At 39.4% G+C, this 72,089-nt stretch overlaps 1 protein-coding gene across 1 annotated transcript; it reads right to left on the bottom strand.

Annotated features, from left to right (window-relative positions):
- Positions 1-16,165: 16,165 nt before the first annotated feature.
- On the bottom strand, positions 16,166-69,521 carry SHROOM3 (shroom family member 3). Its single transcript, XM_044681605.1, has 9 exons — positions 69,485-69,521; positions 66,452-66,638; positions 47,170-50,332; positions 45,191-45,267; positions 37,106-37,915; positions 35,211-35,684; positions 26,672-26,822; positions 21,782-22,054; positions 16,166-17,238 (listed from the first exon to the last, which is right to left on the bottom strand). Exons 1-9 carry the CDS (start codon positions 69,519-69,521, stop codon positions 16,870-16,872), a joined length of 5,541 nt encoding a protein of 1,846 aa, XP_044537540.1. The 3' UTR covers positions 16,166-16,869.
- Positions 69,522-72,089: the final 2,568 nt, after the last annotated feature.

Below are 72,089 nucleotides of genomic sequence, written 5' to 3'. Positions count from 1 at the left end.
ATTTAAGGGTCACAATTACATTCACACAATATTCTGATCAAGATAATGATCCAACATGATTCCAAAGGACCCATGATAAAAAAAAAAAAAAGCCTATTCACCTTCAGAGAGAGAACTGATGGACTCTGAATACAGACTGAAACACTTTTTTCACTTTATTTATTTATTTATTTTTGGTGTGGAGAAGGGTATGACTTTTTTTGTGACATGGCTAATGTGTTTTGTATGGCTTGACATATATGATTGAAAGAATTTGTAACTCAAATTTTTTTTTAATGTTAAAAAATTTTAAATGCTATTAGAAAAATATATTTTCTCATTTCTGACAGCCTGTAGCATTCCATTCCATTTGTAAACCACAACTTCGGCAGCCATTTCTTAGCTGATTGACAACTTGTTCATTTCCAATTATTTTGCCAACAAACAAGGAACTGCTATAAATATTTTTCTACCTATAAGACATTCATCTTTGCTTTCTTACAGGGTTAGGGTTAGCAAGGGATTTTGCTGGATGCAAAGGTGTATATCATTTAATAACTGTGTAAAATTCCAAATTGCTTTCCAGAATGTTTGTATCCATTCATATATCCACCTCTTGGTATCAATGGAGGCAGTTAGGTGACTCAGTGGCTGGAAAGCCAGTCCTGGAGACAGGAAGTCCTGGATTCAAATATGATCTTCAACACTTCTTGGCTTTGAGACCCTGGACAATTCACAACCCCAAATGCTTAGCCCTTACTACTCTTCTGCCTTGGAACTGATACTTAGTATTGATTCTAAGATAGAAGTGTAAGATTTAAATTAATATCCAATAACTCCAAGTATTATATTTTATAAAGTTTACTATTTTATTATTATTATTATCTACTTAAAGTAGAAAGAAAATAAATTGAAAGAAATAGAAATTCAAACCCAATTATCTAACAAAAAGTAAACCCATGTGTGTAAATTCTCCTGGCTGGCCTAAAGCCTGTTTTCCCAGCTGTGATCAGGGGAAAAGAGAGCAAGGGGCGGAGCTTTGCAAAACTTATATCCTCCCTACGTTAGCAGGTAACATGTGAGGAAACAGGGGAAGCTGGGATTTAGAGTTCTGGGGAGCAAATCCTAATTACACAGAAGGTAAGGTTTTTGTTTGTTTTTTTAAGAGGGTATCAATGTGCTTGTTTCCTTATAGCCTCCCTAATATTGTTTATTTTTATTTTTTTTGGTCATCTTTGTCATTCTGATGGCTATAAGGTAGAATCTCAGAATTGCTTTAATTTGCATTTCTCTAATTAGTAATGATTTGGAGCATCCTTCCTTCCTTTCCTTCCTTGCTCTCTATCTTAATAAGAAGGGCAAAGATTAGGTAAACAGGATTAAGTGACTTGCTCAGAGTCACAGTCAGGAAGTGTCTGAGATCAAATTTGAACCCAAGTCCTCCCAACTCTGGGCTTGGTGCTCTATATGTGCCACCTGGCTACCCCTTCGGCTTTTTTTTTTTTTTTTCTTCACATGGCTAGAGATAGCCTGGGTTTCTTCCCTTGGAACTGCCTATTCATTCCTTAAACTATTTATCCACCCCATTATCATCCTTATCTCTTCTTCCTAGATTAAATATCTTCTTCCCTCTTTCCATACCCACTCTTTATTTTCTGAAGTAATTTTTTTCAGCTGAGGACTGATCTAGTCTTTGAGAATACTCGCTTTATAAATTCTGATGTAAACAACCGAATAGCTCAGTTGGCATGCCAGATGTATCAGCAAAGAGGGTATTAGCTGAAAGAAAATGTATTTGACCATATCTGTTGGACAAATACCTTGGTATTTTCTTAGATAACAGGTTACAATTTTATGAAGGACTATGGGAGTTTATATTGAATTATAATGGAATGTTATTTGGATTTCTGTTTTTTGTTCGTCATAGCTTTCATCAACTTTTCTTGGCTAACTTGTATGTTTATGCTGTCATCCGTGGGATGACTAGGGATAGGAGAGAAGGGGGAAGGAGGGGAAATGGAATCTTAAGAGAAGGAAAACAGCTGGAAAGTGTGTCTTGAGGCAAGGTGACCCAGAAGGGGCCCCAGGCCATGGGAAATTGCACTGCCTGTTCTTGCTCTAAGACCCTCTTAAGTTTCCTCTTTAGCTTCTGAGATCCACAGGGGCTCTGGCTGCTCAGCCCCATGGATCTGGCAGATGTCCCAGCAGTTAATGGAAGCTCCAGTCAGAGGATAGGTCACAGGGAAGATACAAATGTGTGACTGGACCAGGAGAAGTCAATTGCTGTAAGCTACATACTGAGATTCTAACATATTTCTGTACTTTGGAGTGAAAGCAGACTTTATTCTGCCATAAATCCTGTCAGTTTTAGAGAGAGGCATAGCAGGGCCACTGATAAAGACATAAATATTTCCCTAACACTACTAGAAACTCAGTTTCCTTATTCCTCCCAAACCTTTGCCTTCTGAGGCAAGATTTTAGTTTGCTCTAATGAAAGGAGTGGGAGAGAAAAAAAAATAAGAAAGTGACTCAACAGATAACAAATTGTGGTGTTTAATTGTGATGTGCCATAAGAAATGTGGGGCAAAGTAATTTTAAAAATACTCAGAAGGAATTACATGAGACAATGGAGAGTGAAAAGAGTAGAACCAGGAGGATATTATATACAGCTACAGATTAATTTTGGAAGAATAACTTGTGAATGTTCAACTCCAGAGAATGAACTGAGAAATGGAAACACAAAAGGAATAATCTATATGATGTCCTCTATGGGACATATGTCAGGTGGGGAGAATTGAGAGAGGGACTGAATAAAAATTTTTAAATATAAAAAAAGAAGATAGTAGAAAAGAGGTGAACAATCTCTTAAAATTTGGGGTTATGTCAAAAAAGTCACAAGTGTCTCAGTTATTAGCAGATAAGGCTAAGTCAAGGAGAAAGTGAAAGAGTAAGAAGGTATAAAGGAATAGGGGAGAAAAAAAAGAAATATAGATTTTAAGGGAAAACAAGTGATTTGGTTTAGTGGAAGTACCAAAAAGAGGCAGTGGCATAGTAGCCAGATAACATAATCATTACTAAATATTGGTTCCAAGCAAAAGAGCTTCAAGGGCTAGACAAATGGGATTAAATAACTTCACCAGGGTCATATAGCTGCTATAAAGTATCTGAGGCTAGATTTGAATCTAGGACTTCTCATCTTCAGCTCTAGCTCTCAATCCACTGAGCTCTCTTGCTGCCCTCCATAGTATGTTTTTATTTTTATTTATTTTAAAAAATGTAAACCCTTACCTTCCATCTTAGAATCAATACTGTGTATTGTCTCCAAGGCAGAAGATTGATAAGGGCTAGGCAATGGGGGTTAAGTGACTTGCCCAGGGCCACATAGCTAGGAAGTGTCTGAGGTCAGATTTGAACCTAGGACCATAGTATGTTTTTTTTTTTTTTAAACCCTTACCTTCTGTCTTGGGGTCAATACTGTATATTGGCTCCAAGGCAGAAGAGTGGTAACGGTAGGTGGTGAAGGTCAAGTGACTTGCCCAGGGTCACACAGCTGGGAAGTGGCTAAGGCCAGATTTGAACCTAGGACCTCCTGTCTCTAGGCCTGGTTCTCAATCCACTGAGCTACCCATTTGCCCCCCATAGTATGTTTTTAATAAATGTCTGTGGGTCATATTTCTTTTAAAAAGTGACTCACTAAGCACTCATTTTTAAGCCCTTACCTTCTGTCTTAGTATATATTCTAAGACAGAAGAACATCAAGGGCTAGGCAATTGGGGTTAAGTGACTTACCCAGAGTCACATAGCTAAGGAAGAGTCTGTGGCTACTACTTTTGAATCCATATTCTTTTGGTGCTCTATCTAGTGTGCTACCTAGCTGCTCCTTCAATAAGCATTTATTGAGTATGCCAATAATTGTGCTAGGTACTGTGGGTACAAATGCAAAAGTGAGGCAGTTCCTATTCTCAAAGAGTTTGCATCCTTATGTGGGAGTAGGGAGGGAGACACATTCACATGCACACATATTTGTGTATACATGTGTGTATATATGCTATATACTTATGACTATATATATTACCTAAATAGGGAATATTGAGTAACTTAAGTATGTCATACATATCCACATGGGTATGTGTAGATGTAACTCATAGGGAGGCATAAATATATTTCTTTAGAGTTCCTTCTGCCCACCCTTCTCCAATCTTCTGTGATTCTTGCAAGAAGTTGAGGTTGACTACACTGCTCTTCTCAGAGAAAGGGTACAGGCTAGAATTATATAATATTAATAGAGTTAGGGAAAAAATTTAGGTTCAAGCTGTATTCTTGATCACTAACCTTCAATCCAAGGATCTGATTCCTTTCTTACCAAATGCCAGTTACACAAAGACCACATATAGCAAATAGCAAAAACCTCACTTATAGAAATAGAATATTCCTATATTCCATCTAAATATATATACATCTATATACATATATATAGATAAATGTAAAATATCTATATTCTATCTAAATAGAAATCAAAGAAGGTATGTGATGAGAATATATACCAGATGGTATGCAGAGTGAATGAACTCTCCCTTTGGGAGCATGAAATAACTGTTCAACCAAGAAAAAGATGGTCCCCAGATATCACCCAAGGGGAAATTCCTCAGAGTTCTCTTTGTCCTGGGGATAAAGACATGATAGTGGTGTTGGCTTCACTACATGTCAGTTTCTTCCCAGAGGCTGGACACCTCTCATTGAAGAGAATCTAGAACATCATATTAAAGCTGGAAGCCAGAAATCTCCTCTTAAACTCCAGTAAATGGAGTACCTCGTATAGGAACATAGCATTGGTAATTAATCCCCACCAATGAGTCTCATGCCAATGGGATTTGAGTTGATGGTTACATACCAAAAAAAAAAAAAAAAAAAAGGTCTAAGAAAAGAAGTAGCACTAAAGGTGAGTCTTAAAGGGATGTAAAGTTTCCAGGAGGTAGAAGGGAGCATTCCAGGTTTGGGGCAAGGGGAAGTCAGCCTATACAAGGCATGGGGAGGAATGTAGTGTGTGGAGACAATCATGTCAAAATAGCATTGCCAATATGATCAACCCAGGATACAAGAACACCAATGAGCAGACATGTCTTCTGGTGCTAAATAAATTGAAGCTTGCATGTGTCCCTTGGGCTTAGATACTAACCACAGGATTATAGGAACTCCCTAGAGGGTGTGTTCTGTCTCTTAAAAGGAAAAAAAAATCGTTAGCATCAATAGTTTCCAAAGCATGTTTTTTTCTGTCCTTGTGCAGAGAAGCCACAGTCCAGGGCAACTGATACCCAGGATAAGTAAGGAATTCCCTTCCTAGTGCTTGCCATGAGGCAATTTAGCAAAGAAAGGGCTCAGAGGATTGTTGACAGGCTGTGTGATACCAGGGGATCAGGAATTCACCTTCTCTCTCTCTCTGTAAACATTCTCTCTTCTACCCCAAGGCTAGGCATGGTGACCAACAAGCACTTTTATCAGGGAAGAGTGGGTTTCCTGGAAAAAGTACATTGTTAATAAAAATTTAAGTTCAGTGAGATTTTAGAAATAACTCCTAACCCTTTAGACTTTTCGAATTAGAAAGAGAGGAAGCAGAGACCTCTAATGCTTGATACTGGGGCAGAACTGCAGGGTGGGTGGGGTGGGGTGGTGGTGGAGAAGGGAACATGTACACAGAAAATATCCAACAGGTTCTCAGACTAGCCCATGGAGAGATTCCAGCAGGCAGCCTTTCGATGAGCTCATCTGTCTAGGCAGGTGTAAGTCTTGGCACATAAGAAACATTTCACACAGCATACTGGGAGAGAGCTTGACAATACAGTATGGCAGCAACTAATGTGGGATGGTTTCCATTACTGTGTGATTCATCAGGGAGGAGGAGAAGACCGCAAGAAGCCCAAGAGAGAGAATGCCTCTTTCTTTTTCACTGGCAAAGATACAAAAATAGAGGGCAGCACAATCTATAACATCTTATTCCAGAATTCTTAAAGCAAAGTGACTAACAGATCCCTGAAAATAATAACCATCTTACTCTCCCTCTCTTAGCTTTTTTTGTCTTGGAATGAGGAAGACCTGAGTTTAAATACAGCCTCAGATACTTACTAGCAGTTTCCTCATCTGTAAAATGGGTTAACAATAGTACCTACTTTCCAGAGCTGTCATGAAGATAAAATGAGATAATAAAATGCTTTGCAAACCTTGAAAGCACTATATTATGCATTATTAAAATTTCTCTATCACTTCCTTAAGTTTATTTATTTATCTATTTTAAACCCTTACCCTCTATATTGGAGTCAATACTATGTATTGGCTCCAAGGCAGAAGAGTGGTAAGGGTTAGGCAATGGGGGTTAAGTGACTTCTCCAGAATCACACAGCTAGGAAGTGTCTGAGGCCAGATTTGAACCTAGGGCCTCCCGTCTGTAGGCCTGGCTCTCAATCCACTGAGGCACCCAGTGCTCCACTTCCTGAAGTTTAGATAGTCCACAAAACAATAAATCAAGCCAACCCAATTTAATAAACATTTATTAAGCAACTACTATGTACCAGGCACTGTGCAAAGTGCTGGCGATACAATTTTTAAAATTAAAATAATTTATTTCCATATTTATCATGTTGTGAAAGATATATATTGCACATACAAGTATAGGCTGCTGAAAGAAATTAAGCAAAAAATGGTATGCTTTGATCTTTATTCAGACTCCATCAATTCCTTCTATGGCAGTGGATATCAGTTTTCATCATGAGTTCCTTGAAGTGATCTTGGATCTTTGCATTGCTGATAATAGTTAAGTCATTCATATTTGATCATCATACAATATTGTTGTCACTGTGTCCAATGTTCTCCTGGTTCTGTTCACTTCACTTCATATCAGTCATATAAGCCTTTCCAAGTTTTTCTGAAAATTTCCCGTTTGCCATTTCTTATGGAACAATAGTATTCTATTATAGTCATATACCACAACTTGTTAAGCCATTCACTGGGGATACAATTAATAAAAAGATAGTCTCTATCCTAAAAGAGCTAAAGGGGGAGACAACACACAAAAGGGAGCAGGAAAAAGGTAGGGGGAGGGGACAGAAAACCATAGGGTACCTGGCTCAATGGCATCTTGTTCTGTGGAGTTGACACAAGGCAGAACAGCAGATGCAAAAAAAAGAGTAGAATGGACTCTCAGGTCTAGTTATAAAGGAAGGCACTGAAAGGAGTTGGATGCTCTACTCTCCAGCCCTCCCATCAGAGGGGAAGAGAGGCTGAGGGAGGTGGTATCAATCAAGGTTGATGTATGTTGTGTTTACTGATTTCTGAAGTAATCACCTGGAAAATTTAATAATCGATTCTTAGTGTTCTGAGCTGACTCCAGTAAAACCTGGTGATGTACAACCTCTCCATCTTAATAAATACTTGTTCCCTTATTCCCTAAGCTAGTAACTCTTCCAGAAAAACAAATACTTTCCATGCTGACATTCTTGTTTTACACAAAACAAGTTCTGAGCTTAATGCACTGATACTCCCAGATTCCTCAGGAATTCTCAGGAAAACTCATTTTTGTTTAACTTACACATTAATCTGGTACCAAAATTTTCTTTCTTATGATCTGTTTGATCTATTTGAGTTTGTTTGCTGCTGCTATTTTCATTTTTCTGCCTTTCAATAAATTATGCAGCATTCTGATATGCCTTGCCAAGGAAATCTGTGAAGTTTTCACCTTTTTTTGTCAGCTTACAGTCAGCACCCTTATTTGGAACAGTGCCTGATCACCAAACAGATTATGGTTCCATAAAATAACCTTTCAGTTGACCTTTGTTCTTACTTGTGTCTGCCAGAGATCAATACTTCAAGTTTATTATCTACCAGTATTATGTGGGATTCTTTACTTGATGACATTTAAAGAAGATTTATAGACAATAAAGACAAGAATGTGTCTATGGAATGAATAGCAGCTTGTCTGTTGGATAAAAATGTCGCTTTCATATTTACTTTCCTCTCAAGCATTCCCCTAAATTACCCCTAAATTCTTCCATCTTAAAACCAAGAATGTTGCCAAAATGGAAAGTTAGAAATAACTTAGACATTCTTTGTGGATATAGGACTCTTTTTACAGAAAAGATACTGTTTTCTCAAAAGGACCTCAGAAATCATCTAGTCCAACTCTTTCATTTTATAGATGAGTAAACTGAGGCTCAGAGATGAGAGACAGTGAGTGTTTTTAAAAAAAATAATGGTCACCTTCTCTGAAAGCTGTCTTTTTCTCAAATAGCAAAATTGATTTGTGCTGGTGGCACAATGGATAGAGTACCAGGCCTGGAGTCAGCAAGACCTGAGTTCAAATCCAACCCGAGATACTAGATATCTGACCCTGGACAAGTCACTTACTCCTATTTGTCTCAATTTCCTCATCTGTAAAATGAGCTGGAAAAGAAAATGGAGAAAAGAAAATGTGATAGTGATGGAATACCATTGTACTATAAGGAATGATAAACTACTTGATTTCTATACGAACTCATGTGTAGATAGAATCTGCTCCGCTCCCCAGCTCATCCTCTATGGAAATAAGTACCTGGAGTTTTTAATTTAAATCTAACACTGGAAAGACTCTCCACAAACTGATGTGGAATGAAATGAGCAGAACCAGGAAACGTTGTGGCAGGATCAAATGTAATCGACTTTGCTACTAATAGCAACACAATGACCCAGGACAATCCCAAGGGAGTTATGGGAAAGAATGTCATCTACTTCAAGAAAGAACTGTGGGAGTAGAAACTCAGAAGGAAAGGATATGATTTATCAGTTGTCTATATGGGTATAGGATTTGGGGTTTGAGTTTTTAAAAAATTACTTTATCGCAAAAATGAACAATATGGAAATGGGTATTGAGTGATAATACACGTATAACTCAGTGGAATTGCTCGTTGGCTCCAGGAGGTTGGGGGGCGGGGGGGTGGTGGTGGAAGGAGGGAAAGAACAGGTATCATGTAACCATGGAAAAATACTTAAAAATAAATAAACAATAATTTAAAAAGAAATTAAAAAAAGAAAAAACCTAAATAGGGTCAAAAAGAGTCTGAAATGATTTGACAACAAGATTGATTTGTAGTTTTAAGAAGTACTTACTCAGTCATATGAATTAAACTTGACTGACTCCATGCAGTTTTAACAATACTGACATTTTACAGCAGTACTTGTTTCCTAAGGCCTTCTTATTCTGTTTAGATTATAGAGAAATTGTAGCATTCAATTAAATTCAGTGCTTTTTCTCTAAACTAATTCTGCTTTGAAATTGGATTTTAGCTCTTTTTACTCTCTGAGTCTCCACTTTCTAAAAAGAAATCAAGAAGCTGACCTCCTCAACTCTACCCACTTTTTATTTGGTTAAACAGATGTCAAGTCCAAGCCAAGGGAAATCTTAGCCTGAACACATAGCACATGACTACCAGAGACACTTCAAAGACTTGGGCTGGGATATGTACCGTGAAAAGGGTTAGTTGTGGCTAAACTGAAATCAATTCAGTATTCTGAGTCACTGATACTAGGATAACAAGATTTCTTTTCTAGCTGTATCAACTAAGGGCAAAAGGCTTTCATTTTGTTTGACTTTTAAATAGCCTATGTGGTATAAACATAATTTTACACATTATGGGTAAAATGGGAATAATGGTAGTAAAAAGGTTAGTTTGGAAGACTAAGCCTTTAGGGTTTGGGGGCTACAGTGGTGATGAGCATCCTTTCCAAATAAGTTTTTGTTGTCCAGTCATTTCAGCCCGGTCCAACTCTGTGACTCCATTTGAGGTTTTCTTGGCAAAAAAAAAAAAAAAAAAAAATACTGGAATATTTTGCTATTTCCTTCTTCAACTTTCCTTTCTTATTTTCCAGATGAGGAAACTGAGGCAAATGGGGTTAAGTGACTTGTCTAGGGTCACACAGCTGGTGTCTGAGGTTGGATTTGAACTCAGGTTTTCTTGACTCCAGGCCTGGTACTCTATCTACTAAGCTCCCATTTCCAGATAAGAAGCTGGTTTTACTTTTGCTCTCTGTTTTGCTTAGACTTCTTAAAGTAGGGCAGTGGGGCTGGTTACTTATATGCCTCTTACCTGCAGATAGGATAACAAATTTGCTATGGTTTGATATTCAAAAAAAGGCTATCTGGAACAATGGAGTGGGCTGATCTTGATATCTCAAAGACCAGGGCTCTAGTCAAGCCTTTGATCACTATTGTTTGAATGACATTGAGCAAACTGAGAGTTCAAATCAGTGCTCCCAAGGCAGGAAATTACCATGGAGGATGGTAAATTTCACCCTTTTAAAAAAATTTTTTTTTAAATAAAGTTTTATTGTATTTTAAAAAATAAAAAAATCCCTCTTAGCTTTATTGTTGTTCAGTCATTTTTCAGTCATGTCCAACTCTTCATGATCCCATTTGAAGTTTTCTTGGCAAAGATCCTGGAGTGGTTTGCCATTTTCTTCTTTAGTTCATTCCTCATACAGATGAGGAAACTGTAGCAAACAGGGTTAAGTAACTTGTACTGGGTCACACAACGTGCCTGAGGCCAGATTTGAACTTAGGAGGATGAGTTTTCCTGGCTCCAGTTCTGGTATTCTATTCACTATGCCACCTAGCTGCCATCTTAGCTAGCTGGGTAGTTAAAAAAAAAGCTGGTGAGGTTTTCGAGTTGTAGTTTGATACGCAGGATCTATAGAGAAATTGCTGATCTGTACTATCTGCGGTTGCTATTAAAACACTTTTCTCCAATGACAAAAATACAGTATAGATCAGTCATCAATTACTCTCCTCATAACTATTTATGAGAACAGTTATTGTGGTCAAGAGCAACAAGGGTTTTGGAGTGAGATAATGATAGGGGGAAAAGTTTGAGATTTCTCTTTCTGCAGCTTTGTAGTGACTTAGAACCATGACTTTTGCATGAGCTACAGACTAGCTAATTATATGTCATCAGCAGGAATAGGGTTTTCCAAATCCCTGGGGATCATTATCATCATCAATAATATTAGTAATATTAATAATTAAAAGTAATGAATAGCATTTATGAAATGCATTAAGGTTTATAAAGTCCTTGATAAATCCACTAAATCCACTCTGGTCTTTATAGTGCTATTATGCTTTTAATTGTAAATTATTGGCAAAAGAGGGGAAAGTTCCAGCATCTTTTTCTGAGGGTAGTTAGGTAATGGTTGGGTTATTTCATGGTCCATCTAGGGTAAAAACAAACATAAATATCTTTTTCCCAGTGGAGTAGCTAAGTGGCACGGTAGATAGAGTGCTGGCAGAAAGACTCATCTACCCGAGTTCAAATCTGGCAACAAACACTTGACCCTGTTTGCCTCAGTTTGTTTGTCTGTAAAATGAGCTGGAGAAGGAAATGGCAAACCACTCCAGTATCTTTGCCAAGAAAATCCCAAATAAGGTTATGAAGATTCAGACACAACTGAACAACAACTTTCCCGATGAGTCATAACCTGGAGAAGAATCCTTGTGGTGTCATTTTGCTTCATTCAGCGAGATGTATGAAAAAGTGAAATTATTATTCTTAGAAGCTCCTTTTTCCCCCTTTGTAACGTCATAGGGCCATTTGGGGATGCTCAGTGCTGCGGCTAAAAGATCTTGCTGTTTATCTTTATGAATCTCACCCCTAACTATATCTGGGACTGGGGGAGTGAATATCAGGTTCTAACATGAGACTCTTGCTCAGAAGGCAACCTCAGTCTCAATTATACTCAAAATTAAGAAATGAACCCAGGAGAAATGCATTTGAGAAAAAACAAAAATCAAATTTAACCATTTCCAGATGCCAGAAAAAGTGGTAAATTTACCTCCTGTGAACATTACCCAGGACTTTCCATGGAATCTTAGGAGGTGTGAGAAGGGAATTTTTATTTTTATTTGATCAAAGATTTAGACTTCCCTTCTATTTGTTCTGAATTTGGGCCGATCAGCAACCAAGCAATTGATCCCACAGGCACTGCCCCCCAGGGTGGTTAAAGGCTAATTGAGTAATTGTGATTGGTTCCTGGGGAGTGATGTAAGAGAACTAGTGGGTGTAGTAAGGATTTATAAGATGAGACCCAGCAGGAAGCTGAAGGGTTTGTTGTTTTCCGAGGCTGAGATTCGGAGACAGACATTGAGTTGTTAGGCTCTGGATTATTAGGCTAGGAAATTCTTCACCTCCTTTCTATATTTCTCTCTTTTCTTTTTCTTACTAATAAATCTAGCTATTAACAGTCTTGTGACTTAAGGGTTAATTACAATTTTGGCGACCACCCATTCTAATCATTACAGAGGTAAAGCTGCTTGTCATGGAGATGGGCATTCCAATAAACATTAGGATTGCCTAGGGTTTCACAGGTCTACTGAAACATTTGGACTACTTTTATATTATTACTATATGTGATAAATTCCATCATGGCTTAGCTGTCTTCTCATCATGGGTCTGTCCTCAGCACCTGGGACCTTTTACCCTGTGACATCTCCCCTGCCAATGCTGACCCTCTTCTCCCACTGGTAAATACCTTCCAGGGCTTTTGTTTTGGGAATGGGCCCCGGCTGGCCTGTCATTGCTTTCCTAGAAATGCTTTTGACTATCTGGAATTTGTCACTATGCATCCAGTGTCATCTTCCTTTATTAGGAATACAAGCTCATTGAGGGCAAGAACTGTCTTTTTGCCTAGAGCTTAGTGCAATGCTAGCTAGGCACATAGGTACAAAGTAAGTGCTTGCTAATTGCCTCCTTGACATCTGCACAGACCAAAAGGAAGCATAACCCTTGATGATGAAAATTGGAAGATAACTTCACAGTGAAAAAAAAAATCTTCAGTGAAATCACTGATAAATCACATTTTAGTAGTAATTATATGAGCAAAAGGAGGCTTGCCTTCTACTCTGTCAATTTTTGGTAATGGAGTAGGAGTGGAAAGGAGAGAAAGGGTGAATAAGTAAAGGAATGAATGAATAAAGGAGATGTCCTTTTCTAACTATTTGTACCTAATAGTAATTTTACCAAAATTGGTCACTATCATAAATTGGTTTAAAAAAATTTCCTGGCACAGAGATAAAATAAGACTATAAGTACATAACAATGAGATTTTAAAGACCTAGTTGGTCACTTACTTCAAAAAAATATTTAATATAACAAAATTCTATTACAACCAAAGAATTAGGAAAGACTGTTGGAAGATCACAAGACGGGTCTTCCTAAGCAAACTCAAAATTCACTCCTTATAGGACATCTGGCACTTAGAAATTTAAAGTGACAATAGGATTACTTAGTTGATTATTTAATAACAATGATGATAAAGACTGGATTATTGAGAAGATGTTATTTAATTAATAGGAACCCAGGAAAAATCAAGTTCTGAATTGGTGTTTCCATTTCAGCCCAAACAACACTGCCAAACTTCATAAAGATAAGAGCCAGAAACCTACACCAACCCTGCAAAAAGCAGTTGATTTTCATTTGGAGCCTTATTTCCATCTTCTTACTTGGGCAATGTTCTAGACCAGTGATTCCCAAAGTGGGTGCCACTGCCCCCTGGTGGGTGCTGCAGCGATCCAGGAAGGCGGTGATGGCCACAGGTGCATTTATCTTTCCTATTAATTGCTATTAAAATTTAAAAAAAAATTAATTTCCATGGGGCTAAGTAATATTTTTTTTAGAAAGGGGGCGGTAGGCCAAAAAAGTTTGAGAACTACTGTTCTAGACTTTCACTTGGATGTTCAATTTATCTTTCCTTCGCCTATACTATGCAGTTTGGCTATTAAATGCTCTTGATTCATCAGCTGAATATCTGACAGGGGTTATTTGCATATAAATCCACAGAATCACAGTTAGAATCAGAATAATAATGAATATTTGTATAGCACCTATTATTCGTCTGGTACTGTGCTGAGTGCTTTACAAATATCTCATTTGATCCTCAAAAAAACCTTGGGACTTAGATGCTATTATCATGTTTACTTTACAGATGAGGAAACCAAGGCAAACAGTAGAGAAATTACTTGCCCAAGCTTATATAGCTAGAAAGTATCTGATGCTGGATTGAACTCAGGCCTTCCTAACTCCAGATCTAGCCATCCGCACTTTTTAGCTATACTTTCAACATTAAGGATCCATCCAGATCTAAGTCTATGACTATGAAAAGAATGGCTATCTTGGAAAGAACATCTTACTGTTATTTTTAATATCAAAACTTGCCCAGAGTAGAAGCTTTCAAGTACAAGTCAATATACTTGGGTAACCTTTTGAGTCTTTGCCTTATGAAAAAAATTTAGGGTAGATGTGTATATCTGGGAATTAAAAAAAAAAAGTGATCATCTTGTTTTAGAGTCCAAAAATCATGATGTTTTTAAAGACCAGACTACTACCAAGAATTTAAAAAATATTGTTATGTAATATAAAATAAATTAGTTCTTATGTTCTCACCTCCAACCCATGCTATCTAGCCACCTTGTTTCTTCTGGGCAACCTGGGCAATATGGTCAGGCACAGGCAAGGCCAAATCATTAGTATCTGGTGGGCTACCAAATATGAAGGGTTTCAGAGGCTGGAGTAGCTGACTCAAGGAAAGTAAGTTTAAAATACCAAATGTGCATTATTTATTTTTTTATCTTTGCATACCATTTTGTAGTAACAATAACTATAGCTAGCTAGCATTTGTATATTTTAAGTTTTGAAAACATTCTCTTATTTTGCCCTCAGAACCACCCTGGGGAGGTAAGTGCTGTTACTATCCCTATTTTACAAATAAAGAAACTGAGACAGGATCACATAGCTAGTAAGTGTCTAAGGCCACATTTGAACTCAGGTCTTTCTGACTCCAGGCCCAGAGTTCTATTCACAGCAGCACCTAGTTGGATTACTCTATTGGAGTAATTTTGCCTACCTAGCAAGTACTCATTAAATAGGTACTTGATAACTGATAAATTGACAAACAATGCAGAGTGATTTTCTCTCTTGATCCTTTGACTTCATTTCGATCTTTTTAGATCAGGTTAATGGCATGATATTTTGTAAGTATGAAATATCCTATTTAAGAAAGACAATGAAAATAAAATTCTCTGACTGATAGAAAAATGTTGCTGACAAGTTCTGCCATCTTAGAAAAAAGCAAGCAAACAAAAAAGCATCCTTAAAACATCGTGCAAATTTCATTAGGAAATTAAAACAAACAAACAAACAAACACCCAAACACCAAATGTCAGGCTGTATTAATTCCAGGAGTGTGCTGGTAAATGTTTAACAACTAGCTCTCCCTCCCCCAAAAGTACTCATGATGCACTTAAGTTTAATCTGCATTATTAACATTTTCTCCATCATTTTCACGAGTTCAAATAATCAACAGGACAATAAATCAAACCTTTCTTTGTAGAAGTTTGCTGATTTCTGAAATGTAAATGCTTAGGCTAAACATTCTCTCCTGCCAGTGTAAGCTGGTTTCAACATTCCCCTGAATTAAGTCCAAGTCCTGAACTGGGGATGAAGAAGGAGTTCAGCTTGTAATTGGCTAGGGAAATATATCATTTCCATTTTGAACTGGCCCCCTCTTTGAAGAAATTGACTGGTTAGGGGCCTCCTTTTACCAGGACAGGCCAATGCCTTTTTGGCAAAGATGTCAAATTCAAGTAGAAACTCATTCTTGGGGCCAGCATATTGACTTTAAAAACCACATATTAACATCATGTATTATTTTTTAATTTTTTTTGTTAGATACTTCCCAATTACATTTTAATTTGGTTTTGGTGGCACAAATCACTTGTGGCTGATTGTGACATCACTGGCCTCCAGCAGTCAGAGGAGAAGAGAATTTCCAGAGAAAAACAGTCACAGTATGTGTCAGAAGTAGGACTCTGATCCGAGACACAGTGATGAGATGGTAGATAGCCTGGGAACATTTTCTACTCCGGGTAGCCTAAGTGAGAACAGAATTTTCTCCTTGACTTTCTGTCTCTTGAATCACTTTGACAAAGAAACATACAGGGACAGAGAGACAGACAGAGGCAGAGAGACAGAAACAGAGGGAGAAAGGAGAGAGAGAAGAGAGGCAGAGACAGGGGAGGAGGAGAAAGGCAGAGGAGGCAGCGACAGACAGAAGACAGAAAGACAGGAGAGAAAAGAGAGTAGGAGACAGAAGATGGGGGCAGAGACAGAGAGATGAAGAAAGAGGCAGAGAGATAGGGGTAGGGGAAGAGACAGACAGACAGACAATATAAAGAGATGGGGAAGGGGAGCACAAATCCTCATGGTGTAATTATTTTTGGGCTTCTTTGTCTAATTAAAGATTTTCACCAAAGACATCATTACAATAGGTTTCCAGTGTCCACCGTAGAGTTAAGTAACTGATTAGCATATAAACAAACATTTACACATCCTTATTCATTTAAAAAATATAAATAGTGACAATGTTTAGGGTTCCCCCCTCCTTTCTCTTCATATTTTTTTTAAAGACTTTATTTTACAGACCCTTCTTTAGTGCACATCTCTACTCTATCATATATAGGGCACTTTACCCAGGAGACAGAGGACCAGTACATATTCTTGAAGGTAAAACATACTTGTTTTATGTTGACTCAGTCTGGTTAAAAACTAAAGAATCAACCACCCTTTAACCAAACCCCAGTTTCAATAGTCCTTCTTCCTACCATGGAAAAATAGAAAGGATTACATTTTGGGAAACTGGGAGAAGGGAAAAAAACCCCCAAACTCCAGAACTGTATTTTTCCCCTCATTGTTAACTGCCTCCTCCCATTAAAAATGCCAAAACCCCATCATTTTTTAATTGAACTGGAATTTGAAAACTGATCATATTAAATAATCTTGAGAGTAAAGCTGAGTTCTTTGTTAGGTCTTTTAGAGTTTTAGGCTAAAGGGAAGAGATCAATGCTGGAAACCCACTTCTGAATGTATAGTCCCCATCAGGGGTCATCTCAGCTTCGGGAGTCAAAGGGGCAGCTGGGGCCCTGGCCTTGGTGAGGAAGTCCCGGGGAAGACTTTCCAGCAGGCAGTTAAGTTGCTCCTGCCCAAGTTTGATCTTGTCATCCAGTTTTCGCTGCTCAATGAGGAGTGTTGATTTCATCTTCACAAAATGTTGGTAATCCTGGAGTTGCTCAGCGGTGAGGTAATTGGCCAAGATGTCCAAAACCACACGCTCTCTCCGGTCTAGGTTCTCCTTGAGCTCTCGAGCATCTTCATGCTGTCCAGCCAACACCTTTTTCTTCTCATTTAGAGAGCTCTGGCACATCAAAAGAAGTTTATTAATTAAAAAGACAAGGATGAACTAATTCAACAATAAGTGATTAATTAGTTATTACTATTAACACTCAGTTAACTAATTAATAAGGCAAGAAATGTAAAGGCACAACTTTAAATCCCCTATGGCTAAGTCTGGAATTGGAAGGATTTGGGTTTAAATCTGGCCTTAGATATCTCATAGTCAAGTCACTTAGCCTCCATTGCCTAGCCTTTACTACTTTTCTGCTTTGGAACTAGTAACAGTACCAATTCTTTTTCTTTTTTTTAACTCTTGCTTTCCATCTTGGAATCAATACTGTTTATTGGTTCTAAGGAAGAAAAGTGGTAAAGACTAGACAAACAGGGTTAAGCAAATTAGGAAGTATCTGAGGTCAGGGTCTTCCCATCTCCTCACTTGTATCAATTTTTGTATCAATTCTAAGAGAGAAGGTAATGGTTTTTAAAAAAAAAAAAAAAAAGAGGCCTCTTTACTGGCTTCAGTCTGAGGGGATTATTTGAAATCAATTGAAGCTATGACATCATAACAGTATCTTTTCTTGGAGAGAGAAAAGGACAGTCAGAGAAAATCTAAAAGCTTTGTTACTATGATAATATGACTGACTGAATTATCTTGAATTTTTTTCTCTCTCATCTTTGAACATGAGGGAGAATGTACTCAATAATGGTGATACACATTCTCTAAATATTCCCTCTGGTTTTCTGGACTGCTGTTTTGTTGTTTTTGTAGGCAAACTGGAAAAGAAATTAGAACCCCAAGTCAGAGAGTCATTGCTGCTGGATTGGACTGTGACTTCACTGATCAAGAAAGCCAGCCAGGAACTTCTCTCCAAAAGCTGCCTTGCTTGGGGCACTGAGTTGTTATTGTCTGTTCTATAGCTTTCTTAGCAAATTCTTTGATTTGATGACCAAATTTTGAATGTTTTTTTTTTTCCTAACAGATTATTTCCTACACTATTGAGACCTACAATTAAAAACTTCATCTTGTCGACCCCTTTTCTCAACTTTGTTTTGCATAGCACAGAGTAGTTCTTGATCTTTTTGGTCTCAAAACTCCTTTGTGCGCTGAAAGAATTATTGAGGCCTCTAAATAACTTGTTTATGTGGACTACATGCATAACACCATAAAAATAGTGTTGACCTTGTGTGACAATTACTGAAACATATTCAGGGACCCCCAGACTAAACCTTGAGAACTGGAATAGAGGATAAAATAATACTAACTCTGGGATGATTTAGATGAGATACATGAATGTAATAGATTATTATTGTCCATAACAAAGGATGAATGTGAAGGATTCAAAGAACTCTGGGAAAACTTATAGGGAAGTGATGCAGAAAGAACAGAACCGGGAAACCAAACACAGAGAGAGTACAATGGAAAGGTAAGGAAAGGAGACAGGAGTAAGCATTTATAGAGTGCCTACTATGGGCAAGATACTGTGTCCCTCTTTGCAAATATTATCTCATTTGATCCTCAAAAAAACTCTGGGAGGTTGGTGCTATTTTTATCCTTGTTTTACAGTTGAGGAAACTGAGACAAACAGAGAGGACTTTTTCAGAGGCACAAATCTAGTGTCTGAGGTCACGTTTGAGCTCAATTCCTCCTGACTCCAGGCCCAGTGCTCCATCCATTACTCCAATCAGTGCCCTAAGCTTGGGGCTAAAGAAGAAATGAGAAAATGGACCTTCTTCCCTTTGTTTGCAAAGGTACTGAGCATATATCAAATATTTAATAAATGGTCATTGGCTGGAAGACTGGTGGGGGACTATGGGTGAAGAGCTTTGTCTACAGTGTCAGCCTCAGCTGAGGTCTTAGTTCTGCTGACCTACATTATTTCATTTTTCTTTTATGTTACCACGGATGGCTTGCAAGGGAGTTGAGTGGGGGAAGGGGCACAATTACAAAGCAAGGGGATGTTATAATAATAATAACTGACATTTTTGTACTGCTTTCTATTTTTTCAAGGCAATAAACATACATTTGATTTGATCCCTGGAAGGTGGGTATTATTATTATCCTCATTTTATAGATGAAGAAACTGAGGGGCTGAGAGGTTAAGTGACATGTCCACATAGCTAATAAGTGTTTGAGGCAAGATTCAAACTCAGGTTTTCCTGTCTCCATGGCTAATAAAAACTCTATGAACTGTGCAATCTAGCTGCCTAAAAAGATTTTGATAATTTTTTTAAATCACAGTATCAGACAATCCTATTACAAAACTAATACAGGACACCACTGAGTAGCTCAGTGGATAGAGAACTAGCCCTGGAGACAGGAAGTTCTGGGTTCAAATCTGGTTGCAGACACTTCCTAGCTGAGTGACACCGGGCAAGTCACTTAACCCCCACTGCCTAGCTCTTCTACCTTGGAACTGATACTCAGGATTTATTCTGAGATGGAAGGTAAGAGTTTAAAAGCAAACCAACCAACAAACAACAAAACCCCAAACTAATGCAGGCTAGTTTTCCTGCATTTAGTATTTATTTTAGAGATATTAGGGAGGTTGCAGGAAAGCCCAGTGGGAATCTTGCCATTTGGTTAAGTAGGGCAAGGAAGGGGTCTAACATTGATGGATTCCCAAGGTTCTATTCCAGGAAGTCCTGTACATTTGACCTTTCTCTTTTTGTCCTATGCTTAGGAACACTGAAAGCTAAGTGTGTAAAGGGTGACAAAATCTAATTTTGAAAAATAATTAGAGCAAGAGTTAAATAATAGCACTGATATGGTGCTTTAAAGATTTGCAAAGCACCAAATATATTTTACACACACACACACACACACACACACACACGACTCTCACAACACTTCTGTGAGTTAGGTGCTTATGGATGGGGACATTGAAGAACTTTCTGGTTCTCTTTATTATTTCTTCTTAAAAATGCCTGATATTATGAGGGAAAAAAAAGACTAATCACAAAAGGACATTATATGAAACTAATGAAAAAAAAAAAACCAAATAAACCCAATATACTATATTTATGTCTCAGTAGTTTTATAAAAACTTTTAATGGGATTTGGCCCGATGTCTGATTTTAACTTATAATTCAAAATCTAATTAGAAGGAGAAAAAATATTCTTGACATTTAGAAGAAAAAATATTTGCAAAGGTTAAAATAGAAACCAATTCATTCAAAGGTTACACAGATTTACTTTAGCACACACATTCACAAGGGGGTTCCCTAAAGATTAATTAATGCATGTCTGTCCCAGATTCCCCAGATCTTTTCCCTAAAGATCCAATCTAAAATTTTGAGAAAAATAAAAAATAAGTATTTTAGAACGAATCAAGAAAACAATTTTAAAACAGTTTAAGATTTAGAATATTAACTTGAAAGAAAAGACCCACCAAAACACCTTTGATATTTAAATTTAATTCACTAGCTATTTCATTCTCCTCTTTAAAACTAAAAAAAACCCCAAAAAACTTTGAAATGCCATAACTGAGATCAAGATCGTTTCTTCCACATTTAGCTATCTCTACAGCTGCTGAACAAGTGAGGATTGGATTGGAATGGAAGGAGGAGAAAGGAAGGAAGGAAAGAGATAAAGCATTCTTGTCAGGAATATCCCTTAGGAACGGTGAACATTCAGAACATCCTTGTCTCTCTTGTGTGCATGGAATAGTGAAATAGAACTAGTAGCTTGCATTTAAGCCTCTGGGTTTCTTTTCAAATTAAATTCTTCCTTTGGGAAGAAATGAGAAAGGATTTTGAAAAGACTCCATGGAAATAATTCTACCTTCCCACTCATCTGCCACACTCACTTTCTTTATGTTTAGCTGAATGAAAGATGTTGGAAATATTTGGGGGATGAAGGATACAGAGAGGCCCTGAAAATACTTTATGGATTCATTTTATTGCTGCAATCCTAGGTGTTTAACACATGATAATTGTCATAATAAATGGCATATATATGTTAAAGTTTGCATTCTTGTGGTCCCTGCTACCAGGGAGGTGGAGGCTGGTGGATTGCTTGAGCTCAGGAGTTTTGAGCTGACGTAGGGATAAAGACAAATGGATGTCCCTACTATGTCCACCAATATGATGAAGAGTGGGCAAATCAATGCTTCAGAACTAATTTTTAGTGTGCTAGATTTAGTGCTTATTGCTAGAATGGGTGAGATAGGAGACCTACTCTCAAAATAAAAATGATCAGGTTGTTGGCTTGGACAGCTCCTGGTATCTCCCTATTCTGGTCAAATTTGGCCCTAAGCTACTTAGTAAAAAAATTTCAAATCTTTACCTTCTGTCTTAGAATCAACACTGTGTATTACTTCCAAAGCAGAAGAGAGGTAAAGGCTAGGCAACTGTCACACAGTCAGGAAGTGACTTGAGTCCAGATTTGAACCCAGGACCCTCCCATCTCTAGGCCTGGCTCTCCATCCACTGCTCCCCTTTTGTCTTTCTTTATATCCCCACTGTGGTCTAGTGCCTGGCTTAATAAATGGGTGTTGACTTGACTTTTGTATAGGGGATAGGTACACAGCAGGCAATCCATGCATCCTTGATTGAGTACCACCTACCCGCTCTTCACTATCAGCATCTTCCCCCAGGCCGCTGAGGACGTTTTCTACCCGGGCCAGACGTCCAGAGAGGGAAAGCAAGAGGTTCACAACCTTGTCAAGGTCGCCTACGAACATCTTGTACTTGTCTAGTTCATTAGGCTTGCAGAGTTTGCAGACCAGAGCTTCTACCTCTTCTCCCAGGGCATTGTTGAGCTTTATATCCATCAGCAAACTTTCTTTTGCTTCCTTCAGGGACTCCAGTTTATGCCTCAGGCTTCTGATGAGTTTGGCCTGTAATGATAAACAGAGTAAACTCACTGGGCTACTAAAACTTAAAAGGTTCAAAAGAGCAAAACATAGGTTGGTGCCAGTCTTGGATGTCCTCTATGTGCCAATCCAAACTCCATGCTGCCGAGGCTCGGTTCAAGAGAGAGAGAGAGGGCTGTGCTTAGTGAAGGGACAGCCAGATGGATTGTCATTGGATAAACAGGAAAACTCAAATTCAAACCCAGCCTCACACACTTACTAGCAGTGTGCCCCTGAGAAAATAATTTATCCCTTGTCTACCTCAGTTTTCCTCATCTATAAAATGGGACTCATGATAGCACCTACCTCATCAGGTTACTCTGTGGATCAAATGAGATGGTATTTGCAAGGAAAATGCCATCAGTTATATACCATCAGCAGTTGGGAAAGTGGCTGGCAAGACGATAGGTGCTTAGTAAAGGCTTGTTCCTTTCCTTTCTGTGCTTCAGAAATTCCAGAAAATTACCTCTCTGAACTTTGCTCACACTCTTCCCTCATTCCTGGAATGAACCATTCCTCTCTCCATCCTTCTCTTCTTTCAAGGACCAACTCAATTGTTACTAACACAACTATCTGCGCTACCCCCAGAGCTTCTAAGAGTTTCTAAGAACCTTTCTCCCTTGTACTGACCACTTTTTGCCTTATGTCTATTATTATTACTAGACTCTCACCTTCCATCTTAGAATCAATTCTGTGTATTGGCTCCAAGGCAGAAGAGCGGTAAAAGCTAGACAATGGGAGTTAAGTGACTTGCCCAGGGTCACACAGCTAGGAGGTATCTGAGGCCAGATTTGAAACCAGAACCTCTTGTCTCTAGACCTGGCTTTCAATCCACTGAGCCACCCAGCTGCTCCCTATCATAGTTGGTTGCATACATCTTTCCCCTTGTAAGTGCTTTGAGGACAGTTTGTGGCTTATTTCATTTTTGGTATCCAGGGACACTGCCTTGCTGAGAGAAACTTAATACATGTCTGTTGAAACTTAATTAAAAAGCACATTTTCCAAGTAAACATCAAACTAGGGGAGGGGGCAGAAGGCAACAGGTTAATTGCTCTCCTGGCATTTTAAGGAAGGCAACCCAACTTGTCAAGATATATCGATGGTTTGGTTTACAAAGGGGCCAGCTGGGTGGCTCAGTGGATTGAGAGCCAGGCCCAGAGTTGGGAGGTCTTGGGTTCAAATCTGGTCTCAGATACATCTTAGCTGTGTGACTGTGGGCAAGTCACCTAACCCCCATTGCCTAGCCCTTACCATTATTCTGCCTTAGAACCAATACACAATATTGATTCTGAGATGGAAGGAAAGGGTTTAAAAAGAAAAGAATATGGTGGTAAATATTCAACAAGAGATAGCTGAGGGGAATCTGGTAACCTGGCTCTACTGGCCCCACACAGAACTATTTTTAAAAAGAAGACCAGATGAATCTAACACATGCTTGGAAATACCATGTTTCCAATAAATGAAAAGAGGAGCCACATCCTGACAGAACATCCCAATTTAAAGGAAGCTGCTAGGCAAGTAGTCTTGCTATAGGAATATGCCACACAGTGGGTGTGCTATAACGTAAGTGTTAGAAAAAGGGTAAAATTAACACTGCTGGAGATTGTGTCACCCTAATCACGGCACCAGCTGAGGACCTGCCAGCACCCATGCTGGAGGGGGAAAAAAGGCAGACTGTGTTGTCAGCAGGAGGGCCTGCTCTAGAGACACTTCTGCCCGTAATGATGACTCTGTCTTTCAAAGAGAGGAGTTATTACTTAGGCAGATAAACGCGAGAGCTCCAGAAGGATGGGGGTTGTGGGAAAGGTGCTATAGGAAACAGAATCCTATTAGGGGAAACTTGATCCCAGAGGAGTGCCGCTGGAAGAACTGACAATATCCTCTACCCAAGAGGAGCCCCAAACTTTACAACAAATTCACTTTCTGTGTTGGATCTGAGCCACAAAAAGATTAAAGACAGCCTCCTGGAGGCAAGGGCTGCAAGAAAGCAATTCACTGTGAATTCTCCCCCTAGAAGGTCCCAGCATAGCGATGGGAGTGTGAGTGAGCACCTTGATCTTAAGAATCATGACTCGGGGCAGCTGGGTGGCTCAGTGGATTGAGAGCCAGGCCTAGAAATAGGAGGTCCTGAATTCAAATGTGGCCCCAGACACTTCCTAGCTGTGTGACCCTGGGCAAGTCACTTAACCCCACTGCCTGACCCTTTCTGCTCTTCTGTCAATAACAGTATTGATTCTAAGATGGAAGGTAAGGGCTTAAAAAAATCATGATACAAATGTTTCATATTGGGCCTTTATGAAAAGACATTTCCATATGAAGACAAATCCTATGACCAAAATTTTCCATTTTTATTGCTTTGAACTTTTCTGAAGGAATAGATGGGGAGATCATAAAGGGCTAGGTAGTTGTGTATTCCTATAAAGAAGTACCTTCTGATAATTAGCAACTTACAGAACCAGGTTCTAATTGGTGGGGGGATGGAGAAGGTTCCTAAATATCCAAAATTAATTAAGATTTCTTTGTCTTGCATATGACAGTTCTCTAAACTTTGTAAAGTGCTGTACACATCTTATTCGTAGGGAAATTTCCCATAATCTATAAATGACGTCAACATAGAAATATAAATGTAAAATAAAAAATATGAATATTTAATAAGGAACCTGAGGGTCTGAGTTTAAGTGACTTGCCCAGGGTCACACCACTAGGAAGGGTCTGAGGTCACAGTTGAACTTAGGACCTCCTATTTCTAGACCTGGCTCTCAATCCACTGAACCACCTACCTGCTCCCTTGATTTTGTTCATGCTGGTTGGTGTCCCCCTGCCTTGAGTCTCCTCACTCCAGTTTATCCTTAATTCAATGGTCATAGTGACACACAGGCCCGATCAAGACAGATCTGATCATGTCCCATTTCCCTCCTGTCTCCCACCTCATTCCACAGACTCCAGCAGCCCCTATTGCATCTGGGATGAAATAGAAATCTCTTTTTTGAGTCTTCAAGCCCTCTGTAACCTGATGTATTCCCACCTTTCTAGACTTCTTATTTATATCTTACTCCTCAACACACATTTTGCAATCCAGGGACCTTCTATGTTTCTCAAAGTTTCATCTCCTGACTCCTAGCATTTTCACTTGGCTGTGCCTCATGCCTAAAAATGCTTTCCTTCCTCATCTCTGCCTCTTGGCTCCCTTCAAGTGGCACCTATGCAAAACAATAACAACAAAAAACTTCCCTAGTTCTTTTTAATTTTCTGTGAGAAATAACTTGATCCCTACTCTATTTGAGTAGACCCCTGCCCATCCTAGACCAATGGTTTTATCAGTATTACCCAGTTTAATATGCTTTCACAGGGGTAGTGATTAATTCTTAAATATTTCTTTTCTTTAAACACTTCCCTTCCCTCTTAGAATTAAAATGAAATATTGGTTCCAAGGCAGAAGAGCGGTAAAGGCTAAGCAATGGGGGTTAAGCGACTTGCCCAGGGTCACACAGCTAGGAAGTATCTGAGGCCAGATTTGAACCCAGGACCTCCTCTCTCTCTAGGGTTGGTTCTCTATCTACTGAGTCACACAGCTTCCCCAATGATATTTTTAAAGGATAATCAACTAATATTAAATATAATTAGGAGCAATTAGATGTAAGTTATAGCTGAATGGGTTCTTTCTTCTCCTTTTAAACATGTTAAACTTTATAACCTGTGAGCATGACATGCAAGATTAGAGAAAGAAGTCCTCACCCGAACATTTAGACACTGTATGATAGAGATTTCACAAGTTTCAGTGAAAAGTCCCAAGCTATGTGTCTCTTGCTTCCTGTGACCCATTCTAGGGAGCCTGGACAAGGGGATGGAACCAAGACTTAGCAGCCTTATTCAAGCCCAGGGTCCACCGTCAGTGATGTCCACAGGATGAGGTATCAGTGGGCTGCTTGTCAGGTGTCCACCCTGCTGTCTAGTAGCAACATGACTTACGAGAGTACCAAAAGTTTAGAATCCACCAATGACTCTCTAGGCACTCGAAGGAAGACTGGGCTGGGCTCTAAAAGGTACAAAAGCTGTACTCTGGAAGAAGGTACAAAAGCTGTACTCATGAAGAAAGTCTGGGATCCCATTTTTTGGAGGGGGCCGGGTACCTCTAATAAATAGTCATTGCTTGGAGCCCTGCCTCAGTTGCTTTACTGTAGATTGGACACATTTCTAGTGTTATACTTCTCTTGAGACTATCAAAAAATATACCTTGTTTGCAGGTTGGCTCCCCTATTTAGACTGTGACCTCCTTGAGAACAGGCACTGTTTTTCTTTGTAGCCCTGGCATTTAGCACAGTGCCTTAATACATATTTTGTTTTGTTTTTGGTTGTTGTTTGTTTGTTTTTAATCCTTACTTTCTGTCTTAATAATAATTCTAAAACAGAAGGGCAAAGGCTAGACAATCAGGGTTAAATGGTTATGCTATGTCTAAGGCTAAATTTGAGCCAAAGTTTTCCTGACTCCAAATCTGCCACCCTTTCTGACACAGTGCCACCTAGCTACCCCAATCAATGCTTGTTGATTGACTGGTCACATTTCTGAGTGTAAAAGCAGGGGACGTCCTGCTCTGAATTTACCTTCTTTTCATTGACATCCAGCTGATCCTCATCCTCGTCACCCTCTGTAGGCATGGACTTGAGCTTGTTCAGCAGCTCTGCTTTGGGTGCAGATACATTATAGTAGGCAGGACAATTGATCAACATTCCCACTCTTTCCTTCTCTGTGCTCCTGAATTAAAAGGAATAAGTATAAAGTCACACATCAGAGGCAATGTGATTTCTCCTAAGATGGCCATTTCATAATGGTCAATTTTATTCTAGCTCAAACTCCTTTTCAGGCAAACACTAGAGCAGTGATTCCCAAAGCGGGCACCAGAGCAGTGATCCAAGGGGGCGGTGATGGCCACAGGTGCATTTGGGGGTGGTGAATAACTGTAAGGGGGCGTTCATATTCCTAAGTTGTTCCTGAGTATAAGGAGATTTGACAATTAGCAAATCCAAAGTAGAAAGCTACCAGAGGCAGTTGAGATTCAAGGAAGTTCAAAGATGATATCTTAAGATCTAATACCCTTGGGGCAGGTAGGTATCTCAGTGGATAGAAAACCAGGCTTAGAGATAGGAGATTCTGGGTTCAAATCTGGCTTTGTATCATTCCTAGAAGTAAGTGTGACTCTGGACCTTGTCACTTTACCCCCATTGCCTAGCTCTTACCACTCTTCTGCCTTGTAACCAAAACTTAGTATTGGTTCTAAGATTTAAAGTAAGGATTTTTAAAAAAGAAGAAAAAGATCCAGTATCCTCATTTTACAGGTGACACAAACAAGACTCAGAGCTCAAGTGACTTTCCTGGTGACAGATGATGGAACCTGAATGGAGGTTTCTTGAGTAGTTCTAGGTTTCAATCCATCAATGACCACACACACACACACACACACACACACACACACACACACACACACACTTTCTATGCANCACACACACACACACACACACACACACACACACACACACACACACACACAATTTCTATGCAACATTCACATGGGTGGGAGTCACAGGTCTTGACTATCTATCACTTGCTGCTTGACACTGGATGAGAGACATTTAGATGAAATCATTCAACTTGGTCCTCATATTGACAGAGAAAGTGAGAACGAGAGAGATGAACTCCCTTGCCCAAGGTCACATGGTGGCAGCAAAGTTAAACAAGAATCCAGGTCTCTTGTCTCCAAACTCAATAGATTGCCTCAGTCTAAGGATTTCTGCTACATAGTTTGTGTTTGGAGATTAGCACAGCCTCTCCTTAAGACATAGTTCTTTAGGGGGCAGCTGGGTGACTCAGTGGATTGAGGACTAGCCCTTTGAGATGGGAGGTCCTGGGCTCAATTCTAGCCTCAGACCTTTTCTTGATATGTCACCCTGGGCAAGTCACTTAGCCTAGCCCTTATTGCTCTTCTGCCTTGGAATCACAGAAGATGAAGGTTTAAAAAAAAGAGATATAATTCATTAGTGACACTGAATTGTCCAAAATTTGGGAAGGGGAATTTAGAAGACTATAATAAGAGCTAGAAAGTTATGCATAAGTTTAATTCAAAATTTATATTTAATACCAACTATAGGCAATTAAATGTAGTCCTTTGGCCCTCCAATATACCCTCATGGGAATAATCCCTAAAGGGGAAAAAGTAATCCAGTTTTTTGCTTCATTTTCTCCTTCTGTAACAAGGATAAACATAACAACTCCCCCTGTAGCTTATGGGAATAGTCAGAGGACATAAGAAGCAACTGATGTGAAAGTGTCTGAAACTTTTGGGGAAATGAAATGCTTCAGAAACTCAAATGTTTTGGTTAAGCTCATAGGCCTTCCAGCTATTTATAGGTTGATATCTATTTTTTTAAAATAGATTTTTTAATACAGGTTTTTTTCATAGGTTCATAGGCTGATACTACTGATATCTTACTGAGTTTATTAGGGACTTACTTTATTAGGGACTGGCAGGTGGCCCAATGGATAAAGAGCCAGGCCTGGAGATGGGATGTCCTGGGTTCAAATTTGGCCCAAGACACTTTCTAGCTGGGTGACCCTGGGTAAGTCACTTAATCCTTATTGTCTAGCCCTTACTGCCCTTTTGCCTTGGAACCAATATTTCATTTTGATTCTAAGATGGAAGGTAAGGGTTTAAAGAAAAAACCAAAATACCTTACTTTATTAGCTAAGCCAAATGGCCTGCAGATATGGTGATGTTTCAATTTGTTCACCTCTTGTAGATTGAAAAAAAAATAGATATAAGGCCTATTAATTATTGGCTTAATGAAACAGGGTGGCTTCATGACTGAAATGATCCAGAAATTGGGAAATTTGTATTCAAGTCCCATCTGTAATACTGTCTAGTTTTTTTTTTTTTTTTTTTTTTTTTAATTTTAAACCCTTAACTTCTGTGTATTGACTTATAGGTGGAAGAGTGGTAAGGGTAGGCAATGGGGGTCAAGTGACTTGCCCAGGGTCACACAGCTGGGAAGTGTCTGAGGCCGGATTTGAACCTAGGATCTCCTGTCTCTAGGCCTGGCTCTCAATCCACTGAGCTACCCAGCTGCCCCCTGTAATACTGTCTAATTAAGCTACCTTTTAGACTCACAGATCCTACTGAGGGAACAAACAATTCTGTCTGTGTAAGTTAGGTTGTTCAGTAGTGTCTTTGTAAGCATGAACTAATAAGGCCTAGTTCATAATTGAGTCTTGAAAGGCCTTTTTGTTGACTCTCTTATATTTTTTTAAACCAGGTTACTAGGTTAAACCAGGCCAAATCAACACAGATATCACTTAGCAGGTGTTTAATAAATACTAGTTAACCGAAACAACCCCAAAACCCCCAACTTTTTTCATAAACTAGCTTGTAGGAAATGAGAGGAGAAATGAAACCACTATTTGATCCAATTGACCCACAACTCAGTTTTTCAGTTATTGTATGAATCTGGTCCATTCTAATATTTTGATGTTTATAGACACTTATGTGGAAACATGCAAATGCTTATATCCACCAGGAGGTGGCGCATGCCAGCCTTTGGCAAATTTTAGTTTTTTTAAACCCTAGAAACACAAATGTATTAACATTTCATATGAGTAGGTAAAATCAAAGTATGCCCTTAATAATTCACTGAAATTTTTACTGAAAAAACTCTTCAAAAGGTCTTATTTTGGAGTAAAAAAGTCCTTTCTGGTAATATAGGGTACACTATTTATTTGAGAAGTCCTAAAAATGTGCAGATTTCTGATCCATACATGCCCAAAACAATGTCTTTCTGTTTTAACTGAGAAGACAAAATGGCGGTCACACAGGCTCAGCTCAAACAGTCTTTTCCTCAGTTGCTAGTTTTCTTTTTCCAAATTTTCCAAAATTACCTTGCATATTTACTATAGCTACCTGCATGTGTACTTAGAGGTTCTCTAATATAAGAGCCACAAGGGTAGGGCTAGATGGGGCATGGATAGAGCTAGCTGCCCTTGGAATAGGGAAGAGCTTGACTTAAGTCATGTTTTTTCTCTGTGTTCGCATGACTCTGGGTAAGTTACTTCATTTGAGACAACTCTAAGATTAGGAGTTGCAGAGGAAGTACCAATCTATATCTATAGAGGGGGATTAAAAAAAAATAAAAAACCTTCACACAGCACAATGCCTGGCACATAGCAGACACTTAAAATTCTTGTTGATTGTCTGATAAGTTTAAAGTAGTTTGTTTTTCAAATGTCTATAATATGTTTTGGAGACGGCATTATAGCTGTTATCAGTGTGTGTGATCTTTCATAGAACATAATGGAGTTCTTTATATGATTCACCAGAGACCTTAAATTTATTTGAAAATCAATCATGCAGGAGAAGCTAAGTAGCTCAGTACATAGAGTGCCAGGCCTGAAAATGGGAGGTCCTGGGTTCAAAACTTCATTTAACTCTGTTTGCCCCAGTTTCTTCATCTGTCAAACGAGCTGGAGAAGGAAGTGGCAAACCACTTCAGTATCTTTGTCAAGAAAACCCCAAATGGAGCCACAAATAATCACACAGAACTGAAAACAACAATAATTGTAGATGAAGAACCAGACTGATAATATGGTTAATTGTGATAGTATGGTACAAGAGAAAGAATGATGTCAGGAATCAGAGGACCTGGGTTCAAATTCCACCTCTGACACTTAACTATATGATATATAAGCAAGTGGAAATTACCTTGAGTCTCACTTTACCCATCTATATGATGAAAAAAATCTGACTTTCCTCTTATTATCCCATTATTCTTTTCTTTCCTTTTTAAAAATCCTTACCTTCCATCTTAGAACCAATCCTGCATATTGGTTTCAAGGCAGAAGAATGGTAAGGCAAGGGGCATTAAATGACTTGCCCAGGGTCACACAGCTAGGAAGTGTCTGAGACCACATTTGAATGTAGGCCTGGCTATCAGTCCACTGAGCCGCTTAGCTGCCACCAATTATTCCATTTTTCTATTCTTTGCTGCCAATGGTTACAAAGCTTCTGAGGGTCAGATCCAGGAGTCAAACCCAATTTTCCCAACCCTAATTTCTATTCTTTTTCCATGATGTACTCCTGCCTCCTCTTATATTAGAGAACCTCTAAGTACACATACGTTCTTTACATGTGACATGATCCAGTTTGACTCAGCAGTAAGTGATGGGTTTTGATCCATCCATATTCTTCCTGGGCCCAGCTTTCTACCACAAAGAATTGTTACAATCAAATGAGATCATATTTGAAAATATGTTCTTCCTTGCTTTGCTCTGACTAGAGGGCAAGAGTCATGGATTCAAGGCCCCCTGATGCAAAGGGTTGCTCAGAACCGTCTTCTCCACCATGACCAATATCTTCTCTTGCCCTCTAGCCCTATGTCTATTCACACCTCCTTTTCACCTTAATTTTGTATGTTATTTTGCCTCATTAAATCATATTTGGCTTAGTCATGTCCAACTCTTTTTTATGTTATTCTTTTATTTTATTTAACAATTTTATTTATTTAGAATATTTTTCCATGGTTCCATGATTCTTGCTTTTTCCCACCTCTCTTCCCTCCCTCCTTCTGGAGCTGTCATGTCCAACTATTTATGACTCTGTTTTTTTTTTTTTTTTTTTTTTTTTTTTTTGGGCAGAGATATTGGAGTGGTTTGTTATTTCCTTCTCCTGCTCATTTGACAGATGAGAAAACTGAGACAAACAGGGTTAAGTGACATGCCCAGTTTCACACAACTAGTAAGTATCTAAGGCCAGATCTGAATTCAGGGAGATTAGTTTTTCTAACTCTAGGCCTGGCACTCTATTCACTGTGCCACCTGGCTGCCCAGCTTTTTTCTAGGGATTCATATTTCAGGTCGGGAACAAATGACCTGTAAGATACCTTCTCATTCAAAAATTCTAATTATTCCCCTTTCAAAATGCTATTATATTCTAACAGTTATTTAGAATGAGTTAGGAATTTCTAATAAATCATCACACATCATTGGATAAAAGAATCTCTGTTCATATTTAATTTGGAATGCTTTCTATGTTTGTGAAGCTGCCAAGTATCTAGCCTGTCAAGTCATATATTTTTCATTGAAAGATTAAAAAGAAAAAAAAACCTTTAAATTCTTACTGACAGAAAATAGACCAAAGAATACCTTGTTATTTTAGAGAAATAGATTGAGCTAAGTAAAGGAGCCAAAGGAATAAAACATGAAAAGCAAAGAGATGTTGTAATGAATGGGTAGAGGCCTTAATAAAGTAATGGGTTGGTAAAAGGGCCTTAATAATGAAACTAGAAGGAGGAAGGTGCTAGTCGAAAAGGATGGAATGAGCTTGAAACTAGTTATAAATGTATCAAGGATCCAAACCTGGTTAACTGAGTGTCAAGTTAAACTCTCACTGTTAGACACCAGGCTCCTTTAAGATGTCAGATTTCCAGCCCCTGCCTGCTGAGGAAGCAGCCTCCTATTGATGTATTTATTGTAGGCCAATAGGAAGTGAATGCTGAACTTCCTGCCCTTCAGCAATGGAGTTTATTCCTGCTGAAACTGCTCAGAACCCTTCCTGTTGCCTGTCCCTGCTTGGCTTTAGGTGGTAGGCAAATAACCACAGAGTTCTCAGGTTAAGGCTAAGGGGTTTATTGATAACAGAGTAATGGGAACAAGGCAGTGGAAAGAGGGTTAGGAAGTCCTGAGATCTAAGGGTGAAAGATTATCTGACTCAGGTTGCTAACAGATCTTGTCTGGATGCTCTTCTGCTGACCCAGGGCAGGCAGCCCTGGGTGAGAGTGATGCGGTCTCTGGATAATAAATAAAGTTGATCTTTGACTAAAGGTTTGCCAGTTGTACTGATAGTATTGATAAGTTGTTCTGCATGATTGGTTTAACTCTATCCTAGGCCTAACTACCCACATTCCCACTCACACCTCCCAAGGCCATAGGGGGTATTGGGTAAACCAGTGGTCAGGGGAGAAGTCAAGAAAGCCTGGGTCTCCAGGGCTTTATATACTCTTGGCCCAACAGGCAGTTGGTGTTTGTCCTGTGGCTCATGCCACAGTCAACATTCCAACCAGGGCAACTGACAGGTTGCCCCAAGAAAACATGGCCATGTTAATAATCCTGTATTACAATGTCAGCATGCTTTCTGATAATGGAGTATGGTGGGATGCTGTGGCTCAACGTTTAATGCTACAAAGTCTCATCATCCTTTTCAGTTTATTCTCATTCATTACTTTGAGGATGAGAAAACACATGTTATCAACGTGACTTTCTTCCCACTCTTTGGAGAAAGTCATTGGTCTTACTTGTCATTCCTGAACCCATTTTCTACCAGCTACATGGATTTTGGACTTTGGAACTCTCTCCATCATGCCTTCCTTCCTTAGGAAACTCATCATGGTGTAAGATTGAATCTTGCCTGGTCTTCACATCATTAACCTCTGCTCCTCTGACTAGAGGGCAAGAGCCATGGACTCAAGGCCCTTTATTGAAAACGGGTGCTCAGAAAGGAGCAGAACTAGGAGAACGTTGTACACAGAGACTGGTACACTGTGGCACAATTGAACGTAATGGACTTCTCTACTAGCAGCAATGCAAGAATCCAGAGCAAGGCTGAGGGACTTATGAGAAAGAAAACTATCCACATCCAGAGAAAGAACTGTGGGAAAAGAAACCCAGAAGAAAAACATATGACTGATCACATGGTTCGATGGGGATATGATTGGGGATGTTGGCTTTAAATGATCACTCTATAGCAAATAGTAATAATATGGAAATAGGTTTTGAGCAATGATACATGTAAAACCCAGTGCAGTTGCTCATTGGCTCCAGGAGTGGGGAGGGAGAAGGGGAAAGAACATGAATCATGTAACCTTGGGAAAATACTCTAAATTAATTAATTAAATCACAATTTCAAAATTAAAAAAAAGAAAGAAAAGGGATTCTTAGCGCAGTCTTCTCCCCATTTACCACCAGCTATATTGATTTGACCTTCTCTGCCATGATGAATGCCTTCTCTTACCCTCTAGCCCCACATCTGCTCACTCTTCCTATCCACCCCTTTCACCTTCCTTTTGCATGTTATTTTGCCTCATTAGATTGTAAGCTCCTTGGAGGGGGAGGGGGAGAAGGTTATTGTTGTTTGTATCTGTATCACTTAGCACAGGGCTTGGCACCTAATACATTTTTATTGACTATTGTGCATTGATTCCTGGGGGGGCAAACTCCGTGCAGTAGTGGTGGTGGTGGTGGCTGCCTATGAAATGGACCCCATGATTCACAAAAGTACCAAATCTGTGGAAGCTGAGTCTTTCTCTTTCCCATCTTCACTTTTTTTTTTTTTTGAACTTCAGGCTCAACAATACTAGGATCTATCTTTTATTCTACTGCTGTGATTAATAAATGTTAGTGAGTGAATTCAATACTTGGAGAAAAGCTTCCAAGGATAAGATATCTGCAACTAGGTTACTCAATGGATAGAGAGCCAGGCCTAGAGATGGGAGGCTCTGGGTTCAAGTATGGCCTCAGACACTTCCTAGCTGTGTGACCCCAGGCAAGTCACTTAACTCCCATTGCCTAGCCTTTACCATTCTTCTGCCTTGGAACCAATATGTAGTATTGATTCTAAGACAGAAGGTAAGGGGAAGGAAGGAAGGAAGGAAGGAAGGAGCCTGTTACATACTGATTGATTCTAGGTGCTGGGTCAGTCATGTGCCAAATATGAAGAAATTCTTAGTTTATTTGTAAGATCATAAATAAGCTCATAGATTCAGAGCTAGAAGGGGCTATTTAAGCCATCTTTTCAAATCTCTTCATTTTATAGGTATAAAACCCAAGTCCTCCAACTCCAAAATCAGTATTGCTTCTACTATGTTATTTTCTCTCACTTAAAAGATACTACTGAACTCCCATTTTTCAGATGAGAAAACTAAGGTTGAGAAAAGTTATATGATTTGAACAAGGGTCACCCAACTAATAAGTGTCAGAGGCCAAATGTGGCTCTTGGGTTTTTCTGACTCCGAGCCTATCTACTACTTTACCTGTTAAACCATATTTTCTATCCTGCATACTAAGCCAACAGGTGAACGGTAAATCTAATGTTTATAGAGGACTTACCTCTTCCCTTCAGATACTGGGAAACTGGCAATTCTCTGTATTGTCTTCTTCCTTATATTATTTTCCTTCAGGAAGCACGGACCCTGTGGAAACAAGCCTTCCATAAGGTCCATAGTAGTCTTCATTTTAGAATCTGGATCCAAAATATCTGCCAGGGATTTGTCTTGGTGAACAATCTGCTTGGCTAGAGTCTCTGTGCTGATGTCCTCTAGAGTCTTCTCAGGGGCAGGGCTGCCCTTTGTTAGTTCCTGAGTCAGGTTAGTTGGCTTCTGGGTAAGTTTTGGGAACTGGGTGGGAAGCATTTGCTCTGGGCTAGACTGCTCTCCAAGAATTCCAGTTGGCTGGTTCTGAGTAGCCAAAGGGGATAATAAGTTTGTCTGCTTAGCTCCTAGAGACTTGATGAAAGAGCCGGTTCTGGGAGCTGAAGCCTTTTGAGAAGCTGCAAGCATCATCTTGGACAGTTTGATGGAATTGCTGTGGGAAAGCAAAAAAGGATGAGTGAAGGGTGAGGTAGAAGTTGAGAGCAGTGGCTATGAGGGGGTGGAAAAGTAGAGAAGGGAGAGGGAGAGAATGGCTCCCTAGAGGGCAAAACTATGACAAATGGGTACAAGGAAGTGACAGAACTCTTCAACATAAAGGAAAAACTCCTGTCTTTACAATGTAATCTATATTCAAATGGAATGGGTTATTTTGCAAGTTTCCCTCCCACTAGAGAGTCAAATTCATCCCAAGAGGAGCCCCAACAAGTTAAAATGTAATTGGGAAATATTTAACAAAATAAATAAAAAGTACAATGTAACTAATGCTAATTTGTGGTTTTCTAAGTCAACACATGGTCTGTAGAGAGATTCTTTTCTGTTTACATTTAATATCACTTCTCTATCTGCAAGGTGTTTTTTTTTTTGTTTGTTTGTTTGTTTTAAACCAATTCAGGTTTCCCAAGCTTCTAGAATCAGGGCTGCTGGTTTTTGTGGGCGAATAAGCACAGGGTTTCTTAACATGGGGTCCATGGAACTGTTATTTAAATATTTTAATAACTACTTAATGGAATCAGTTTCCTTTGTAATCCCATGTGCTTTATTTAAAACACAAAATCCTTTTTTTAGAAAATGTTTTTCTGAAAAGAGGTCATTAGACTGCCAAAGGGTCCATAATACACAAAACAGGTGAAGAAGCAATAAGATGGTTGCTCTGATGACTTTATTTCCTTAGGGATTCTGAGCTCTGCAGTAATTTTCCTCCTCAGTAGATGAGTTGAAAATCACCAACAAGGAAATTAAATAACCCTCCTCAAGCTGTGTCAGTAAGAATGTAGTTATCACAATCTTGCCCCTGAATTTTCAGAACCCTTAATATTGGCAAACTAGTGAGTGGTAATAAATCTACTGTTGATTGACTAATTTCTTATTTTAATATGATCACTCAGCCAAGGAAATAGAGATCACTTCATGCACTGGTTTTCTCTGATCGATGATGATCCACAATCAGCAAGCTCTCTGAAGAATGAAATTGAGTAAAGACTCCATGGGGAGGGGGCAGCTAGGATTGAGAGTCAGGCCCATAGATAAGAGGTTCTGAGTTCAAATGTGGTCTCAAACACAGCTCTGATAGCAGTCACTTAATTCCCATTGCCTAGCCCTTATCATTCTTCTGCCTTGGAACCAATAGACAATATCGATTCTAAGGTGGAAGGTGTGGGTTTTAAAAAAGGATTCCATGGGCAAAAAGTCGGACAACCCTCATGGCACTTCCCATTGGGTTTATTTAGTACATTCTCTCCAAATTAGGCTATTTTTTGGACATTGGAAGGATATGAGTTGGAATCTGAGTATCTCACATGCTGTGGAAAACTTATCTGTCCTCAAGACATGCCCTGTCCTAACCAGAATTCTCACCTGGGACAGGTCTCTTCATAAGTCTCATTGCTCAGGGTCCCCAGTGCTTCATATGTAATTGGGGGAGGGGGCGGAGGAAAATCTTCCAAGTTGCCATCCTGTGTCTTCAGGTCCAGTGGAGGAGGTGAAGGGGGTGGTGGTGGTGGAGGTAATAGGGGCAGAGTTTTGAAAGTGGGGTTGGGAGTGGGTCTGGGTCTTGATTCCTGCACAAACACTTCATCATCATCTTCCTGAGGGAGTGGGATGGCCTGAAAGGCAGACTCAGATATTTGGAGGGAGCCCTTTCCCATCACGGTAAGGAGTCCAGGGAGACTCTGATGCTTTGGATAGTGTTTCAGACTTGGCACCCCAAAAGATAAAGAAGGCTCAGGCAAGTTGTCCTCTCTGAGTGACTGAGACCATTTCACTCGGGGGGGAGGAGGCCTCTGAGGTAGAGGGCCCTTATTTTTCTTTATCTCATTTTCAGCTAAATTCTCAACAGAATTTTCTTCAAGGTTTCTTGGATTCTGGGGTTGTGCTGGAGAAGGCTGCCTCCCAGCAAGGACATCTCTTTCAGCATGCAGGTAAGACTTGGGAGAATAAGTGGAGTTGGTCCCAGAGGTCTGCGCTGATACAAAAGGACCTTGTTTTGCTGCTGCTGGTGGCCCAAAGGCTGAAGATCTGCTGGTAGGCCTTTGAGGGTCTAGGATCTTTAAACATTCCATGGGAACAGAGGAGCCATTTGGTACTGTGTAGGGCCCCAGGTGAGGCCCAGGATAATGTGGAAGTGATGACTTCTCTTCATGACTTCTTTCTGAATGACTGAACTGCCTGGAGTGAAATATAAACACATGAGCAGCAAATATGAAATGAAAGGGCAAAAACTGAATCAAAGATGAGCCTCAGATCAGACCAAAAGCATCAACTGGGTTAAGAAGGACCTCTCAGAGAAATGGTACTGCTTCTTCTAATCCCTCAGAGGAAGCGAACTATCTTCGCAAAGCCATGTTCCGAAGGAAACAACAGATTCAACAGAAAGAATTGATGAGGCATTTCCTTCTTATTAGATCACAGAAGAAAAACAACTGCTTGATCACATGGGTCCATGGGGATATGATTGGGGATGTTTTTCTTCTGTGTTTCTACTCCCACAGTTTTAAGGCCTGTTTTTGATCTAAAAAAATCAATAATATGGAAATAGGTCTTGATCAATGACACATGTAAAACCCAGGGGAATTGTGGGTTGGCTATGGGAGGGGAGAGGGAAAAAACATGAATCATGTAACCATGGAAAAATATTCCAAATCAATTAATTAAATAAACTAAAAAAAAACAGGCCTTCAGATGGTTTTTGAGAATAAGTTTTAAGAGGAGGCAAGTTGATGAATGGGCTTAGCAAGTCTTAGCAGAGTTTTAGAAAGCAGTTCATTGGTCAATTAACAGAGAATGGAACAGTTTGGCAATGTCATTCCTTTGCTAACACAATTCTTTGTGGGGGAGGTAAGGCTTGCCTAGGGAAAAAAATTGTTAATTTTTGGCTCTTATTTACAAGATTTTTTTTTTCAAAAATTCAATATTCTTATTCTTCAGATATGAAGAAGGTATCTTTTGGTCTTTAAAAATGTATCATTAAAAGAGGTGTGTGTGTGTGTATGTGTATGTTTGTGCATTGTATGAATGTGTATATGGGAGGTAGGGTGGAATTATGAAAGGGCCAGGAGGAGAGTGGAAGATCTTTAATTGCTGTTTGGGATTAATGGGGGGAAAGTGATATCTTTCTCTCTCTCTCTCTCTCTCTCTCTCTCTCTCTCTCTCTCTCTCTCTCTCTCTCTCTCTCTCTCTCTCTCTCTCTCTCTCCTTCCCTTTCTCCATCCTCCCTCCCTTCTTCTCTCTCCCTCTTTCTCTGTCTATCTGTCTGACATGGGTCTCGGTTTCTTAAAGAGGGAAGCTGCATTTTTATAACTTTACAGGGCAGAGAGAAAATGACTGCCAGGGTCACCTGCTTTTTCACCAGCATAGCATACTGTAACCAGCACTAATCAAAGTGGGAAATGCTCTGGAAATGAAAATTACTTCTCTAGTATTGCTTCTGGAATTTTTAATACTATGTAAAAAAATTAATATTTTGGAATACAATTAGATAGTATTTTTGAACATTTTCTTTCTCCCCATTTCTTCTTAAGCATGTTTCTCTGGCATGGGAAATACCCTCACTGAAAATTTCATTTAATTTTATTTTTCGTTTAAGGCTTATGAGTCTGCAGTTAAGTCTAGATCTCAGCTTTTCTTGCTGTTTTCTGGAAAGAATTTGGGGAGATTTCATAATTCTGATATGCAATCTGAGGACCCCCCCCCCAACTTTACAGTCTGGTTTTAAAAATCCCATTAATATTTTTGAATTTTCATTTTTTGGGTGGTTTGTTTTTGTCTTGAATTTCCCCCCAATGTTGGATAGTTAATTCCTCTTTAAAAAGCAATCTTCACTTTATTTCTTATGATAAATAGATTTAAAGGTCTGCTCTTCAACACTACTAATAATGCAATGTTTTTTAAAACTTTATATAGTTATATTAGTGATTATGAACTTAAAGAAGTGACTTAATTATAGATGAATTATGAATACATCAATGAGGGTCTCAAAAAATTAAAAAGAAGGGGAAAGCTAAGCAGCTCCAGAGATAGAACCAGGCCTGGTTCAAATCTAGCCTCAGATTCTTCCTAGTTGTGTGACCTTAGGTAAGTCACTTAACCTCAATTGCCTAATCCTTATAGCTCTTCTGCCTAGGAACTGAAACTCTATATCAATCCAAAAAAAGAAGATAAGAATAAAAAAAAAGTAAAAAAGATGGCAAGGACCTTCAAAGAAGTAGTGAATAATGACTGTTGGAAAATAATATTAAGGAGCAGATAGTCCAGGGTGATTTGTGTGAGGAATTATTTTATGCTACAGTGCTGTGTAGGAATTAATACCAAAATCTGGGGAAAGTCTCCAGAAAAGTCAGAGTGTAATGTAGATTCCTTAAGGGTAGTTCATTGACAAGCCATCTCAGGGAGTCTGAAAACAAAAGAGAATCTGACATTTATACACTTGAATGAGAATTGCCAATGAATTATATGCTCCTTCCCCAAATAGAAAGCCTGGATTAATGGAATAAGCACTGATCTTTTAAAATTACCATATGCAAGCATGGCTAATACAATAAATGGCAAGAAAAAAAATACCATAATCAAGTGAGATAATACATGTATTTTACACAGTGCAATTGCTTGTCGCTCCAGGAGGGGGGAAGAAAGAGAGAAGAAAACGAGGGAGAGAAAGTGAATCATGTAACCCTGGAAAAATATTTTTTAAAAAATACCATAAGGAGCTTTAAACTATGTGGAATCAGGGATTTTTTTTTCAAATACCATTGGTTGACTTCATGTTTTTGGTATGAGCTCTGACAGGTCAGAACTTAGATATGAAACTTCTAAATCTTTATAGAATGAGAATAACTTGTTTGTTTCTACTGGTGATTTTGAAAATGTTCACTAGAGGTGGGATTTGGAAAATTTTGTGGATGGTCTTTCTCTTTGGACAGCCATATTATCCCTCATCTGACACTGATCATGATCAGGGCTTGGCATATTTAACCTAGCTTTTGAAATTAGATTTCTCCCACAGGAAAGTAATTGAAATTGTAATCTGATGTTTAATGATGCAAATCTTTCATTAACTTCATTAAGCTACTTCTATCCTGAGGCTTCTTAGAAAGATGTACCAGTTAAAAACCAAGCAAATGCTGGCTATGGGAAGGGGGAGGCAGGAGGGGAGAGAAAGAACATGAATCATGTCACCTTGGAAAAAATCATCTAAATCAATTAAATAAATAAATAAATTTTAAAATAAGACAAAAACAAAAAACAAGCAAAACCCAAACACTTAACATTTATCTTTCAGAGATCCAGTCTAAGAAATGGTACCTAGGAAAATGTCAGGGAAGCATGGGGAGACATATGAATGGGCATAAAGCAAAGTAGGTAGAATAGAAGTAAGAAAACAACATATACAATGATTTGAACTATGAAGCTAAAAAGAACAAAAAGTCATATATCTCAAAGATATCAAAGGGAGAGGAAAAAAGATCCATACTCAGAGACACTTAGGAGATGAGAAAGATATATGCCTTTGAGCATTTTCACTGGCTGAACCCAATGCAGCCAGTGAAAATGCTGAAAGGTATATATTTGCTTTCTCCTCCTTACCTCATGGCAGCCTTCAATCAGCTAGAATCTTATTTTCTGCAAGAAACCTTTCCCTTAATGGTAGTGCCTTCCCTCGGTTATTATCCCCATCTTATCCTATGTGTATCTTGTTTGTCCATAGTTGTATCCATGCTTTATTGCTGATAGGACTGTAAGTTCCTTGGGGACAGGAGGGACTATTTTTTTTTCTTTTCTTTTTGTCCTCATTGGTATGAGTGATGGTGAACTTATGGAATTGGTGCCAAAGATGGCATACAGAGCACTCTCTGTGGACATGCAACACTCCCTCCCCCAAATTTGTTACTAGACAGGCAGAGGGACTTGGTGGAGCTGCTCCCTGCTTCCTCCACCACACTAATGACATTTTTTCACATCAGCTGCCCTTCTACCCAGCAGCCCAATGGGAGTGCACAGGTGGACAGCTCATAGGAGGCAGAGCTGGAGGGGAGCAGAGCATTCAGGCCACTCCCCTCCCGCTCTCTACATTTGCTGAGGACATTCCTCACTTCACCAGCCCCTCGGACCAGCAGCCCAATGGGAGTGTTTCTTCCCACCTCTATGTGGGGTAAGGAGGGTGGGCAGGGAGTTCCCAGCACTCAATGTGGGGGAGGAACATGGCCCTCTGTCTCCAAAAGGCTCCCCATCACTAGTGTACGGTATAGTGACCAGCATGTAGCTTAATAAAATGCTTAGTGACTAACTGCAATGACCAATCCTGACTCCAGAAATCCGATGAAAAATCATGGTTCCCACCTCTTGACATGAAGGTAATATACTAGAAATGAAAAATTAAGTTAGCTAGGTGGTGTAGGAGATAGTGTTAAAATCTAGGCTGACACTTAACTAAGGTATGTGACCTTAGGTATGTCACTTAATATCAGTCATTTTTCTCACCGATAAAAAAAGAGGACAATAATAATACCTACCTTTCAGGTTTCTTATGAATGCTAGCGATTATGCTTTCAGACAGAGCCAATGTGTGAATTTGTTTTTGTTTAACCATATTTATCTAGTACTAGGGATGATTCTTTGGGTTGTTAGGTAGTAATAAAAAAGAATAGAATTCCACTTGAATATTCAAAAATCCACTTAAGAGAAGAGACTTTGTAAAAGCAAGGCAGTTTTGTTATTTTCATGTTAAATGTAACAAAAAATGCCCCCAAATAATTGCTCTGCCAATTTCACAAAACAGCCTTCCTTTTCCATTCTTTGTATATCGAAATGTTCAGGTTTGTTGATATATTTCTGGATCATATTAAGACAAGTTTAACAAAGAAATGAAGGTCATGTAAAATAGCAGATATTATCAATTTTAAAAACAAAGATCTAGCCTAATAAATAACTATATGATCATTTTAGTTCATTATGTTTATTCTTTACTACTGAGAAGAATTCTCAAGTGCCTATTTTTGAGAGTGAAATACTTGTCAAATAATTTGGGTCAGAACTTTTCCTGGAATGAAGAGAAGGAAAAAGAAATCTTCCAAAATAGGCCATTCTGTAGAAGAGTGTGAATGGCCCCCACATCTCTTGCCTGCTGTCAAAAACCCAAGTAGTCAGAGAATTAAAAGGCTTTTTGTAGGTCAAGGAGTCTAGCCTTTGACTTCAGCCAAGACGACCCTGAAATAGTCTTTTTTTCCTTCCTTCTCGTTTTCCACCTCACCTCTTCCGTATCTCGATGCTCCCAATTCAGCCCAGGGACCACAGATTAGCTAGCACGTACCTCACCTCAAGTACTATAGCCGGAAAGACAGCTTTGAGATGAAATTAATCCTAGTTAAGGCAGCAGCAAGGATAATCTTGGAATGCTGTTCTTGGCAGACAAGCAGGTAATCTAATAACCTACTTCCTGTTGGATTGTACTGCATAAAAGAAGACTATCACCCAGAAGGGGAATAACAGTTGTTTGAAACATGGAGCATAATTGTGGAACTGAGATATAAATCAGGAATGAAAGTGGAGTTTAATTAAGTAGTAGATCTAGACATAAAAACAAGAAAGGAAATAGGCATTTATTAAGGACTTACTATGTGCTAAGTACTTTATAGGTATTACTTCATTTGATCTTTGAAACAATCCTGATTTTGTAGAACGTGATTTTTATTATGTTATCATAATAATGGGGATATGTTTTCATGCTATCATAATATTATTTATAATAAAATTTAAAAGTTATACATCACATAATTTTATTGTAATAATGAGGAATTATCTTCATGTTACAGATGAAGAAATTGAGGCAAACAAGAGATTAAATCACTTGCCCAGGGTCACATAGCTAGTTTTGGAGATCACATTTGAACTCGGGTCTTTCTGAATCTAGACCTAGCACTCTATCCCTTGTGCCAGTCAGCTGGTCCTGTACAGCAGCTCATGCTTGTAATCCTAGCTATAAGAGAGCCTGAAGCTCAAGGATTTCTGGAGTTCTCAGCTACTGTGAGCTAAGCTAATTGGGTGCCCATATTTAGTTCATTTTTAGTATGGGGAGCCACTGAGGAGGGATGAACTGGCCCAAATTAAAAAAAAAAAAAAAAAAAAAAAAAAGAACAAATCAATGTTGTCATGCTGACCAGAGTAGGACCAGTTTTTGTGTTTCCGCTCCAGTTGAGATAGAGACTTAGGCTTAACTAACAAACAAATTAATAGCAGAATACTGAGAAGAATGGCAACGTAGATTGAGGACTGGCCTTGCTGAAGTTGGTTTTTTCCTTAAGGAAAATCTCAAACATTCAGGTCTCATCTACACATCCACTATGTCTTTCTTCCAAGGCAGCTACATTGTGCTGTGGATAGAGCCCTGGGCCTGGAATCAAGAAACCCAAGATCATATCTCACCTTAGACATTTACTAGCTGTATGATTCTGGGCAACTCACTTAACCTCTGACTGCCCCAGTCTCCTTATCTATAAAATAGAGCTCATAATAGCATCTACCTTCTAGAGTAATTGAAAAAATGAAATGAGATAGTATTTGTAGAGAACTTAGTCCATTGTCTAGCACATAGTAGGTGCTTAATAATGCTTATTTCCATCTTCCTTCTCTATTGAAAGATTGTTGTTTTGTTTGACTTTTGTTTGCTTTGCTATTCTTTGAAAAACAAATAATCCCCAATAATATTAATAATTGTTTATTCTCTTCCCTTTCCTCGTCAAAGGATTTTTGATAGTTAATTCTTTGAAAAACAAAGCAATCTTCTCCAAACTCATTCTAGGATTCTAGAAACTACCTCTGAGGTATTTGTCTACTTCTAATTTTCCCATTTTAGGATCTCATTCTGTAGACTGGCTTATGAAGGGTTTCTTCAAACAACACTTTCCCCTACATGATTTGAAACTCTTGGCATTAAGTCAATGAATATGTAAGACTTCCTTAGAATAGACCAGAGAAGAAGAACCTACCCTGCCATAAGAATTCTGACTTCAAGGGAGAGAAAAGTCATTTATTAAATGTTTTCTCTGTGCCAGGCAATAGCCTAAGTTAATTACAAATGTTATATCAAGAATGATTTAGTAAAAACAAGCAAATTTTCTTCTAAGAGTATCACACTCAAATCCTAATGGATAATTACTCTTAGAAAAAGCCTATTAAAAATGCGAAAATATAATGTAGGCATTTGTTGAAATAAATTAAATGTTAAGTTCAGGCAACACACTATCTATCCTGTATAAAACTGGCAAAATTCATTGATTCTATCTCATTTGGCTATAGAGTTGCTGTAGAAAAGAGACAGAGAAAGAGAGACAGACAGAGACAGAGAGAAATAAGAGACTGATAGACAGATCAATGGACTGACCAACAGCTGCCCCTGTAAGGAAAGGAGGTAATAGATATAGATATAGATATAGATATAGACATATATACCTGAATCCAGGACCAACAAAACTGGAAGGAGCCTTTCCCAGAAGGCTGTAGTCACTGTTTCCTCTCAGAAGTATATCCTTGAAAAGAGAAAGATCCCAATATTATTGACCATCCAGAGGTTCCTTCAGAGAACTGGGTTAGCCTGTGCTAATCTCCCTTCCTCCAAAACATTAAGTTTGGCCTATGATACTGCTATTCCAATTTTTAAACAGATCTATTCTTTTTAGATGACTTTATGCCCTAATAGAGTCTAAATTTCTGACACAGTAGCAGGAAAAGATGGTAGACAAGTAACAGTTGGATTTTAAAATGAGCAAAATCTCTCAAATACACTAAGTTGGACCCAGTTCAGTGAAGTTAAGCGGATTTGGGTAAAATTGATAATCAGGGTGAAGGAAATTCCTTTTTTGAGGAGCCAAGTTTTACCCCAAACTAATATCAGTGCCCTTGGATAACAAAAGATCAGTTTTAGAGCAAGAAAAGAACTTAAGATTCCTTTAAATCCAGCCTACCCTCCCCTATCCTGGTTTTATTTTACAAAAGAGGAAACTCAGATTCAGAGTGGCTAAGTGACTTGTCCAAGGTCACAAATCTAGTAAGTATCTGAAGTAGAATTTTAAACTCAGTCATCCTTCCCGATTCTAAGAATACTATATTGCCTCTCATAGAACTGTAGTTTGTTGAGCAGGTGTAGTTAGGTGTCAGTATTATGAAAGGAATATGACTTGGTGCTTGGAATCACTTGGTTATAATAATGATATTACCATCATTCTTGTCTTTGGCTTTATCAAACACCTCCTTTTCCCACCTCAAAACTTTTTAATTTACACATTAGTGCATACTTCCCTTATTAATTTTGCTTGAACTTTTAAAAAAGCAGTTGAATCTCCAAAAGCTGAGAGAATTCTACTTAATTCCTGATACTTAATCTCAGGGAGACACTCATTCATGGAGCTTAAAATTAAATTAGCAGCCAGAAATGTAGACCACCCATACCTTCTAATTTTAATTGGCAGGTGGGCTAAGGTGAGTTCATTTATCTTTATAAAACATGGCCCTTAGACCCTTCATGAAAACGACGAAAAATGTTGAACAAATCCTTGGGCTCTGTAGGATTAGGCCTATACTCAATATACTGCATGCATTATAGGAATAAACAAGAAAGTCAAGTTGAAGAATCAGTTCTGCTTTGAGATATTTTAGCCATGAGCTAAGGATCTGATAGGAGTGAATTTGGGGCTAGATCTCTTATGGTTCAGAGGACTTACTGGAGGTAGAACAGGTATTATATATTAAAAAGTTTCAAACCCTTATTTTCTGTCTTAGATTCAATACTGTGTATTGGGTCCAAGGCAAAGGAGCAGTAAAGGCTAGGCATTAAGTGACTTGCCCAGGCTCACACAGCCAGGAAGTGTCTTTGAGGCCAGATTTGAACTCAAGATCGCCTATTTCCAGGTCTGGCACTCAATCCAATGAGCCACCTAGCTGCCCTCAACATATATATTCTTAAAGATCGAGATAAAATCATTGGGACAGTGTTTGAAGCTCTTTTTTAGGGAAAGAGGATTGCTGAATCAAAATGTAATCTTTCATTTAAAAGATTGGTTTTTTTCCTAGCCATATACTCATGAAGCCATAATTTAAATGACATTTCTTTGTCAAAGAAGGTACTAAAATACAGTTATTTCTTTGCCATCTGTGCCAGTGTTGTCCATATGATTTATATTTCAGGGTCTCTGGTTGACATTAGGAGGAATTAGGAGTCAGAGGGTCTATGTCTGAATCCTCTCTTCATATAATTCTGGGCTTCAATTTCCCTCAGATGAGGGGGTTAGGTTGAATGGCTTCTAGGGCCCCTTTTAGCTATAAATCTATGATCCTTGAAAAAACAATTTTCCCATATAAAAAGAAAATGGGGGAGGAAACTGAGACTGTTAGTTTTTTCCAGTAGAGACAGCTAGCTATCACATCATACATACCTGACACTTTTTATCTGAGATGGGGGATGACCTGGACCTTGAATGGACAGGGACAGTCAGAACATCTGATCGGTCTAGGAGATCTTCGGCTGACATGGATTTTGAAGCCCCCCTGGTTGCAGTTCCTAGGGCAAATGGCTTTTCAGAGGCCCAGGTCACTTTCTGTGGATGACTGGGCTGGCCACTGGCCTCTCCAAGCCAAACTGCCCGTGCTGGCTCCATCCTGGCATGCCAGTGACGTTCAGCTCGGAGATGGCTGGAGGCAGAGGAACTGCTTCGATCTCGTGGCCCAACCTGTGCCTCAAAGCTGTTTCTCTCCAGGTTTCCTACCAGCTCCGTGGACAGTGTGGCAGACCCTCTCCTGGGGACTGGGCTTTGCTCCTGCAAGGAATTCATGCTTGAGGCTGCAGTGAGGCTGTGGCTCTCTGGTCCATGGCCAGCTGCCGAGGATGGCCTCTTCCCAGTTTTGCGTTGAATGTAGTCAGCCAGGGCAGTCTGCTGAAATTGCTTCAGCTCAGGCTTGGACAGGTTAAGGGTGGAGCAAGCTTTTCCCTCCCTCTCAAAGATGCGGCGCCTGTTTGCCACAGTGTTTTCTGGGAAGCCAAAGGGTACATCCTTCCTCTGGGGATAGCAGGCAGACGACTCTCCTGCCCCAGACACCCCCACTTCATTCATCTTCTCTGGCTCTGAATAGGAACGCTTCTTTTGGTCAGTTGTCCATCGTTTTCGGCCTCCAACCCGGGCCACTAGGGCTGCTGGGCCTTCTCTGGGTGGGCTCCCCTCAGTCGGAGTGATGTTATGCCGTTCCTTGGGGATATGAGGGGAAGCAGATATTGATGTTTCTGGGCTCCTCAGCCCCAAGTGGGCAGAGGCTGGCCTTTGCCTTGCCTTTTGCCTTGCCTGGGATGCCACAGAAGGACCCAGATCAAGATCCCGGCGTCGGAATGAAGTGGCTCCTAGGACCCGGGACTGAGCATCCTTGATACTGTTCCGATAGGCCTGGTTTAAGGGTACCTCGAATAGCGGTGACTCAGGACTGCTGGGCCTGTCCTCTCTCCACAGGGTTTCTTCCTCAGCCTTGTTGGAAAGGTGGAAAGTACTCTGGCTGCGTTGCATGAGAGGGGCACTTTTGAGGGACTTAGATTCTGAGTGTGTGAGTCCATGTCCGCCTTCTCCAGCCCTCCTCAGCTGATGCTCAGGTTGATACCAAGACACCCCCTCAGGCTTTTTCTTACTATCTTTGACAAGGTTCTCCCCAACACTCATGGAACCAATGGATGGACTTGGTTCCCTAAAACTTGTTTCACCCTGGGGGTCTTCAAGGCTTATCACGGAGCTCCCTCTGCTGGGTGGATGTTCCAACTTGTTGGTCTTGTAGATGCAGCTGCTCACACTTGAGGGTCTCCAGTTCCCTTGTTCACGTTGCTCAAACTTACTGACTTTCTCCAACACAGAGAAGTGGGGTTTCCCATAATGAGAGATCTGGAGGGCATTACCTGAACTAAACTGCCTCTGGGTCAGGTTAGACGTCTGCCTGTGGACCTCAAATCTTGGTTCAGAATTATGGAAAGAGGATGGCCCTTTAGTTCCTCCCTCAGGCCTTCCACGGGAAGTTTGCCGGTCCCTTCGCTCAAGAACTGTCTTTTTGGGTTCTTGTTCCATTTTACTCATATTGATCAGACAGGCTGTTCTATTGTCAGGACTTCCTTCCTGAGGCCCCACTTGTATCTCCTGACTATCTTGCCTACTGGTACTTGGAGAAATAGGCTGTAGAGATAAAAAGCTTGAACTAGTTTTGCCAGAGGTATTCCATGAGTCTTCAGTGAGGTCTTCTCTTTCTGGTCTTGTTTGAAGTCTGACATTTGGAGACTCCTGGAATTCAGTCCTTTTGGGCTCCGAGGGTCTAGAAAGTGGCTTACTTTCATTTATTTTGAGAGCCTGAGGGATGTGATTGTTGGAGAACTGTATACTGTCATGCATGCCTTCTTTCCCACTGGGGAGCATATAGTCACCTTCAGAAATCCTTGGCTCATCTTTCCTCAGGGAGGTGCCCCTGAGGTTCTCAGAGTCTGATATGAAATGGGGTTTATATGAGGAAAACTTACCTAGGGCTTCTGCATTCTCTACCAGGGGTGGGGAATTATAATCTGGGGCCTGGTAGAAGATAACTGCATTCTTACTGGGACCATTTTGATTGCCATTTTCAAGAGTAGCCATCTTGTCAGAAGTGCTCAGTGAGGCAGTATAACCATGTTCCTTAATGAGTGCTGGATAGAGCATCCCATTGCTGTTCACAGAAGGCTGGGGCATCTGGGCAAAGTGTGGTTCAGGTGAGGGTACAGGGTAGACGCTGGTAGGGAGCATTGGCTGACCTGGTTGGGTTGTTTGGGTATAACTTTGCTTGGGCTTCACTGGAGGGCTATTCTCTGGACTCTTCTCTAGCAGAGTGTGTAAATGTTCTTCTGGAAATGAAGTCTTTAGGGCTCCTGGGAAGCTTGATTGGGGTCGGCCATACCTGTTGTTCTCAAAGCTAGACCAGGAGTTGGGCCTCTCATAATGCCTGAGAATTGTATAACTTCCACTCCGAGTTGGGGGCATGGGAGCACCTACTTTGTGGGGAAGGTTGTTGGAATCTGTTTCATGAGAACTGGAGCACTGTTGGTTCCAGGAGAGTAGTGGCACCCTACCACCTCTGGGATGATTATGCCACCTGTCATAGTCCTGATCACCCACTGATTCCTTGGACTCTCCACTGGGGGGAAGCAAGGCTGAAGAGTTCACCTCATACTCTGCAGAGATACATCTCTTGCTATCATAGACTGTCTTGACATAGCGGATGTCAGCCTGTCTCATCCCTCCCAGTAAGCTGCCTTGGGCAGGTGTGGTGGCCACAGTGTCAGAACATTCCTGGGATGAGAAGCTAGTGGGGGGATACTCAAGGATGCTGGAACTGGTGGAGAAGGAACTATAAGCAGAGTCTCTCTTGTTGTGGAGGTGGGTAAGCTGATCAATGCTACTGGTGGACTTGGCAGGGGAGAGGAGGTGGCATGGGGGGTAGCTACCACTGTGGTCCAAACTCTCCATACTTCCCTGTGAGCTGTACTGATCAGGGCTCCTTCTTGGATAAGCATGGCTATAGTTAGAGACATCACTTGTAGAGGAACTAGAAGGGAAAAATGATAAAAAAAAAATTTAGTGACATGGGATTTCATGATTTAGCAGATTTAGAGCCTGTCTCTCCAAGAGGAAAGTCTCCATCCCCATGGAATCTCTATTTCTTAAATGATTTGGGAAGCTGAGCTCAGAGGTACCTGAGATTAGTCTCTAAATGCAAATTTTTTTATCTAGCTCAAGGAGTCAAAAACTCTAAATGTCATCTTGTTCCCCCTCCAACATAACCCTGTTTTTGTTTTGTAAGCCCTTATCTTCCATTTTAGAAATGTATTGGTTCCGAGGCAGAAGAGTGGTAAAGAGTAGGCAATGGCAGTTAAATGATACATAGCTAGCAAGTGTCTGAGGCCAGATTTAAACTCAGCACTTCCAGTCTTCAAGTTTGGCTCTCAATCCATTGAGCCATCTAGCTGCCCCCTTAACTTTGGGATTTTTAAAGCCACATGCATAGACTTAAGCCACTGCATCACTCCCACTGTCACAAAAGTACTGCTATTGCGGAGTGTTTGTGTGTCTAAACAGTGAGATGATTATTAGGCTTTGAGTTATGAACACAATGTGGGCATTCTGCAGCAATATCACACGACACAGATTTAGGAGACTGACAATTCAAGTAACTATGTTTGGAAAAATCATTGCTTCCCCCATTCATTTCTGCTGGAAACATACAATGGATGGGACTTTTGCAAAACAACAGCAAAAAATTTTAAGAAGAAATGGGATACAAGGAATAACTAGTAAAATGGTTTAAAAAAAAAAAGAAAAAACTACCATGAAAAAGTGTAATTATGTTAACAAGTAAGTGAAGTAAGCAGAGTAAGCAGAACCATAAGAACATTTTACAGTAACAGCAACATAATAATGATGATCAATAATGAAAGACCTAGCTACTCCAAGACAGTTCCAAAGGATTCATGATGAAAATTGCTATTCACCTTCAAAGAGAGAACTGATGAACTCTGAATGCAGATTGATTCAGTGGAAGTGATTTCACTTGATTTTTCTTGTGGATTTTTAGTGTGCCCTCACCCCGCCCCCTTTTTAACAACATGGCTAATATGTTATTTATGACCTCATATATACATTATATATTATGAAATATGTTATTTATGACTTTACACGTAGGGCCTATCTACCATATTATGCTGGCATTTAAAAAAATCCCTTACCTTCCATCTTGGAATCAATACCAATATTGGTTCCAAGGCAGAAGAGTGGTAAGGTCTAGGCAATTGGGGTTAAGTGACTTGACCAGGGTCACACAGCTAGGAAGTGTCTGAGGCCAGATTTGAATCAATCTACTGAGCTACCCAGCTGCCCCACAATGCTGGCATTTCTTGTTGAGAACTAGGTTCTAGACCTGTGTTGGTGAAGCCATGATATGAGTGCTGGGCTGGCACGGAGAAGGCTGCTCTGGTCCCCCTCTCCAGAGTGCCTGAGGACATTTTTTTGCCCCTCTGTCCAACCACTCAATGTAAGCACTTCATCCTTCCACTGTCTGGGGTAATGCAGGGGGCTCACAGGCAGCTTGAAATTGTAGTTTGGGCATTCAATCTTGAAAATGTTTGCCAATGCTCTTCTAGACCATCAGCATTGCTTCTTATTTTTCATTCATTCATTCACAAACATAGTGCTTTCCCCATTTTACTTTGTTATCTCCTGAATACTACTGAGTATATTATACTACTGGCTCTTATATTAATGAAAAAGCAGTTACTATGTGCAAAATATTGTGTTAAGCTCTGGAGAAAAGTAAGACTAGTCTATCCTCAAGGAGGTCACATTTTAATGGATGATGTGACATAAAGAGATGGTTGTAGTTATAAGTCAGATAGAAAGGTGTCATGGTCCTTAGGGGACAGTGGTAAAGTAGATGTTAATACTTCTCCTTTAATGTGTTATGATGATAATAACAGATATTTTGGAGAAGCAGATAAATGTGTCTGGGCCAATAGACCTTCAAGTCACAATCACTGATTGATAGGCTTTCAGTCAGGAAAGAAGGGGGTTAGACACTCCTGGATCTCAAACCCCTCCCCCCTAAACAGTTGCTGGTTTCAGTTGGAAGATGGAGACTATCTAAGATTCTTCTGGTAAGTTTCTGTTATGGCTGAACCCCAATGATGTTCCCTTTCTTTAATTTATATTCCTCACAGGTCTGATAGAGGAATAAGTAGAAGCTAGCTATCTAACTGATGAGGACAGAGATAAATGATCTTCTTAAAACTGGCAGCAGACAGAATTCAAACTAGATGTCCAGTCTGAGTTGTGAGTATTCCCCCAAATAATTTCCAGGCACAGATTTGAAGGTATAGCTTATATTAAGAAGTATCCAGGAAAACTAGAGGTTAATGAAGGGTTTTGGATAAGGAAAGGTGACCCTAAACTATTAGGTTGAAGCTGCCCTTCCCCCCCATAGGAAGGGTGAAGGCACCTAACTGAACTTGTTAGATAATTTATATATCTAATCACTAAATCACTAGATAATTATTATATTGATATTGATGAGGATTGATCCTAACCAAAGGCTAACCCCTGAGTGGAAACCATACTGGCTTATGCCACAAGGGCCACCCAGGTGATCCCCTAAAGTCAAGAGCAGTAAACAGTGTGTCTGCTCACTTCAACTCTCACAAAGTTGCCAACTCAACTGCCCCCTCACCCAAAGTTTTCCAGGGGGGTCCCCTGGAATTCTGGGTGAGGCTGTTCCTATATCTTTGCAGGGATTCCATGCTTTCCATCTCCACATAACAATAAATTCCCCCTTTTCTAGTAGGAATTTCTACTGGAAATTCTGCAGGATATTGTTGCACAGTTCACCCTATCTACACTAAACTTAAATCACTTCCCAAATGTCCTATTCCAAACCCCTTAACAGATATTACTATCTACCCCTATCTAAGGAGGGAAAAAGGAAAGTATAAACAAGGAAAAAAACAGGTTTTGGAATAAAATACAAGCATCATAACAAATATAACAGATTATCACAAGCAGAAAATTCAAAATGCAACAATTATAAGCTGCAAGCACTATCCCTAAAGCATGCAATGCAAACATCTTTGAAACACATTCAAAGAAAAAATGTAACAACCTAAGATCTTCTAAAACTTGCTCCTAACTCATAACAAAAGAAATATGGTAAAACTCTATATGGGGCAGCTGGGTAGCTCAGTAGAGTGAGAGTCAGGCCTAGAGACAGGAGGTCCTACGTTCAAACCCGGCCTCAGCCACTTCCCAGCTGTGTGACCCTGGGCAAGTCACTTAACCCCCATTGCCCACCCTTACCAATCTTCCATCTATGAGACAATACACTGAAGTACAAGGGTTTAAAAAAAACAACTCTATATGCAAAATGTCATAGAACTAAGTTTCCATGTTAGTACCTTACTTAAGCCAAGTTAGTGGTATTAATAATCCTAAGTTCTAAATTGTTAGTATTAGTATATTAATTTTATTCTGTTAGTCATAAGTATATGTACACTATATACATTACCTATTCTTATAGACTATAGTGACCCTCCCTGACTAACTCTGTATTTCAAAGATCCCTAAAGCTATCTTTCCCTATGATGTTAGTAACTCTACTCTATGGATTAGTAATTATAATACAGGCTATCCACAATGCCTATTCACAGATGGAAGTTCCCTAGATGTCTACCAAATCAAAAAACAAACAATGGATCTTTTGATATGTTAGAGATCCTAGGATACCCTTCCCTTACATATAATACATATATACATATAATACATATATACAGACGAGACTCTCATTTATCTACATGAGGTCTTTATCAAAAAGGTAAACAATCAGTTTGTGCTGTGTCCAGTGAACTAAAGAATGCTGATGTATGCACATACATACCTTACTGCAAGGATCTTCTGGCCCACTGGAGAATCATAATTCTCCTTGTGTAGCCATATGTGGTGTGGCAGGCAACTACAGTGTGACATTTCATATGTGCATGTGTGTTTATAACATGATATTGCTGTTCCACGTATTTCTTCCTTCCAGTCCTCTTCCTGCACAGTACTTAATAAAGATTACAACACTCTTGTGATTGTCCATTCCTTGGTACCACCTCTGCTGTGAAGTTCTACAGCTTCTAGCTTCTGTGTTCTTCGTTTCTTCCTCTGTACTCCAAGCATACTTGTCTGCCATCTATCATCTTGTCTGATGGTTGACTTGTCACCTTCTTAATCAGGAACATTAGTTGTTGTGATGTAATTGTGTTAACTTTGTGTTTTGTGTTGCAAAAATTTTTGCAGTTTTTTTCTTCTTCTTGTTTTTTCCTTTTAGAATTTCAAGCAGTTCATTCATTTTCATCATAACCGTCTGTTTGCTGTGGATCTGGCAGTGCATTCATTTCATTTTGTTCTAAGTCAGGAGGTTCTTCATGATGTTCTTCATGTATAACATGTTCTTTAACAGGCTTCACATGCGTGATGTGGAACCCGGGTTCCTATTCTCAACTTTCACACAAGTTGGACTAGTTAATAGCACCTGGAAAGGCCCGACCCATTTAGGTTCTAGAACAGATTTTCTTGTAAAGTTCCTTATGTAGACCATGTCTCCCAGTTTAAGCTGATATAAGCTAAAGTCTAAAGGAACTCTCTGGATTAACAATCCCAGTTTGTGCAATTCATCCAGTCTCTTTTTCAAAGCTTTTATATATCTATATAGCTAAAACTCAGCTCCAATGTGTGACAAGAGAGCTGACTTCTGGGATGAACTATGCCATGGAGCGTGCCCATAAAGGAGTTCATATGGTGACAATCTTGTGTCACTACAGGGTTGACTTCTTAAATAAAAAAGAACAATGGGGAGTGCTTGTACCCATTTCAGATGGCTTTCAGAACACACTTTCCCAATGAGAGTTTTAATTCTCTTATTACAGATTTCAATTTGCCCTGAGGTTGAGGGGTGATAGACTGAACGTAAACTTCTCTTTATCCCCAAGGTCTTATAAATCTCATGCAAGATGTTTTGGGAAAAATGTGACCCATGGTCCAAATCTATTCTAGCTGGTACAGAGAATCTCGGAACTATCTCTCTCAGAAGTGTCTTCACCACAAAGGCTGCGTTGTTTTTCTTTGCAGGGAACACTTCTGGCCATCGAGTTAACCTGTCTATGATGACTAGGGCATATTCGTAACCTTGACAATTGGGCATTGATATATAATCGATCTGCAAGCACTCAAACGGGGTATATGCCAATTGTCTGCCTCCTAGTCCCTTAATTCTGGTCACGCCCCGATTATATTGCAAGCAAACCTTGCATTTTTGGCATGTTCTAATTGCACATGTAGCCGTCCAGTGCCTTCAAATACCATCCACTAGGGATTGGGTCCCATAATGGCCTTTGGCATGCAATGCATTACATAGGGTATTATATAAAGATCTTGGAAGAATGGGTTTGTCCTCACTAGAAAACCATACACCTCTCACTAATTTGGCCCCTAGATTTTCTACTCAGTGCTTCACTCCCCTCGGGGAGTATGCCTGTTTTAGATCTGCTTCATCCACCAAGGAGAAATTCAGCACATGGATAGGGCTGAATCGGGCACCAAATTTGGCGGTTATATCTGCCCTCCTGTTTCCTAATGAGACTTCATCCACACCCTTTTGATGTGATCGGCAATGCATTACTGCCACTTCCTTAGGTAACTGGACAGCTTTCAGGAGTTGGTTTATAAGGCTCCCATAGGCTATTTCCTTCCCACCAGCTGTTATATATCCCCTATATTTCCAAATTTGGCCTGTACAATGTACTACATTAAATGCATATTTACTATCAGTTCAACCTTTGACCCTGGCCAATTTCTAAAGCTCTGGTGAAACTCAGGATTTCAGCCCCTTGAGCGCTCATGGACTTAGGTAGAGCTGCACACCATAAAGTCTCATCTTGAGTTACTACAGCCGCACCTGTATACCATTCTCCATTTACCACAAAGGCAGAACCATGGGTAAACAAAGTGAGATTGGGAGAGTCCAAATATCGGTCAGGTCATCTCTTGTTTTCTGAACTATGTCCAAGGTTTCTGCACAGCTAGGATGGGTTCCCCTTCTAATGTTAAGTCTGACATTAGTGTAGCTGGGTTGATCTCCTTACAACGATGGAAAGTTAGGTTCTCATTGCCCAGCAACACAATTTGATATTGGGATAAGCGCTGGGATGTAAACCCTTGCAGATAGCTGTTTTTCAAGATGGTATCTATTTGATGAGGAGAGTACAGCATAATCCTGCATCCCAAAACCAGATCAGAAGATTTCTTAACCATTAGGGCTGCAGCTGCAATTGCTCTCATACAAGGTGGCATCCCCCTAGCCACAACATCTAACTGGGATCTATAATAGGCTGTTGGTCTGAACTGATCCCCAAGAGTCTGCATCAATATTGCACTGGCTATTCCCTTGTCCTCATGCACAAACAGGTGAAACGATTTTGCATGGTCAGGGATACCAAGTGCAGGACTGGACAACACCGCTGTTTTCAGTTTTTCTATAGCATGCCTGTGCTCCTGTGTCAGTTTTAAAGGTTCTGAGACAGTGTTCCTAGTCAAGTCTGTTAGAGGTTTTGAGATCAGACTATAACCAGATATCCACTGCCTACAGTAACCCGTGATACCTAATATTGCATGGAGCTGCTTCTTGGTCTTAGGCTCGCACAGCTTCTGTATATGTGCAACTCTCTTTTGGGAAATCCGTCTTATACCCTTTTCCAACACGAAGCTGAGGTACTCTACTCGTGGCAACACCCACTGAATCTTATTTTTGGAAATTTTGTGTCCCCTTTTGCATATCTCTTGCAACAGATATTTGCTCTCCCTTTGACAGACTCGAGCACTTGGTGACATTAGCAAAAGGTCATCCACATAATGTACTAGCTTGCTCTCAGTGAATATGATGGACTCAAGATCTCTTTGCAGGATTTGGCAAAAGATATTTGCACTTTCTGAGAAACCTTGTGGAATTCTTGTCCAGCAGAGTTGTTTGCCCTCCCAGGAAAATGCAAAAATTTTCTGACTGGACTCATGCAGGGGTACAGTAAAATATGCACAGCAAAGGTCCACGACCATGAACCAGGCCACATTACTTGGAATCTCGGCGATATTTGCTGGGCTAGGTACCACCTGCATGTCCCTTCTTAACAAAATTGTTCACTGCTCTCAGATCCTGCACAAAACGCCATTGTGTCTTGCCATTTGGATCTTTCTTTGGCTTCTTAATGGGTAAAATAGGTGTGTTGTACTCGGATATATTCTAGACCAAAATGCCTTTTTCCAGGAGACTTTGGATAATGGGCCTAATACCCTCTGTGGCCTCTTTGCTCAACTTATACTGAGGGATTCTAGGTAGAGAACCCTCTTTCACCTCGATCTTAACTGGGGTGGCAGATGTTAAAATTCCCACATTGGTTGAATGCTTAGCCCAAACTGCCTCTGGGATATCTTCTGGTATTTCAAAGATACTCCCCAAGTGTTATTCCTCTTCATCACCCTCCACTTGCCCTAGGAATAGCAAGGGATGTTGTTTGAGTGACTGTTTGGGTAAGTGTAGGAATATCTGTCCTGACTTATCACACTGGATAGTGGCACCTAATTTACAAAGAACATCCCTCCCTAGGAGATTGGATGTTCAACCGGGTATCAACAAAAAAGAATGATCTAAAGTCATTGGGCCTATTTTCACCATCTTAGATCTTAGCTTGGGCACCAACTCCATTTGCCCAGTGGCTCCTTTTACCCTCACAGACCCCATTAGTGCACAATTTTCTGGTGCTGATGTCAACACAGACAGGTTTGCTCCGGTATCAATAAGAGCAGGATAGATTTGATCTCCTATTGTCACCATAACCAAAGGTTCCCTGTCTTTAGCTGTCTGATCAACAGGTACCAAAGGTGTTTCTATCTCAATGTCCCCCAAATCCCATTGATCTTGTTCTAGGACTTCTGTTTGTGCTGGCTCAGGATTCTGTGAGTGTAATTATGGTAAGTCTCCTTCAAAAATGGCTTGTTGGACTGCCAATGCCTGAATTGGCATCCCTGGACTGTTCATGGGCCTATCAGTGTCAAAGTGTATTCCAGTTTTCCCAGACCATGAGTAAGGTAAAGTGTCCTTCTCTTCACTGAACATGCTTTGCTGGACTTGAGCAAAGTTAGATTCAGGAGAGGCATTTCTCTGCATTAAAGGAAATTCTACAGAATTGGGAATGTGTTTTTGGTTCATGACTACATCCCAATCTTGTGAGTCTATGCTTTCTTCTCGTATTTGCTCCCTAGACTCCATGTCAGTAACAGGAAACTTAACTCTAGATGTATTTTGCACAGGAAACAAAGTCAGTGTTGTAGATTCTTCCCTTATTCCTATTGGTGTCATTTTGTTCCTCTCTTGGCTACTGACATTTATGAAACTGAATTCCTTTAAATGCATTAACTCAGAATCTACTCCAAAGGCAGCTCTCTTTGGAGTATCACAGGCTTGAAAGTGTGCTACATCTTCATGCACTTGACCCTGAAGTAGGCTTGGTACAAATTCCCTAGCTCCAGGATTTAGCTTTAAAATTCCTCTAGTATTGTAGCTACTAGACTTTTCACTTTCCCTTCCAGCTTCCCTAGTTGGTGATAGAGAAGAGGTTGTGCCTGTGTCTGAGAATTTAGCACTTTCCTTCTCAATGGTCTGCAGGAGCCCATCTCCCTTGTTGATACTGTCTGTTTCCAAGATATCCCTATTAGAACACCTATCTATAATCATTGCCCTTGCTGTTTGGCCTTGCTGTACATGTAAATGATCCACAGTCTTACTACAGAATGGTTCTGTCTCCCCATAGTGAGAATCAAGGAATGCTACCTTCTTCAAGCTTTTATCAAGAACTTGTGCAGATGTGCCTGGTTTTCTGTCAGTGTACCCCATATCACTGTTTCCTTTCCCATAAATTCTCTCCTTAATTTCTATTATATCCTCCTCCATTTGCAACTCCTCCTCAGTCATATCTTTGTAACTTTGCGTTACCCCCTCCAACCCATAATTCATAATATCTTCTGCACCCATTTTGTTCTTCTCACATTCCTTTGCTACATCATTATCACTACCCTTCTCTTTTCTTGCAACAACTGCTTTCTCTCAGGCTGCTTCCTCGGTTCATAATGTACGAGGTCTAGCTCCTTGGGACAGTCATTCTTCCATTTTGGACGAGCTTGGAGACTTAATAAACTTGGCACAGTCATGGTCACAACATCTGGCCTTCACCTTATCACTGTATCTACTATTGTTGTCCCTGTTATTATTATTGGTGTTACTACTATATCTGGAATTATAGTATGTATTCCTCCTGTTGTTATTGTTATTATTCCTATTTCCAAAGTTAATCTGGGACTTAAATCTACAATCTTGTACCACATGGCCAATTTTTGAACATAGGAAACATCTCTTAATTTTGTTGTTAGCACTGCCACTAGAAGATTGCCTAGGCCTGCTTTGGCTCCTCTGATTGTGGACATCAGAACCATATTTTTTTATTTCTTCCACCTCCCTGGCCTTCTGAGCTTCCCTCAATTGCTTTTTAAGCTCAGCAATCTCTCGATCTTTTTCAGAGGTTCTAGATGGTTTAGATTCATTATCCTTCGAGTCATGGACATAAGCCGCTGTCTTCCTCAATTCTTCAATGGGCATGGTCTCCCATTGTGGGCAATGTAGTCTAAAATATGTCTGGATATAGTTCTGACTGCCTTTCACAAATTGCCTCCTGACATGCTGAATGTTGTCCTCAGCAGTCATGTCCCTAAACCCTAGGATAGTCTCCCCAGCTTCCAGCAGTCTGTCTAGGTATATGCTCGGGTGTTCCTCCTCCCCTTGCTTCAACTTTTCAAATGATCCCCATGCATTTGATATTCTGGCATGAAGTCTCATTGCTTCTGCAAAGTCCTTCCTGCATCTCCTAAGATATGTCATGTTTGTATGGGATGACACCTCCAGATCTTGATGCTGATCTGGCCACAATGCTAGACTGGGATTGGTCCTTGTTTCTGCAATAAATTTAGCTTTCTCACTTGGGGTAAATAGTTCTGACAATAGGAATTCAATGTCTTTGAAATTCGGATTGTACAGCCTGACTGCCCGTTTAAATTCTTTTATTGCCTTATGTGGATTTATGAAAAACTGGGGGAACCTCCTTTTTAAAATTTCTAGATCTCCTCCAGTAAATGGTTTGTAGCCCTTGACGTGTATGATTCCAGCATCCGGTTGCACTATTGTCCTATCTGTAATGGGAAGGATTGTCACAGGAGCTGCCTCTGCCCCTGCAACTTCTTGCTTTTCTGGGTTGTCATGTTTAATCTCTTGTTGTATTTCACCCCCCTTCTTTGTTGTGACCACGTTTTCTATTATTTCCAACTGCATAATTGTCTTGGCATCTAGTTCCTTCCCCTCTCTAATCTGTTTGTTAATCTCTATTAGTGTCTTCATATATTCCAACATCTGTTCCATAACCGGGTTAGTAACTTCAGCCTTTCCAAATGTGAAAGCCAGTACCTTCCTCAAAATCATTAGGGCCCCATAGCAAGTTGCAGTCATGGCTATCCCTGTTGGTACATAAGCCAAGGCCTCCCCCACTGTTATCGTCAGCCACAGGTAAGTGTCATAAAGTTCTATCACTGTTTTAAAAAACTGGGGAACTGTGACAAACCAAAATATGGCACAAGTCTGCCAAATCCCATACTCCAGAGCACCCCAAGGTAATAATTGCTCTATTGATCATACTGGCCATATATCCCTTCTCCACTAGGTTCTATAGTAAAAAAATTACAAATGTCATTTCCATTGATAAAATGATATGTTTCTGATATTTAACCATTTGACAGTACATCAATGGTTTTAGTGAAAAACTTCCTTTTCTAGTCTTCAGTAACTGTGTGAATGACAATTATTGTAGGATAGAAGCAGTACTGGTGGTCTTGGGGTGCTGTAACTCAAAGGACACTTGGACTTATCTGTCTATCAGTGGCAATTGATCAATAGCTGGTATTGGTGATCAGCAGCAAGGGATGCAGGTACTTTCTTTTCAGTGATTGAAGATGGCTATTGGAAGGTTCATCTAGTGATCTTATAAGCATACCTATTGTTGTGAGGAATATTAGGTAGTAATTAATTAAGAATTAAGGTTCATCTAGCAGGCTGGAGCTGGAGAATTCTATGATGGAATGAAGGAGGAGGAAGTAGGTGCCTGTGCCTTGAGAGAGAGACTCCATTAGTGGTGGGCAAACTGTTGCCAGCCCAGGGAGATCTCAGACCCTGCTTCCCGATTTCCTTGGGATCCTGAGTGGAGGTGGATTTCCAGCAAGAGGAGAAGACCTACAGAGCAGAACCAAGCAGAGGAGGAGTTTGAGACCTGGTGGATAGCACCTCAAGTTCACTCACTCTACTTGGTATCTTGGACCACCTAGGATTTTGGCATTCTGTGAACCTCTTTGGAAAACTGTGAGAACTCTCAAAGCCACCCCTCTGATGCAGAGCTGTGCTGTTCAAGTCTGGCTGGTACCAGGCTTGAATCACCTTCCCAGAGACTGACACTGCTCCTTGGGCCCTGCCTGCTTAGAACACTAGATTAGAGTAGAGAAATACTCCCCTTGCCCCTGTGGGTTTGTCTTTTAGGGTTTAAGTATAGAAATCCCTTTCCCATCTCTATTTTAGTTAAATATAATTAAGCTTGTTAAAACCTTCACCTGCCTGTTGGTGTTCAAAGTCTCTGGCCTAGTGGTGGCAGTTGGTCAACAGTTCCATTGTCAGGAGCAGCTTAGATGTTCTGGTCTCCCTCTCCTGGTCCTGTCTCTCCTAAACCCCAGTGTGTGTACCCACAATCATTTAGATTTATTATAACATCCCTGGTGTCTCCATTATTTATTGTCTTTTCTACACTATTCCCAAACCACTTGTGTTCAGGGTCCTGTGCTATTTCCATAGGTGTGTGAGTAAGCTGATGGAAGAGGAAGGAATGTCAAGAGATGTTAACTATATTACCCTGGAGAAGTCAGTTGACATCTCTGATCCCTTAGTTTATAGATATAAAAATCATTATTTGCCTTACCTACTAAAAAGGGTTTTGTAAGGATAAAATGAGAGAATGAAAATTCCATGAAAAGTGGAAAGCTCTCTCTATCTACCCTCCCCCCCTTTTCATACCTCTCCTTCTCTCCTTCTCCCCCATCCCCTGATGCAAATATGGTTATGATGCTCTATTGAGAAAATCCTTCCTAAATTCAGGGATTAGACCTTTCATGATCATTTTTAGGAAGGAAAAAAAAAGGATGCTAGTTTTCTATTGATTGTACTTCATCACTATCAGAGTAGCAACCTAGATCATGAAGGAGTATGGAAGGGAAAATGTTGAGGAATGTTGATTTATTTTAAATATAATCAGTAGAATGCAATCTTCTTTAGGGAAGAGACTATTTTGATTTTGTTCATTACCTGGTAAAGCAACAGGTATACAGTAGGTACTTAATGTTTGTTCAATTATTGACTCTTTTAAAGAAGACTGATATAATTCTTGGGTCTCTGCTTTGGACCCTAGAAAAACATTTATATGCCCAAGAGTTATGCCAAGATAGTGTCACTGAAAAAAATTTTGTACATAGTTGCTTGCATATTGTCTCCACTATTGGATTGTGAGATCCTGGAGAGCAGGGACTGTTTTTGTTTTTGTTTTTGACCTTTCTTTTACCCAAACTTAGCACAGTTCCCGGAATATAGTAGGTGGTTACTGTTTACTGACTTGACAGAAGGAATATTGAAAGATTTCAGTGAAATCCCAAATATAGCTCATAGGCACTCAGCTTTCTGGTCTAAATGGTTTTTCCCTCCCTACTGCCTGCATCCCACCTTCTTTATTCTTTCTTCTTGCAACTAAGTCCCTGGACCAGGGCTAGCAGTTGGCAAAAGAAGGATGATAATCTTCAAATGACTTGGCAACTAGACCACTAGATGCCACTGGTGTGCCTTGTAAATTTGCCTGGCAAACACATAGGCTAAACACAGTGGAAAGCAGGCTGGGATGGGGCCATCTGCCAGAAGTGTCATTGTTATCATGGAAAGCCTTCAGCATGAAATGAATGGATTACAGGATGATTTGTGCTGGGTGATGGGAGACAACACAGATTTCTACTGTAGCAAGGTAATCTTCCTTTTTTTTTTTTTTTTTAGCCTTCCTTTCCTTAATCCTACCCCATAGAGTTGCATAAAAGGAAAAATTGAGGAAGTCCTTTTATGTAGAGCTCTGCCTTTTCTCCTAACTTATTTTTAAATGAAAGAGGTTCCATTAGATCAGCAGTTCTTAATTTAGGGTTCACAGATCTCCCCAGAGGCCCATGAATAGATTTCAGGGGATTCATGAATGTGGATAGAAGAAAAATGATATTCTTATTTTTATTAGCATCTAACTGAAATTTGGCATTTCCTTCAATAATTTTTAAACTCTTTAAATTTAATATTGTTTATTATATTAATGTTAATAATTAATATATTAATCAATATATTATGTTATAAATTTAATATTATTTAAATTATTTAAACTCTTAAATAAAAATATTTAAAATATTATTCTGAGAAGTGGACTATAGGCTTGACCAAAAGGCTAAAGAGATTAAGAAGAGCTAGATTCAAGTCCAGCCTCTGATACAAAGAAGTACCTTAACCTCTTGCTATCCCCTGAAATTCCTGACATTGGTAAGATATAGAAGAGGTGGCAGGTTCATCAGCCCTGAGAGAGGGAAATTCTTCTCTGAGAATTTTCTATAACAGGGAAATCACGGATTATATCTAAATAAATAAGGACAAGCTATTATTTGCATCTATGGCAGGGGAATCTTAAGTTCCTTCCTGGCCATGAGGAAAGGTGAGAAGTGGGAGGAAATAGAAAGAGTGAAGAGGAAAAACTGTAAATTCTATATTCCTACCAACCCAAAACTACCCAAATAGAAAGAAGTCTATTTTCTCACCTGATGGAAGTTTTCTGTCTTGGCCCTATCTCAGATGTGTGAGTAAATCTTCAGTATTCAATAAATGCTTGGCCACCAACCATTAGGTTGAGTATATGCCCAGCTTACAGCAGTTTTATGGTTCTCATTTATATGGGTGGCCTTGAGTCTGTTTACATTCCCTTTGAACTCTTACCTCTTGACTTTTAGGAAAGTGATAACCATTCTCATTAGTCTTTGGGTCAGGTCCCCTGGACATTCACACAATTGATTCTTATTCACTCAGGTTCCAAGTTTGTAGCCAAACTATAAGTCTGAAGGAGTTCTGAGATGGCTTTCTATCTACTGCTGTTGGGAGCTGGAACTTGGCTCTCTTTCAAATGGCAAACACATTAAAAATCATTTTATGAAGAGGGAAGGGGAACAAGGGGGCAGAAAGGAGGTTAAATCATGTTGAAACGAACTAACAGACAAACAAAAACCATTTTCCCTTGAAGATGGCAACTGTTAACCTTTGGAAATCTCCTGCTGAACCCCATCACCCATGGAGGATTGTCAGAAATCATCAAGATTTCAGTTAAGACACTCATAAAAATGACTCTGTACTCCAATAGGCAAGGCCTCCCTGCTGTCTGAGCCCTTTATTTTATGTGGGAATTTGGACTGATTTCTCTTTGGGAAGTAGCCAGTTGCAGAAGCAACAGAGATAAGGAATGTTGGCTTGTGTTAAGTGTATCTTAGCAAGGAGGGTGGCATCATTCTTGGATTACCCCTTTCCTTGCCCAGATTCCCCCCTCCCTGAAAGTATGTGCTCATTCCATCTTCTGTGCTTAAGTTTTTAGCCTTTTTGGAAGCTGGAGCTGTTTCTTCTTATTGCATTAAAATTTTTTTAATCAATTTTTTATTGCCATTCAAAATCCACTAAAGTTCCATTAAATTAGACAAACACCTAAGAATCTATTCCAAGAGAACTATATGAGTAGAAATGCAAAAGTAAAATCTATGATATCACTTACCACATGAGTATGTGATTTCGGATTTAGGCTTTAAAAAAAATCACTCTATAGCACAAATGAATACTATGGAAATAGGTGTCAAGTGATAACATTTGTACAACCCAGTAGAATTGCTTGTCAGCTCTGGGATGGGGGAAGGAAGAGAGGAGGGAAAGCAAATGAATCATGTAAACATGGAAAAAATATTAATAAAAATCTACTCCATGAAGGCTTTCAAAAAAAAAAGAGATAAATGATGGATTGGTAGAGAATAAAGTGGCATCAATATCAGAAGAAAAGCTGGCTACCCCTACTTGGAGTCCTGATTTGCCATGTGACTTTAAGAAACCTGGATGAAGGGCTTTACCTCTAATTTAGTTGAAAATCAACATGGAGAGACGGGTAAGAACATGTCATGGGATAATTCAAGGTTTAGCTCTCTGGCTTTGTAGTCATTTGTCACTCGCCATTGTGAGAAACTCATTAAATCTACCCTCACCACTCTTCTGCCTTGGAGTCAATACGTAGTATTGACTCCAAGATGGAAGGTAAGGGTTAAAAAAAAATTAAAAAAAAAATCCCTTACCTTCTATTTTAGAATCAATACTTTGTATTGGTTCTAAGGCAAAAGAGTGGTAACGGCTAGGCAATGGGGGTCAAGTAACTTGCCCAGGGTCACACAGCCAGGAAATGTCTGAGGCCACATTTGAACCTAGGACCTCTCATCTCTAGGCCTAGCTCTCAATCCACCGAGTCACCCAGCTGCCCCCTCTAGCATGTTTTTAAAATTGAGAAACATCTAATCTGAAAATGTATAGATCCTGCAAATGAGCAGTCAAAGCTTAGAATGATTCTTGAATCCTTGCCTCCTACTCTGGGTAAGGATCTAAGATCAATTTCTACTCATGCGTTAAGTTTTGAGAAGAGAGGAATTAAGGGAAGGAATGTGTAAAGAAGGATGATTTAATACTCAGAATTCATAGAGACATAATCTTATGAAGAGGGAAAGGGATGCAGGCTGGGATGGGAAAAGGGAGACTAGGAGAGAAGAAAATGTTCCTTTATGAGAATGTCACTCTGGAGAGAACAAAAACCCTGTTGTCATTCTTTATGTTTATTCATTCACAGCTGAAGTGCCTGTTACATACCTGGAATGATAATTTTGGTGCCAAGGAGTACCAATCGTGCTCTGAGATATTTGCATCATGCTGGCATCAGACTGGTCTTCCCTAGATTTGGTTGAATGCCAGGAGTGTGGTTGGCCCACAGGTTCACTGCACCTAGAGAGAAATGGAAAAGGTATCACTTCAGTGTCAGCAACATCTATAACATATACTTTAAATGAAAGCTAACACATTAATTTGGAAGCTGAAATGCATCTTTTCATATATCTCAAGGCGACAAAAACATATATTCTTATGCAGACTCTAGAGAATTTGATTAATGATTCTTGGGATTACTAATTGCTCCTATTTGTAATATCTTTAAATGGCCAAGCTATTCTAATGTTGTTGTTATTGTTATCAACATTATCATATCTCATTCTGCTTCAATTGTTCCATGGGCAAAGTATATGAAAAATATCATGTTTCTTTTCACTCTTCCAACCAGTCTAGGAAAGATGAGTTACTGTCCACAGAGAAATCGAATTCTTCCTATCTGCTAGGAAAATAAAAATGAATGATATAAGGCCACTGAAGTTGAGTAGGAAGTCTTTAATGCACAGAAATGTTTGGTGACTATAGGACAATTGTATATTGCCTAGTTGAAGGGTCAAACTGAGAAATGTGGGTTTTACTTTCTCATCATAAGAAAAAGAGGTGTCATTTGACAAAAGATGCCCTATGCTTTGGAATGGAGGGTTTAGTGGAGACCATAACACAGGAGAAAAACTAGATTTCTCAATCTAGTCTGACAAGAGTATAATTGAGTTAAACAAGAAAAGAGAAAGGAAAAAGTGAGGGTCAGATACTAAGTCTACCACACTATATATCCATATTCATTTGATCCTCACAAGCACACTATGAGGTAGGTTTGGCAGGATAATTATTTCTATTTTTACAAATGGCTAAGTTGACACTCAGGACAACTCAATTTCTCCAAGGTTATACAATTGGTGAATTGCAAAGATGGGAACTAAATTCAGTTCTTCTGCCTCTAAAGGCAGTGCTCCTTTTTATTTTTAATTTAATTTTTTAATATAATTTAAATTTAAATTAAATTAACTTAATTTAATGATACAATCTTGCTTTCACACATCTGGCTCATTCTATCACTACCCAGCCCCAGTTCTAGAGAAATGGGAAATGGATGATTTGTTACCTTAAGAAAAAGTTTAGAGAGCTCCTCTGATGCTTACAGCATAATAATAGCTAGCATGTATGCAGCAATCAAAGTTTATAGATATTTTTTTATTCTCAAAACAACCCTGGGAATAGATGGTATTCCCATTTTACAGATGAGGAAACTGAGGTATAGAGTGGGCAAATGACTTGCCCAGGTTTACACAGCTAATAAGTGAATGGTATTGAAGTCAGATAGTTTTCTTGAATTCAGGGGCAGTCCTACATGCACTGCAACACTTAGCTGCTTCATATGAATAGCAAGACAATAGATTCTCACATATTGACATCAGAAAAGATTTTGCCTTTGAGGAAGTAGGACCATTGCCTTCTCAGGGATCCACCCTCTAAACTCTTAAACTACTTCTAATTCCAGTTAAGGCCTTTGAACTTTCCCTAGGACCACTCTAATAATTGATGATAGCCCTAAACCCTACCACATTCATTCTAGAATATGCCAATCAACTCAATGTATTTATTACACTACTTCCAATTTCAGGGGTCCTACTCTACTTAGAAACAAAGTTCCTGAACTCTGCTCCAAATCAGAGTTCCCATATCCATACCTCTAGATTCTGATGTTAGAACATCAGAACTGTATTTTAGGGCTCCAAATTCAGCTCTGGAAAATGGAATTCTTCCCTATTTGAAGATGCTGAGATAGTGCTGCTGAAATCAGACTAAAATCTTAGGATGTAAGATAGCAACCTACACTCAAGTACAGAACTGTTTTTAAAAAGGAGAAGTAGATTGTATTGTGCACAGTCTATTAGTATTATTTGGACCTATATAGAAGCAAAAAGGATAAAGAAAATACCTCAGATACTGCCACAGTATTTGGCTTCATTTCCATGAAAGATGAGAATGAGGGAAACTTTTACTAGTTAGTAGTAATATTAATAAAAAACAACTTATATTTTTGTGGTTTATAAAATATTATAATTCACAACTCTGTTAAGTGGGCAGCAAAAGTATTATTATTAAAGAGCTTTTACTTTTTAATAATAATACTGGGAGATCTTAAGAAAATACAGGTATTTTGTAAAATGTGTACAAAATTTTTTTATCACTTCTTTTAATCATAGCAAAGAACTAGAAACTAAGAGGGGGGAAGAACTTTTCCATTAGAGAATGACTAAACAAATGATGTAATGTAATGCTGTAAGATAATAATGTAAATACTGTAAGAAATTCTGAAACCTAGGAATGAATGAAGAGTTAATTAAGTGCTTACTATAAGCAAAGTACTGGGGATACTAGTAGAAAAGTAAGAAAAATCCCAGCAATCAAAGTGCTCATGTTCTATTGGGGAGACAATAATTAATCAATCAGTAAACGTGTGAAGCACCTACTAAGTGCCAGGCACTGTGCTTAGCACTGGGAATAAAAAAAAAGAGACAAAAGATAGTCCCTGTCTTCAAGGAAATCATTCTAATGGAGGAGTCAACATGCAATTAGACATATACAAGGCAAACTACATATAGGACAAATAGGAGATAATTTACAGAGGGAAGGTGCTAGAATCCAGAGGGATTGGGGAAGGCTTCCTGTAGAAGGGGGCATTCCAATAAAGAAGGTGTCAGCTACAAGTCAGATGTAAAGAATCCATGATCTTTAAGGCACAGAAGTCAAGTAGATGGTAACAATTTCTCTTTAATGTCATTTCCACTAATAAAATCATATCAATTTCTGATGTTGAACCATTTGATGCTACCAAGGACTTTCGAGATAAGAACTTTCCTTTCCAGTCCTTGACACTGAGCTGGAAGTATTGTGATTACCAAGGTGCTTAGGTTCAGATTTTGCCTTTGTGGAAGTAGCTGGTTGTTTGCCATTTACAGGACCATTGTTTTCTCAGGGATTCACCCTCTGGCATATCTGCATAAAAGACTGGGGGAAGACAATGGTTGAGGTGGTGGTATTAGTCTAACTTGCCTGGCAAATACTACTTCTTTTCTTTCCCTCTGGGGGCCTTTCTACTTTTGCTAGGCTGGTTTTACAGACATGTATGTGGTAGTTGGTGGTAATGGCTGGCCTTTTCCTGTATGAGTTGCTTTTTTGGCTGATGGCTGGGCAAGTTAGACCAGAAGAATGTGGTCTGAGGGAAGTGTGGCACCAAGCATTCCCCTGCCTATTGTAGCATTTGGCCAACTCTTGTTGGTGGGAAGACTTATATGAACTGATGCAGAGAGAAGAGAGCAAAAATAGGAAAACATTGTACACAGTATTAGCAATATTTTAATAGTTATCAAGTATGAAAGATTTAGCTACCCTGATCAATACTCAAGGTGAAAAATTCTATCCATCTCTAAGAGAGAGAATCGATGAATTCTCAAGGCAAACTGAAGTGTATTATTTTTCTTAACTTTTTTTTTTATGGCAACATGGCTAATACAGAAATGTTTTCTACAACTTCACATGTATAATGGGTATCATTGAAGAAAGAAAGGAGGACTTGACCATTGTTTCTATGTAGCAGAGGTTGGACATGGAAGAGCCTGGGGTGATTAGATTCTCAGCCTAAGTAACTGACAATACCATCAATAGAAATAATTCAATTAAGAAGAACAGGTTGGAGCTTCCCAAGAGGTTGATGTCCCCTCCATGCCTTTTAAGGTAACTTCCTCTGGCCTTGCTTGCATGTTCAGTCCTCAAACCTCACCTGACTCTGAGGGTATACCTAGACTTCATGGTCCCCTCTTTTCTTAAACTAACCTGTCTTGTTCCACCTCAATCCAAGCCTCAGTTCTGATAAGAGAAGTCTGAAGTATGGAGATCACAGAAGTGAGTACTAAAAGAGATTATTTGATACTTTAAACTTGTGCCAAGCTCACTGGGTAACATGAGACTATACTTGTGATTGACGTCAACTGAACAAAGTTGAACCTAGAGACTGCCTCATTAACTCAGTAAAATTTTGTTTATATACTTATACTGACCATGTGTGCTCAAGTAGAGCACCCAGAGGGGAAAAGAGATGACTTAAGAAAAGAAAATAGACAAAAGTCCTGAATCTAGAGTGATAGTCTTGGAAGGCGACACATTTTTGCTTTTTACCCTGGAATGGTTAGGGAAAAAAGTTAAACTGCATAATAGTGGGTAAGCCTTTTTATTTTAAGAGAAGTTGCCCCAAGGTTGGGGCACCTTATTTTGTTTTCAATTGAGTGGATCATGATCACTTAAGATTTTAAAGAGAAAGAAATTATGGGAACAAGCAGAAGCAAAGAAAAAACAATTATTACTTTTTGCAGATGAGGATTTACTTAGAAAACCCTAAGGAGTCAAACAAAAAATTAATTGAAACAATAGCTTCAGCAAGGTCATAGAATATAAAATAAAAGCACACAAATTCTTTTTAGTAATATAAAGTGATTTTATATTATCAATAAAACTCAGCAAAGAGTTAAGAGAAATGCATTGCAAATATTTGGAAGTATGTCTATAAAAGACACATTCCAAACTAGAAAACACTTTTTGCAGAAATAAAAACAAATTTAAATAAATATAGTAACATGTATTGTTCATGGTTAGGTCAAGCCAATAAAAAAAATATCACAATAACAACTAAATTTACCTATACAGGGCTCTACCAGTCAAACTAAAACAGGATTACATTAAAGAACTAGAAAAATAATAACAAAATTCACATGGAGGATCAAAAATGCAAGAATCTCAGGAATAATAATGAAAAAAGTGGCAAAGAAGGCAGGAGTCTTTCAGTGCCAGATCTCATACTATAAATCAATAATTATTCAAATGATTTGATATTAAGTAAAGAAAATGAGGGAGGCAGCTATTTTATTCAATGGATTGACAGCCAGGCTTAGAGATGGGAGGTCCTGGGTTAAAATCTATGGTTTCAGATACTTCCTAGATGTGTGACTCTGGGCAAGTCACTCAACCTCTATTGCCTAGGTAAGGGTTAAAGAAAAAGAAAGGAAAAGAAAGAAACAGTAGAATAGGGTTCAGAATACCCAAAGATCCCCACTTGCTAGGGAAAACAGGGAAGCAGTCTGGCAGAAATTGGATAGAGACCAATCTCTCATACCATATACCAAAATTAACTCTAAATGTGACTTAGACATAAAAGTGACACAAATAAATTAAGAAACAAGAAAGAAATTACCTTTCAGATTTATGGAAAGGAGTTCTTTTTGGAATTGGAATAAAGTAGTGAGAGAGAATCACAATATATAAAAGATTAGTGTGAAAAAAATATTTTTAACAAGTTTTCATGGTAACTTCAAATAGGAAACATCATTTTTACTTATTTAGGAATAGCTACACAAAATAGAGTTTATGAATATAAGGGAATAATATAGTGCCAGTAGAAATGGCATAGTTTTAGAGAAAATTAGGAAGATCTGTATGACTTGATACAAAGTGAATGTGAATAGAACAAGAAGTACAGTCTACCCACTAACAACATTAAAGAGAAAAACAA

Source organism: Gracilinanus agilis, chromosome 6 (genome assembly GCF_016433145.1).
Source record: "Gracilinanus agilis isolate LMUSP501 chromosome 6, AgileGrace, whole genome shotgun sequence".
Classification (NCBI taxonomy): Eukaryota; Metazoa; Chordata; class Mammalia; order Didelphimorphia; family Didelphidae; genus Gracilinanus; species Gracilinanus agilis.
Note: the sequence above shows the minus strand (reverse complement) of the source record. Positions and strands in the feature narration are given on the sequence as shown.

Excerpts from the sequence above, each read along its gene's own strand:
- SHROOM3 (XM_044681605.1), bottom strand. The coding sequence starts at position 69,521 with ATGCCAGAGGGTGAATCCCTGAGAAAACAATGGTCCT. Across the intron at positions 66,639-69,484 it reads CCTGAGAAAACAATGGTCCT|TATATGTTATAGATGTTGCT; the intron begins GTAAATGGCAAA and ends TTTCATTTAAAG. Across the intron at positions 35,685-37,105 it reads TATGAAGAGACCTGTCCCAG|CAATTCCATCAAACTGTCCA; the intron begins GTGAGAATTCTG and ends GCTTTCCCACAG.